This window comes from Haemaphysalis longicornis, unplaced genomic scaffold (genome assembly GCF_048455015.1).
Source record: "Haemaphysalis longicornis isolate Haplotype H1 unplaced genomic scaffold, Haemaphysalis longicornis Haplotype H1 scaffold_8, whole genome shotgun sequence".
In the NCBI taxonomy this organism is placed as follows: Eukaryota; Metazoa; Arthropoda; class Arachnida; order Ixodida; family Ixodidae; genus Haemaphysalis; species Haemaphysalis longicornis.
The window spans coordinates 190,160,660-190,232,748 of record NW_027526445.1 but is presented as its reverse complement, the minus strand read 5'-3'; the positions used below and the strand labels follow the sequence as shown (position 1 = coordinate 190,232,748).

At 49.1% G+C, this 72,089-nt stretch overlaps 1 long non-coding RNA gene across 1 annotated transcript; it reads left to right on the top strand.

The window, feature by feature from the left end:
- Nucleotides 1-63,711: 63,711 nt before the first annotated feature.
- On the top strand, nt 63,712-69,332 carry LOC144149769 (uncharacterized). Its single transcript, XR_013318360.1, has 2 exons — nt 63,712-64,056; nt 64,305-69,332. It is a non-coding gene; the product is annotated as an uncharacterized LOC144149769 (long non-coding RNA).
- The last annotated feature ends 2,757 nt before the right edge of the window (nt 69,333-72,089 follow it).

The following is a 72,089-nucleotide window of genomic DNA, read 5'->3' as shown; positions in this document are numbered from 1 at the left end:
CGGACGCGTCGAGATAAGCTGAACCCGCCACTCAACTCACCCCGCCCCCGTCGCGTCCATGTACACGGGGCTATAGTCCATCAGGGGTGGCAAACGCTGTCTTTTCTTTATCCGCCTCATCCATTGGAATTTGCCAATAACCAGATCGAAGTTCGATACTGGAAAAATATTCCGCTCCTTGTAAACAGTCCAAGGCATCATCGATGCGAGGCATCGGATAAACATTCTTTCGTGTGATTCGATTGAGTGCGCGGTAATCAATACAACATCGAAGGAATCCGTCCTTTTCTGCACTAAGACAACAGTAGATGAATAGGACTGTTTGATGGACGAATAATTTTGCGCTGGAGCATGTCGGCGACGTTTTCGTTATTCACTTTTCGCTCAGAAGAAGAGACGCGGTATGGTCGGCGGCGAATGATCTGTGAACCGTCTGTTTCAATTCCATGAGTGGTCACGGATGACTGACCGAGTGTGGTACTCTGAGAATCGAATATCGACTTGCGCCTTTGTAGGAGGTCCAGCAAAGAATTGGCTTGTTCCGGAGAAAGGTCGGAGCTGATAGTAGCGGATAAAGCAGGACGTGGCGGGTCAGAGGACGAATTCGAAACTGACGAAATACAGCAGAGGGGAACAATAAAGACAACTTCAGATTGAACAGTGGTAGCGATAGCAGTGCCTTGCCATAAGATGATTGCCTCAGGGCTAGTGTTCATGGCAACGAGCGCGGCAGACCCTTGCGTAAAGCGCACAAGACAGGTGGCTATTACAATACCTTGTGGGAGAAGCCGAGAGCCGGGCACGATGAGCACGTCACCATCAGAACACTGTCCACCATGAACAAATTTGTCGTCTCATATCCAGGGCTCAGAAGGTAATCCGCACTAGCCACCAAGCACTGCTCTTGGACAACAGAACTTTCTATACGGTCTGTAGCGGGGATTTAAATGTCCGGGTACTGCAGCAGATGACAGCGTTAGCGGATGAGAGAGTCTCACCCTAAAATGAGTTAGTGAGTGCAACTGGACACGACCGCGCACTGGACGTGGTGCCGAATTCCCTCAATCAATACACGTACTGTAAAGTATCCGGATGGTTCGAACACAACTTGGTTAGCACCACACAAAGTAGATCCAGTATAAGGGGTTCTCACTTTCCTGAACCGTAAACACAAATTTTTACTAAATATGATATACTGGCTCCAGTGTCTATGAGGGCATCAACTTCAAATCCTTCAACGTGTACGTGCAATGCATTCGACGGTAGCGCTGGAAGCGTTTTTGGCTTTTCGACGAATGCAGTTTCCCCTCCAAAAACTGCAGTCTCTATTTTTCCAGATGGTGGCCCGAAGCGTTGGACGCGGGGTGAAGAGGTGATACAGAGTGGCTATATGGAGAGGGCGATCGTCGCCGTGAAGAACGGTTAAGCTGAGGCGTGTCAACAGACGCTGGAGGTGGAGAGGAGGGGCGAGGGGGTGAAAGAGGCGCATTGTACCGAGTGCCATAAGAAAAGCTGACATCACGTTCAAATGATGCATGCCCTCGTCGCTCATCCTGCTCACGTCGCCTGCAGAAACGGGCAATGTGTCCCCTTATCCTGCAGTAGTAACAGACAAGACGATCATTCGAGAAAGCCTGGCGGCGGGGTCGCATGAGGGCGTAGTAATAGTCCCGAGACGTAGGCACTGGAGAGATCACCGTCAAATGCTCATGAGCCTGCGAAGCTTCTTGGGGCAAAGACGTTGTCGCGACGGCGACAGAGAGATGAGAAGACACACCATTAAACAAATCTGTTGGGCAAGTTGGTGCATTATGCTTGAAAAGGTAAAAAGCGCGACTTGGACAACGACAGTAGAGAAGGACGACGGGACAAGAGCGCTTGTCCCGTCGTCCTTCTCTACTGTCGTTGTCCAAGTCGCGCTTTTTACCTTTTCGAGAAGACACACGTTTGCACGCTACAGCGCCGTGGACCCAAACTGGGGTCCCCGCTTTATTCCACGCTCGTGCCCAGCGCGCACCGCAAGCGCGTGGTCAGCACTCGCCACTCGTGGCTCAGCCCCAGCGTCATCGTTCCTGGAGCGTGCCCGTTTGCGGCAGCAGACGACGCAAGCTGCTGGGGCGCCGCCACATAGCCCCCCCCCCTCCTCTTCAGACGGAGTGTCGGCAAAACGGACAGTCCTTGCGCTGGGATGTTCACGGGTGGGGCTGCGAACGGAGGGGAGAGTGGTGGTGTTCAGGGTGGAGTGGTGGATGGTGGTGTCGAAGGCAGGCGGTTCGGCCTCGGTGAAAGCGGGCTTGAGGCGATCGATGGAAACGACAGTGTCGCGGCCGTTTACGCGAACTGTAAACGTCTTTTCGCCGCGTGAAATGACGAAATTAGGGCCGGTGTAGGGCGGTTGAAGTGGCCGGCGGGCACTGTCGACACGGAGGAAAACGTATTGGCTGACAGAAAGACTTGGGTGAATAAAAGTGGGTTTTGTGGAACACGGCCGTGGCGGTTGGGGACGGATATAGCTGAAAAACCGGGTTAAATCCTTTACGTAGGATGGGCCAGGAGAGGAAGGGTTATCTTGAGGCTGTGGAGGGACCAGGAAGTCTGCCGGTAATCGCAAAGACGTGCGTAGACCATTTGGGATGCGGCACAACCAAGATCATCTTTGATGACAGTGCGTAATCCTAGCCGCACAAGAGGAAGGTGAACTGCCCACTGCTCAGGTGATTCGTGAGCCATCAGCGAGGCCTTGAGCTGACGATGAAACCTCTCGACCATGCCGTTGGCTTGAGGATTACAGGCCGTTGTTTTTAGGTGAGTAACACCGAGTAGGCATGTCAAGCGGCGAAAGAGTGTGGACTCAAATTGGTGGCCACGGTCTGTGATAATCTCCGACGGCACGCCAAAACGGGCGATCCACGTCGACATAAGCGTGGATGCAACAGTCTCAGCCGTAATATCGTCGATTGGAGAAGCCTCCGGCCAGCGGGTAAAACGGTCGATCACTGTCAAGATGTAGCGGCAGCCCTTAGATGGTGGTAGTGGGCCAACAAGGTCCACGTGAATTGTGGAGAACCTTGAGTCCGGTAGTGGGAAAGTAGCCAGAGGCGATGTGGTATGCCGAGAGACCTTGCATTGTTGGCAGGCGAGGCCGGAACGGGCCCAGGCGCGTACGTCAGTATTCATGCCCGGCCAGACGTATCTCTCGGCAATCAAACGCCGTGAGGCACGAACTCCAGGATGAGAGAGACGGTGAATAGAGTTGAAGGCAATGCGCCTGAGAGACGCAGGAAGGTACGGCCGTCTGCGGCCTCAGACCGGGTCAATGTCGCAAAGGATGCTGATTCCCGAATCAGGGCATAGAATATCCTCGAGTTGCAGAGAGAAGCTGTTTGAAGAACGTAGAGTTCGGAGCTCCTCGTCATCGCTTTGGGCTTGGGCCAACTCCTGAGAACTGAAACCGGAGCGCTGTATGGCGGAAATACGGCTAAGGGCGTCGGCTGGAATGTTGTTAACTCCCTTGACATGCCGAATGTCCGTCGTAAACTCAGCAAGATAAGCCAAATGTCGCGTCTCTCGGGGAGATAATGTAGTCTTCCATGACTTGAAGGTGTTCGTAAGAGGCTTGTGATCGGTGAAGATCACGAAGCTGCGGCCTTCGAGTAAAAAGCGGAAATGCTTCACAGTGAGGTATGCCGCCAGGAGTTCCCGTCCGAAAGTGCTGTACCGTTGCTCAGTGGGAGAAAGCTTCGAAAAGAAACCGAGCGGGTGCCAGCTGCCGCGGATGTGCTGCTGAAGTACACCTCCAATCGCACAGTGGGAAGCATCTACCATCAGGCTTGTGGGAGCGTTGTGGCGCGGGTGCACGAGGAGGGTAGAAGAGGCCAGGTGCTCCTTGGTGGTAGTGAATGCGCGATCAGCAGCTTCAGACCATTCAAGACTGCACTCGGGAGACTTCGAAGTTTGAAGGAAAGTTTCGAGAGGTTGAACAATGGCCGCACAGTCCGGGATGAACCGTCGGTAATAATTCACCAGCCCTAGGAAACGGCGCAGTTGGCGCAAGGACTCAGGTCGGGGAAAGTCGATTATGGCCTTCACTTTGTCTGGCAGAGGGCGAATTCCATTGCAGTCAATGAAATGACCGAGAAACTCCAACGACGGCCACCCGAACGCACACTTTTCGCTATTAACGATGAGGCCATGCTCTCCTAGGCGTTCGAAAACTATCCGCAGATGGTGCAGGTGCTCAGATAGCGATGAACTGGCGACAAGAACGTCATCTATGTAGGCGAAAACAAAAGGTAGACCACGGAGGACGACGTCTATGAAGCGCTGGAAAGTCTAAGCTGCGTTGCATAACCCGAAAGGCATCCGAGTGAATTCGAAGAGGCCAAACGGTGTAATGATGGCAGTTTTCTTGATGTCATCTGGGGCTACGGGGATTTGGTGGTAGGCTTTTCGGAGGTCAAGCTTTGGAAAGATGGTACATCCACTGAGGTTATTGGTGAAGTCCTGTATATTAGGTAGGGGGTACCTGTCGGGTACAGTGGCCACGTTCAAGGAGGGGTCGCCAGTCTCCTGATTTCTTCGGGACCATGTGTAACGACGAGGACCAGTTGCTCGATGACGGGCGAGCAATGCCGATTTCAACCATGTGGTGAAATTCCTGTTCCGCGATTTTATGTTTCTCTGGAGCCAGTCGACGCGCCACGGCGTGCGTAGGTGGACCGGTGGTGATGATCTGATGAACGACGTCATGCTTCACTGGCTTTGTCCAGTCTGGAGGGGCAGTCAGGGAAGGAAACTCGTTCAGCAATTCCCGGTACGGAGAAGGTAGGTCGCAAAGAAGCGTAAATGCGAACGGATGGACTGGAGACGATTTGCCGATGACAGAAAGGCCGGTTGTGGCGTCCAGGATTCTTTTTCGGGCCATGTCAACCAGGAGGCCGAAGTGCGAAAGGAAATGGGCTCCTAGAATGGCGTGACTCACGTTGGCCACGAGGAAAATCCAGCGGAACGCACGGCGTAGGCCGATGTTTACCATCAGGGATTTTTTTCGGTACACGGGAATGCTGGACTTGTTAATAGCTTGGAGATGGCACAGTGGTGCTTGAGTGGGGTCACAGGAATTAGCGGGGAGCACACTCACTTCAGCACCAGTATCAACTAGGAAACGTTGACCACTGGTTGCATCTGTGATGTAGAAGAGGCGACTGTCGCTGGCTTGGGAATCGGTCGCCGCCGCTAACGATCCCTCGTCCCGTTTCCCGGCCAGCCGCAAGTACGGGTGCAACGTTGCGCCGCTGCACCGAAGCGGCGATGGTACCAGCACAATGAATCAGGGTGTTGAGGTGGCTGGCGCGTTGTGCCTTCCTGGCGAAATACTTGCGGAGAAGGGGTACGGCGAGAAGGGCAAAACCGGCGAGCTCGAGGGTTGCGATGCGGCGGCGAGCTGTAACCAGCCGAGGCGACAAGCTCCTCCAAGTTTTGCATGCGCTCTCGGAGAGCGGCGAGGTCGTCGGATAGCGGCGAGGGCAAAGGAGTAGCAGGCGCCGCCACGGTGGTATGGTCGGAAGATTGAACGGATGCCACTGTGGACAAAGGCGGATGCAACGTGGCGACTTCCATTATCTTGTCAGCATGCGCGGCCAACGCGGATAAGGGAAGGTCAGAAGCAGTCGCGAGGATCATCTGCACAGAAGAGGGGAGCCGTCGCAGGAAAAGTTCCTTCAACAAACGGGAGTCCGTGGCAGAAGGTGCGTCGCCGAGCAGGGTTTGCAGTTCGTGAAGGAGCTGCGAAGGTCGACGGTCACCCAACTTCTCTGCAGAAAGCAGCCCCTGGAAACGCTGCCGTTCCGAAGGGCTCGTGCGGCTCAAGATGGCAGCCTTCAACGTGTCGTAAGGGTTCGTGGTAGGCGGGTTGGCAAGGATGTCACGAACCTCAACCGCGATCTCAATAGGCAGTGACTGTTGTAGATGGTTGAAGCGGGTCTCTTGCGACGTGATTTGACTCACTCGGAAGCTTGCCTCGGCATGAAGGAACCACACGTCGGGGTGCTTAGCGCTGAAGGGGGGCAAACGGCAAGCGACAGCGGAGATACCAGGTGAAGAGGCAGCGGAGGACACAGAAGGACCGATGGCGTCGCGGGGAGGGTCCATTCTGAGTACGTGGCTCCGCTGCAACGTCCGGGTCACCAATGTCGTGACGGCACACAGAGAGATGAGAAGACACACGTCTGCACGCTACAGCGCCGTGGACCCAAACTGGGGTCCCCGCTTTATTCCACGCTCGTGCCCAGCGCGCACCGCAAGCGCGTGGTCAGCACTCGCCACTCGTGGCTCAGCCCCAGCGTCATCGTTCCTGGAGCGTGCCCGTTTGCGGCAGCAGACGACGCAAGCTGCTGGGGCGCCGCCACAACGTCTTTGAGGCGATCGCTGAATACGACCGAACGGGAGTGGTAGGAAGAGGACACGAGGTTGGCAACAGGCTCGTCATGGATGCCAACTGCTCCTTGACAAGGTCGCGAAGCTGAGGTCCATCCTTCCGAAAGGGATCACGTGGAAGTGTAGGCTGGTCATGTAGCTGCAGCTCTTCGCGGATGATTTCCCGGATATAGTGCTCGTAATTCCAAGTCCCCATGTGGTTGAGTAGCCAGAGCATCCTGTGGCTAGCGAATTCACTGCAGTTCATCTAGGCGTTGACACGTTTCGCGTACATCGCTGGCGCTTTTAGGGTGCCGAACCACCAATGCTTTCAATGCAAATGCAGAGATGCCTTTGAGAAGTTGGCGTACCTTGTCGGCCTCTGGCATGCTTTCGTCAACCCGGCGACGCAGGGCAACGACGTCCTCGATGTATGAGGCATACGTCTTTTCAGGGTGCTGCTTCCCTCAGCTTCCTTTTCGCCGCGTCCGAACGATTGGCTGGAGAGCCGAAGGCCTTACGCAGCTTCTGGGCAAAGCTGGCCCACTCATCAATGTCGGCTTCATTGTTGAAATACCATGTTTCTGCCGCTTCTTTTAGAGAAAAGGTACGTTCTGGAGCTTGGCTGTATCGTCCCAGCGGTTGAATGCACTGACCCGAACGTAGGTGCCGAGTCAGTCATCGACGTCCTCGCTGTGGAGCACGTAGAAAAACGGTGGGTCACGCTGGCAGGTGGTCACAGCAAACGCCGGAGGCGCAGCGGTAGCGCCAGTAGGGTTGCTCCCGGCTTCACACTGCATGGCTTGTGCCAGTAAACGGCGACCGGAACGCAGCTCCAGGGGTGCGCTCAGAAGACGTAGAGGACAGGATCGAGGTCGACTTCTACCACTTGAGAGGGCCTTGAGGGACAGGTGTAGGAAGACGTTTATTAGAAAGCGTTGCAACCGTCGCGGACCCGGAACCAGCCTCTGATAACGATGATCTTCCCAAGAGGAGGATTGGTCGAATGGTGACGAGGGTGATTATCAGGGGAAGAAAATGACGCACGGGATGTTGCCCACAATTTACTACCCGATCACTGCAAATAGGACGCGATGCTCTGAACAGGCTCACAATATATACATATATCTATGTATATATATATATATATATATATATATATATATATATATATATATATATATATATATATATATATATATATATATATATATAGTCAAGAGAAAAGGTTCCTGGCTATGACGTTAACTGTACGATAGAGAAGTCAAACTGAAAAACAACATTTATTCTAACGTTTCGACCGGGGACCGGTCTTTTTCAAATATACCAAATATCTTTAAAAAAGACCGGTCCCCGGTCGAAATGTTAGAATAGATGTTGTAATGTTTTTCAGTTTGACTTCTCTATCATATATATATATATATATATATATATATATATATACATATATATATATATATATATTGTAGCAAGTATGTATGTAGCGTAAATCTACGAGCAATTGTGACCAGCATCAGTCATAATGGGCAATTATCCGTATGTGGGTATTCGCCGGATAACGACGATGAAGAGGGCGCTCTCGTTCATGCTTAGTCTCGCGTAAAGCTGGTTGTTTCGGCTCGCTCCTCCTTCGTTGACACCTCGTCCACGAATAAACGAGCCGATCCTTCTACGGGAACGTCGAGTATCTCCTTTACAATTTTTGGTGGAGGTGCGCGGTATAGGAGTTCGTCGAGAACGGTGCAGTGGGCAGCTGGTCGGGGCAGTGATCTTGGAGCAGCGTTGATACTGTGATACCGCTGTCGTGATACTGTGACAGCGCAAACATTGTCTACCTTCTTGAATGCACCATATGCCACGCCCAGTACGTTGGTCAAGCTGAGAATCCCTTTAGAATGAGAATCAACAACCGCCGAGCACACATAAAGTCCCTACCACACCTTCCCCTATCTAAACATGTAAATAATCTAGGCCACCCCTTCCACGCGTTCACACACACGGTGCTTCAGTCCAAATTAAAAACGCATTATGACCGTGAAGCCCGTGAACCGCACCTTATTCACAAGTTTAACACTGTCTTGAGCTGCATAAATGAAAACACGAGCCAATTGTCTTGCTTGCCCAATCAGGCACCAGAGAAGGCTGATGCAACGAACAACTGAGAAACATTGTTCTTAAAGTGAAGCGTTTTACTTCTTTTCTCTCTGTTTTTAAATCTTTGTATAGTGTACTGTGTACGTATTGTACTTTGTACTGTGTCAGTGCACTGCTTGTGTATTGTTGTCGCACCTTATAGGCACGAATGTACTAGTATTTCCCCATTGTACCCCTTGCTTTATTTTTTTATTGTTATCATTCTGTGTCCTTTTTCACTGAACAATTGCTATTTGTACTATCATCTTGCATGAACGCTCTTCGATAACTTCATGTGGCACTGTATATCTCCCTCTTTGTATGTGTTATTTAGCCTTATGTCCACTTTTATTTTGGTATTTATGTGATGTACCTTAAATTAGCGTTACTTTGCATTGTATTGTCTTTGCATTGCATGACCTTGCCTTTCGGCGCCCGCCCCGTGGACGGCCGTCATGTTTTACGCAGGAAATCGCTTCCGCGTTTTCACTCCATGTGACACCACGTGCAGCTTCGGGGCTTTCTTCGAACCTCTTTCATCCCGCCTTCCCCCGCTGCGGTTCTCGCACCCCTCACGCTAAAAAAACCCCTCTCTTGTCTCAATCCCCCTCTTCTTCCTTCCTCTTTTTTTGTGAGTGTGAGAGTGTGTTAAAGCTTGCACTGGGTGTCCGTAATTAACTCTGGTCTCCCCCATCCTTTTCTCCTAACAAGTCAATTTCGAGTTAAGAAACGAGCAGGAAACGAGCCCCTCCTTAGTCCCTCACTTTCTTGCTTTCCCGTGGTGACTGCAGTGCCATGCAACGCCTTTCTCTTATGCTATAGCCTCGCCTGCCTTCATTATGCCCCCCTTTCCTCTCTGTTCCCCGGCACTACTCCAACGCTTCCCCCAACCCTTGCGTTCTGGCGCCTCGCATACTTCTGTGTCGCGTAGAGCCTACGTTTTGCTTCATACATCTGCTTGCTCCGCCCACAACTGCAATGTATTTAAACCCAACTGATCTACACTATTTGTATCTTTCAAAAAGACCGATCCCCGGTCGAAACGTTAGAATATATATATATATGTATATATATATATATACAGAAAGAAATGCCGGCAGTCTACAACGCAAAAGAAGGCATAGGGGAATGGTTAGAATATTTTTTTTACCGTTAGTGACGTTGCAATATTATTTTCTGTTAATTACGTGAGAAAGAAAGAAAGAAAGAAAGAAAGAAAGAAAGAAAGAAAGGAAGAAAGAAAGAAAAACACGCGCCCAGAGTGGGGACCGTACCCACGCCTTTCGATTAGATCTCGAATGCCTTACCAATTCGGCATTCGAGATCTAATCGAAAGGCGTGGGTTCGGTCCCCACTCTGGGCGCGTGTTTTCCTTTCTTTCTTTCTTTCTTTCTTTCTTTCTTTCTTTCTTTCTTTCTCACGTAATTATTAGAAAATAATATTGTAACGTCACCAACGGTAAAAAAAAAATATTCTAGCCATTCCCCTATGCCTTCTTTGGCGTTGTAGACTGCCGGCATTTCTTTCTGTATTATTTCCTAACGAGCCCCTGATTTCCAATATATATATATATATATATATATATATATATATATATATATATATATATATATATATATACATATATATATATATAAATATATGTATTCATGTATACATATATATATATATATATATATTGCGAGAAGGGCTGCCTTATGCTGCTGTAACAAATAGTAAAAAAAATGGGTATAGCTTCTAACAAAACTGTTTATTGGTCGACGTTTCGGTCGGATGCCGACCTTTATCAAGACAACATTTCGTATTTCTCTGAACGTATTTATAGGCTCGTCTGCCAATGACGCCGAAAAAAGAGAGAGAGCGAGAGACAGAGAGAGAGAGAGGGGGGATCTGGGGAGAAACGCAACAACAAACACACCGTCTCGGCGAGTTGAGGTAAAGGTTAACAAAAAAGAGAAATTGAGAGAGAGAAAAAAAAAGAATGAAAAAAAGAAAACAAAAACAAACCTAAACATGCATAAGGGAGAGAAGTAGTAGTAGTAGTATAAACGTTTATTTGCCATAAATGGTAAAGGAGCGGAAGATGATCTCCTGCGTTGGTCTTGAGGTGATCGACCCCTTTGGTTGGCGTCCCTAGTCCGGGATGCCATGGCCTGCCGCAGCACGAAGAGCCCGGTTCACCAGACCACGCTGGTTCTCCAGAACCGCGCTGGTCAGCACGGCCTCCCACTGCTCCGGTGATGGCGCCAGGACCTCCGGTAGTTCCTTTACGCCCTTACACTCCCACACCATGTGGTATAGGGTGTTGGGCGTTCCGCTGCAGAACTGACATTCGAAGCTGTATAATGTGGGGTACATCATATGCAATTGTGTGGCATGTGGGAAGGAATTTGTCTGAAGTCTTCGTAGTTGTGTTGATTCTTCTCTGGTGAGCTTTGGATGTGAAGGTGGGTATTTCCTTCTTGTAAGCCTGAGGTGTTCCAAGATGTCTTTGCTTCGTTTGGCGATGGGAAGGCTGTGTGGCATCCCGGGCAAGATGTGTGTTCCCGTCAAGGCAACTGCCCGGAGTGAGAGGTCTCGGGCTACGGCGTCGGCCGCTGCGTTACCTTCTAGGGACTCGTGCCCCGGTGTCCACACGATGTATATGTCTATTGGGTTTCGGCGTGCTTGAAACCTCTTGAATAATATTCCAAGCGCCGTTTTAGAAATTCGTCCTTTTTGGTAGTTCCTGCAGGCTGCTTGCGAGTCCGTGAGCACTGTGATTCGCTCTTTGGTTTCCGGCGCTGTGGTGACGGCAAGCGCAACCGCTGCCTCCTCCGCCGAGTCCGTGTCTCCCGTCTTGATTGTTGCCGATGATAGGTGGGAACCTTTGAAGTCTACAACGCTTATTGTATGGGCTCGTTTATTTATTTGGCTTGGATACACTGCCGCATCAACGTATCTTGAGTTTTGATCATTTCTGTAGGATCTGTGGAGTGCTTTCGCTCTGGCTTCGCGACGCTTCTTCTGGTAGACGGGGTGCATGTTTCGTGGGATGCTTGCTACTTCGATGTGCGTCCTTAAATCGAGGGGGATGCGTTGCTTTTGGTTTTCTGTTTCTATTGGGCCCTGATAGTTTAGGCGGCACAAGGTAGCTCTGCCCGTTTTTGTAAGCTTGAGCCGTTCCAGTTGGCTTGCCCGGTGCGCTTCTGTCAGTTCGTCCCACGTATTATGCACTCCTAGTTGGAGGAGTTTTTCGGTTGAGGTTTTGGCCGGTAATCCAAGCGCCATCTTGTATGTTTGTCGAATTAAAACGTTTAATTTTTCTTTTTCTGCTGTTTTCAGTCCTAGGTAAGGGGTTTCGTAGGTTATTCGACTTATGATTAGTGCCTGGATCATTCTTATCGTGTCTTCTTCTTTTAGCCCGTGCTTTTTACTGGTCACTCTTTTGATCAGGTGGGTGACCTGGGAGAGGGTAGACTGTAATTTTTGGAGAGTGGCTGATCCCGCGCCGTCCTTTTGGAAGACAAGTCCCAAGACTCTCAGCGTGTCCACCTTTGGGATGACGACCCCATGAAGCGTCACTTCGTGGTCGAGGGACTCCGGTGGTGGTCGTCCTCTTGTCCGTTTCTTTAGTATTAGAAGTGCTGATTTCTCCGGAGCTAGGGAAAGGCCACAATTCCTGAGGTATTGTTCCGTGTGGTTTACTGCTTCTTGTAGTTTATCCTGTTGTGTGCCGGTTGACCCTGTCGTCGTCCAGAAAGTAATATCATCCGCATAGATAGCGTGTCGAAGCCCTGGGATAGTTTTTAGTGATTCTGGTAATTTGATCATTGCGAGGTTGAATAATAGAGGCGAGATCACTGAGCCTTGGGGTGTTCCTTTTGCTGGTACGTCGAATTTTTCGCTTTGTAGGGTTCCTAGGCTTACAGTTGCCGTCCGTGAGGATAGAAAGTCCCTTACATAGTTATAGGCTTTCTCTCCACATTGAGTTTTCTGGAGATTTTCGAGTATGGCTGCATGCGACACATTGTCAAACGCTCCCTTGACGTCTAGGGTAAGAATGGCGCTTTTTTGCGTGGTACTCAGGTTGTCAATCACTTCTTCTTTAATTTGTAAAAGGATATCCTGAGTTGACAAGTGGGGGCGAAAGCCATACATGGTGTCCGGAAATCCCCCTCTGTCTTCTGGTGATTCTTCGATATGGCAGGTGAGTCTATTGAGAACCATGTGCTCCATTAGTTTACCCAAGCACGACGTCAGTGATATTGGTCTGAGGTTAGATATTTCGACAGGTTTGTTTGGTTTCGGAATCATTGTGACGTCGGCATGTTTCCAACTGGCCGGTAGCCTGCCTTGCTCCCATACATCGTTGATTTTGTTTAGTATTTTGTTCTGCATATCTTCGTTTGTATTACGCAGTAATTTGTTCGTCACCTTATCACTTCCCGGGGTGGTGTTTCTTGTGAGTTTGGCCAGAGCGGCGTCCAGCTCACACCTGGCGAATGGTCTGTCTAACTCGGGGTTGGGAGTCCCTCTGTAGTCCAGATTGGTAACAGCAGGTGGCGCGGACGTGGTGCTATTATTTCCAAGGAACTTTTCTTTCTTCGCTTGGAGGACGTCCTTTTCTGTCCCTGGGAAATTGTGAATAAGGCGTGCGACGTGTTTTCTGGTAGATGATTTGGATGCGTTATTTTGAGGCATGAGGGATCTCAGGATATTCCAAGTGCCCCTTGTACTAAGAGTCCCTTGTAGCCTGTCACATAGTTGATTCCAGTTCTGTCGAGCCAGTTGATTTGCGTATTCTTCCGCTTGCTTTGTTAGATTTGCAATACGGAGTTTTAGCTTCCTATTGCACTTTTGTTTCTTCCACCTCCGGCTGAGGCTGCGGCGGGCCTCCCAGATGTGCAGAAGGTGAGGGTCCACTGCTGGATTATCTATTGTTACTTGAATTTCTTTTGTGTATTTGTTGGCCCTTTCCACCAGGCTTTTTGTCCACTTTTCTAGGTCATCCAAACAATTTTCCTCGTCATCTTCTTCCTCTCTGAAGGCCTTCCAATCCGTGATTCTTGCTTTGCCCACTCTGGTGGGTGTTCGGTTGTGGTGATGGTTGAGGCTCAGTTGCACTATGTGGTGGTCACTGCCCAATGTTTCATCTAGCCTCTCCCATTCTACATGTCGTATTCCCCTGGAGAAGGCGAGATCAGGGCTGGTGTCTTTCGACACGCTATTGCCGATCCTGGTGGGGTGTTGTGTGTCGTTCCACAGGGTGAGGCGGTATTGTTGGGCCACATTGTGGACTTCACCCCCTTTCTTTAGAGTTCGGGTATATCCCCATGCTACGTGGGGTGCATTGAAGTCCCCAACCATTATAAGTTTATGGCATTTTGTCACTTTCAAGACGGATCGAATTAGGTTGTCAAGGTCCCCTAGTTTGTCCGAGGGCGGGCTGTATATATTCAATATAAACAGGCTCTTCTGATTCTTCTTTGGAGGCAAAATTTCAACAACGGTGTTTTCAATCCTATGTTGGACTGAATGCTGCTGCGTCGTTAGATATTTTGAAGTTAGGATGGCTGTGCGGGTCCTGCCTTCGGCTATGTGCTTTTCGTATCCCCGCAATGTTAATGAATCTGTCCCTGTCTCTTGAAGGGCCAGGATGTCCGGTTTTTCCTTTTCAGTTAGTTGTGAGAGATTATGTGTCTTTAACCTAATTGTTCTACAGTTCCATTGCCAAATTTTGAGTCGTCGATCCGCGCTCTTGTCGTCGAAGTGTTGAGAGGGGCTATACGTCGTCATCGTCTAACGTCTCCTCCATTCTTGCTTCTCTTCCCGGGTAGCTTTTGGGCTTTTTACGAGCTTTGTCCTTTTCTTCTATGGTGGTAACTCTTCGATCTAGTTCGGTCTTTTCATTTATGAGAGTGGCCAATGTGTCCTGAATTTTTCTTTGTGTTTCCAGGTTTTCTTTGAGGGGGGTGTTAATATTCTGAATTTGTGCTTGGATTTGCTCGAACGTTTGTATAGCCATCTGCTGGAACATGCCCTGATCCTGCTTCATCTGGTTGACTTCTTTGTCTTGTCCAGCTTGGTGCAATTTCATTTGCTTTATTTCTTTCAGCATTTCTTCCATGTACGATCTCGTAAGCGCATGTTCTTTCATCAATTCTTTGGTAATTCTTGTGTTCTCTTCAGCGTTACGCCTGAGTGCTTCGAAGGCAGCTGCCCAGTCGGGTGCATCTCGTCCTTCTTTGCTAGTGCAGGTACTAGAAGGACAGGAGACTTGTGCAAGGGGAGGAAAGTGTTCGTCTAAGAACACTACTTTGTGCACGTCTCCTTGTGCACGCCTGGACAGCGATCGTGATGGCGATCGCGACTCTTTACGGATCCTTTGACTTGAGCGAGAGTGTGATCTGGATCTCGAATTGGTGGAAGGGGACGACTCGCTACTGCTTTCTTTCAGAATGCCTGAGGGCACCCCTGTTGCGGCCATGGCACTTTTTAGGCTAAATGAGTTGCAGTTGGTCTCTGAGGGAGCCGTTGACCACGCTGCTTTTCCGCTTGTTTGGTCCCATGCCTGCCTGGTGCGAAGCGGGGGTTGGGGTGGTTTTAACCGGCGCCTGCACTCTTTACCGGCGGTCTCATGCGGTAAGTTGCAGAGCTTGCACGTCGGGTTGCAGTCGTGTTCCTCGTTTTCGGGTTTCTTTCCACACTTTGAGCAGACTTCTGGTTTTGGCGAAGGGCAAACATCCTGCCTATGTCCAATATCTACGCATGCCTTGCAGTATTGCACAGATTTACGGTAGGGGCGGCATCTGGCTATTGTGCCTAGTACCTTTATGTAAAAAGGCACATGTGGTCCCTCGAAGTGTATTATGGCCGCTGACGAGTTTCCCAGTCGTCTGGCTGATACAATTTCATGGCGTTCTGCCGATATGTAGTCCATAATGTTGTCATTGGTTAGCCAATCTGTAATTCCTACAACTACGCCCGCACTCGTGTTGGGCAGTGGTTTGAGATAGGCAGTAAAGGTGCACAGGTTTGGTCCTACCTGGAGTTGTCTGATGGCTGTGAGGCGGTCGATCATATCCTCGTGCGCTGTGCTTGCCACAAGCAGATTTTGGGCCCACTGAACTTGAGTAGTCACTTTGTTTACAAAGTCTCGAAGCGGCATGTCTACGGCTCTTGCCATTGCTAGGGCAGCGTCGGAGTCCTTCCATTTAGCGAGGTGAAGCCCAGGAGTTGGTCTGAAGACTATTTTGTAGTCGGTCTCCGGCAGAGGTGGTGACCTGTTGCCCGTGGATTTCCCCGTTCTTCTGGGTGGTTTGCCGATACTGGTACTGGGGTTGCTGGCAACTTTGGATAGGCTGTTGATCCCTGCAGCGGTTTTGGACTTTCCCTCCTCTTCTTTTTTCTTCTTGGCTGCGCTGCGTCTGTGGACTTCTTTCATCCATAGCGTTTGGTATACTGTTCTTCCGCTGTCTGCATCGAAACTTACTTTTACGGCGTTGTTTTCGCCTTGGTCTACGGTTTCTGGCGTTTCGTCCTGCATCTCCTCCTCTTCTTCTTGGGTCATTCCTCCCTCCGGCGATTGCATGCTGGAGCAGTGACAGGCGGCCACGAGCTCACCGGTGAGCGGCGCGCCCGGCCACGAGCGCCACGTGCACCGTGGAGCTGCTGCCTGGCGAGCTGGAACTTAGGCCACGTCGCGCACTCGGATGATCAGTTATTGTGGTTACAGTCCACGTACCAGTCAGTGTTTGATGTCCGCGTGTTCTCCGTCACTTGGCGAGTCCGATGATTGCTCACAGACAGAGTTGCGTCGTAGCTAACTGGGATAACTGCACTGAGTAGCAAGAGCCCATCTGAAGCACGCCTGCACTCCGTGGCCCCCTAGCGGCTTTTTCCAGGGAGAGAAGAGTACACAAATCTTTTAAAACGCTGTCCTCTATCTTTCGCCAGCTTGTAGAAAGAGTGACAGCGACCGCCCGCTTCAGAAGGGCGCCGCTCTGTTCAAGAAAGGAAAGCGCAAAGCACTAACAGAAAGGATCTCACACAATCACTGGGGGCACAGCATTCCCATGGTCACTTACATTACGGGGATAGTTGACACGAAGCGGTCGCAGCCGCACACATGTTTCAGTTACGCCAACCCTACAAACAAATAGGAAGGCTCGTTAAGTGTGTAATTACGATCTACGCACTGTGGCTCAAAACATGCAAGGTTCCGCCGACAAGCAGGACGGGCGGGAGGCATTCATCATACCTGGGTCTATTCTTCCGCTCTGTTGGGGCAGTCGAAGGGGTCGTCCCTGACCATGAACCCGGGAAGGGCGCTTAACTAATCGTCTGCCGGCACGCGGGAGTGGCTCGAGTCCTTTGTTGGAGTAAACGACGGTGGGCGCCTCGAGGCTGTTTGTGGTATATGCCGCCGGTGCGGAAACCCCAGAAAGGAAATGAATAAAATAAGAATAGCTTGATTACTTGTTTAAACAACCCCGAGACTTACAATTTAGATAGGGGATTATTCCGCAGCCAGATTTTCAACAGCATGTATGGACGACATAATGCCCGGGCTAACATTTATTGCTGCCTTTATGGTATTGAATTTGTGAATAATGTAAGATTCACGTTGTTTGCGTACTCTTGTAGTAGAAAATCCACTCTGTAAAAGTGTGACTTTGATGGAATCGAACGGGTGGTTTTCGGAGTTAATATGTCGGGATAAAGGTAGATCCGGAAGTGAACGAACATGTGCGCGATCGTTATTGAAGCGCATGCGGAATGCCGTGTCCGTCTGGCCGATGTGTCGAACGCCACAAACACCGCACACCCGAAGGTGCACGACATTAGAAGAGTCGCAGTCGAGTGTCGAGTGAATTAGATGTTTGAAATTAGAGTTGGTGCTTTCCGCCACCGTGGTTGTCTGCATGTGTTTACATACGCGGCACCGTGCCTTTCCGCACGGTTGACACCCACCTTTGGAGGAGGAGGAGGAGGTAAACTTTATTTAGTCAAGCTCTGTTACGGGGACGTGGTGGCCGCTGGCTTTAGCCTGGCGGCGACAACGGCAGCGCGCGACAGGGGAGGCTGCCTGTCTGCAGAAGGCGCCACGTGCGTTCTTGCACGTTGTCGAGGACTGACGTGAGCAGGGGGATATACACGGCGGGCGAGGCGGAGATGTGTCGCTATGTCGTGATAGCTGAGTAGGCTATCTGTAGCTGATCTGGCACCGTGCGAGGGGACGAGGCTGGGGGCGGCTCGGAAAGTGAACCCTCGAGCAGCAGAATGGGCCGCCTGATTACCTCCTAGCCCGGCATGAGCAAGGGTCCAGATCAGTTCTACTGAGGTGGAGGGGGGATTTTGAGAGAGAATTTTGAGTGCCTGTGAGGATACGAGCCCCTTGGCCAAATTTTGAATGGCCGTTTTCGAATCGGAGATCACAATTGTGGGAGTCGGCCGGTGCGTTAAGGCAAGCGCTATTGCTGCCTCCTCCGCCGTTGCAGGATTGATGGTGCGGACAGAAATTGAGTCAACTGGCGGGGCATTAGGGCGGTCAATGATTGCTACGGCATACGCATCATAGTGGCGGTAGTCAGCCGCGTCCACATAAAGAATGTCCGGTCGGACGGGGAGTCGCTTATTGAGCGCGCGCACCCTTTGCTCCCGCCGCCCCCTGTGGTACGTTGGGTGCATATTGCGCGGGGGTGGGCGAACCAGTATATTAGAATGGATATGCGGGGGGATTTGAAGCTTGCTGTCGGTGATTAGCGGAGCTCATAAGCCGAGTTTTCCCAGAATGTGCCGTCCAGTAGAGGTGCCTTATAGCCGTTGCAGCTGACCTATGCGACGGGCCTCCACCAGCTCCTCCGCGAGGTTGTGAATTCCCAAGCTCTCAAGTCGGGCAGTGGAAGTGTACAAGGGGACCTGTAATGCAGCCTTGTAGGCTTTCCTGATGAGACAATTAATTTTCTTCATTTCAGTGGAAGTGACCTGAAGGAAAAGCAGTGAGTATGTGATGCGGCTTACGACAAAAGCCTGCACCAGTCGCACTCTGTCTTCCTCGTTAAGCCCTCTGTTCCGGGCGGTTATGCGTCTAATGAGGCCGATTGTTTGATTCACGTGCGAAGAGAGTTGTGAAATGTACTGAGTGTTAGCCCGGTTACGCTGGATTAGAAGACCGAGTATACGTATGCTGTTTACCACCGGGACGGTGATGTCACCAATTTTAATTTGTATATCCGGGACGTACTTGGAGCTGCTTTTTGCCGGTAAAAGAAGGAGTTCAGATTTAGTAGGGGAGCGGTCAAGTCCGGCTGCGCGCGCTTCCGCGATGACAATTTGTGCTCCAGTTTGTAAAGTTTCCTCTGTCGGTGCATCGCTGCGTCCAGACATCCAGAGAGTGATGTCGTCCGCGTAAAGGCTGAATTTAAGGCGAGGAATTTTCTCACGTCTCTGGGGGATGTTGAGAATTGCAAGATTAAAGAGTAGAGGGGAGAGAATGGCGCTCTGAGGTGTGCCAATAGAGGGAATATAGATGGGGTCCGAGATTATGTTTCCAACCTGAATAACCGCTGTGCGTGAAGTGAGGAAGCTTCGAACATAGTTTTAGATGCGTTCTCCCGGGGATACAGCAGTTAGTCCTTGCATAATAGCCGCATGGGAAACCCGGTCAAACGCCCGGTGAAACAATTGAAGTTACAAAAGAAGAACCAGTGCGTATTGCTGTTAACTACTGCGCACACTATGCTTGTTATAGCAGCACAGCACTGTGGCGCTTTGGGGTTTTCTGAGACGACACTGGCCGAGTGGTGTAAGCGACATTGTCTTACGTGACCCTAAATGTAGACGTACCCCATGTTTCACCAAGCAATTAGTACCTACCGTAATAAAACCAAGCCAGGTGCAAATACAGTAAAAAAAATCAAAGGTGAAGACAGCATGGTGGCAATATTTAAGAGGATTGATGGTAAACAAGGCTCCGCAGTCCGCTGCAGGCAGGACGGCGCACTTGAAATTAGCTTGAAGACCCTTCCTTGTGATGTCATGGCAGACGTCACAAAACACACGATTTGGCGGGAGACTCAAAATTTTAACTTGAACTGATTAATTTCTTGGTGAATAAAGCATCATTTGCTGCCCGACACGTGCAAAGGGCACTACAAAACCCCAAATCTTTCGAAGAAAACAAGCTTGTATTTTGTCTGCATGGCCGTTTAAATGTGGCAGTCACACTCCCTCAGGCCGCGCGGACACTTTTGAACAATACGGAGTCACCGTAAGGTATCGCTTTGCACCACACACACATTCAATTTATTCGAAAGGCCAGCTGATCTAGTTCTGATTGATATAAAATACTAGTTCTAAAACCTACTGCTAATGAAAAAAAACTTATAAAATAAAATTTTGGATCACGTGTACCTACATTCGAAAAGAATTATGTAGAACTATTCAACGTAAAGGGAGAACATTTGCTGTGTGCTTAGAAGACATGCCAAGTGGCCACATGATGACAAATTTGCTCTCAGCCAAATAGGTTTTCACCTGTCTGCTAAAAGGCAAATAAAAGCTAACAGAAGAAAATTTATGAACAGGTAACTTACACGGCTTAGAGCAGAAGAATAACACTTTGCACGTGTTGGCTGTATGCATATTTTCCTACCTTTAAAATTTGGCTGCATTTTGTTACCATTTTACGCACTGAGGTCTAAATGTGGAAATATATGTGCATGCATACTTATGAGTTAGCGTTGAAAATGTGGGACCGTGTAAGGATGTATATTGCGACATTTTAACCTTGGCAATTAAAAAATTCCAAATAAATGCAGCCAAATTTTGACGGCAAAAAAATCAGTCTACAGCCAACATGTACAAAAACTATCACTGCTCTGCACTGAGTCATGTAAATATCAATTAGAAAATTTCCCTTTTTAGCCTTTTTTACCAGAAATATGAAGAAATTTTGAAACCAATTGAATTCCATCATGCAGCCACTAATTGGTATGTATTATGAATGCACAGCAATCTATCCAATTTCTGTTTGTTTTCTATAACTTCGAAAATACAGAGGTAAGTGAAGCAAAATTAGATTTCTCGAGTTTTAAATTTGAATTTGTCTCTCATACATTAAATAAATAATATTGATATCACTCAAAACTAGACAGGCTGCACTTTGTAATAGTACATTAGCCATGTATGTGGTGCTAGTTGATGCACAGAAGAGACCATACAAACTTCCAAATGGACAACCACACCCTGAGGGAGTACTGGTGCCATGCACCTTATTCTGGCGTGATGCCCTGAAATCCGTAGTTTTTTTTTTACCACGTAGTAGCTTACCACACACACAAAAAAAACAGTTTAGATTAGTGTCAGGAAAATATACATAAGCAATCAAGAAAAAGAAAATCAGATTAAACGACTTTCATATCATTCCTTGGCAGTCACTGCATTGGAGCTCCAAGGATTTTCTAGTGCGCCGCAGCTCTTTCTGCAGCACGTCAGAACTGTGTTGCTGTCTTCTTATCCTTTGGAGTTCCTTGTGGCTGGGGAGGCTTTCCATGGCCCATGAAGCTGCCTGCACATAATTTAGAAAACAACTTGCAATGAACAGTGCAGACACCGGCTAGCTTGAACACTGCCAGTAAGGAAACACACCTCGAGCATTACCGAAGTGTACAGATAAACATTTACCCATGGTGATTTCACACCATGGGTAAAACGGCATGCTTACGAGTACAAGCTGAGTTTCGCTGATCTCTCACAATGCCCTTCCTGATACATGCTCTCGTGATTGCGCTACAGTCAAAATAAACCTCGCGGCCAGAACTCACAACACTAAAGCAGCCCGCTGCCACGCGAGAACTTGAGGAGCTTGCGGGTTGTTTTGCGCAGAAATTTGATGTGTGATAGAAATTTTGCTATTTAGTTCTGTTTCATGGACATGACCTCTACATTCCTTGATTGCCCAAACATTTCACCTGCTTCAGATGTAAATGAAACAGTTTTTCTAAATAATTTTCAGTCAAGAGATTTTGAACTGGCTCTTACAATCATGCTTCTTGGCACAACGCATCACACACATGCAAGCTACTGCAGCCATTTACCATTAAACATTTGTCAAATGCGCCATTACATTAGTCTTCCCTGGGATCCAACGGTGCAAAGCACAATGAAATATAACAGAGTAACAATAACAAGGAAGACACTAGACACGGGAGTCGCAGTTTTCTGGTAATGCCCACCAGGTTTAAAGCTGCCTGTAAAAACTGCTAACTGCATCTCCGAGTGTCTGCTTGCCGACAAGAGACTACAGGAAACTGGCAAAAGAAAGAAAGAAATATAGCTGCTTGGCAGTTAAAGAGTGACTGCAACACCTATGAGCATATCGGCAATTTGGGAAAGATTACAAACAATTGAGTGAAAGGTTGTGTTTACCGCTCATGAAAAATTGTTGAGGCTTTTTAAAAGTAACCGCACTGTTAAGTCAGTCTTCGCAGCCCTTTAAACATGATGCACAACTACCCCCACAGTGCCCTTCTTTAAAACAGTCGTCAAAACGGCCCTGATCTGGGTATTCAAAGCGGCCCAGATCACGTTGCCATTTGTTGCATAGTTTGCCGGAATTCTCTTTGCTGTGGAGGTTGTGTAGTCGCCAACATGCCCATCTACAAACGGCCGCAAAGTTACAGCAGCAAGCCACATTTAGATTGCAGCACAGTCATTAGCACATACAAGGGCAGGCGATCACGTGAGCTGAGTAAATTGAGCACATCCCACACTGACATGCTACTCAGTGAAAAATGTTAAACACGTAAATTATAACGTATAACGCCTGCGCTATGCCGCTTTATCATTTCTGGAAAAAAAAGAAGAAAAAACGCAGTCAGTACCGAGGGCTGTCACTGGACTGTCTCACGCGTTGACAAAACCCGAGACGTGGTTTTATCTAAATACATGCGAGAAAACGAGTGATTTCGTTCCGGGTAGCGCGGGACTGATGATTGAGGCCAAAAACCAGGAACTAAGCTACGCGAAAAGTTTTAGTTAGTCAAACTATTGAGGCCCAATAATGTCTCTTTGTCTAGAGTTGTTCTTGCTCGGCTTTCCGGCATCTGCGGCGTGTTTTTTTAATCTGTTGCAGTGATGCCCTTCTACACTAGTTGTATAATAAATTCATGTAAAATAATCAACAACTAGATGTACAAAACAAGTTGAGCGACGCGAAAGAGTGCAGCAAGCGTTGCAACTTCTCCCGCCACCCCGGGAGAAGCCTTTCGACCGTTTCCGCACTGAGCACCCACCTTCGACCACAGAGAAAGAAATCATGCATAAAACACAAGAGGGGCATGGAAGGGTTTAAACACTGAGTGGTACATATAAACGACTTGCAATAGTTACCTTGTGAAATGACGTTCCAGCAGCACGGGAGCACGGCGCACATTTCCATCCCCGGGCGGCCATGTTTATAAAACTGCGATGGCTGAATCGGCTGAATCAGTTTCGTAAAACGCTCACAGACGTCTCTAATGGTGTAGAATAACAACGAAGCTTTAAAAATGTATTGACATACAATTAAACTAAAACAAAAATTTTAGTTTTTAACTTATAGTTTGAAATATTGTACATAAATACGAAATAAAATGGCAACAAGGCAGACCCAGAACTGCCAGAACCAAGCAGCAGGCCATCTGAGCAGGACGGTCGGGACGGTTCTTTCCTCCCTCAGAAAGTTGCCGTGCTCAAAACAAACGTTTTCAGTTGGTTTAATCTGTGTACAATCCTTTATCTGAAGCACTTCCTGTAACAATCACGCGCTACCTGCGGGTACGCGAGGCATTTGCTCATGGAGGAAAGAAAAGCTTTTCTTCCTCCATGCATTTGCTTTACGGCTGTACCTCCTTCACGCGCATTACACGCGCCTATGCGTTTTATTCATCTATGCGCAAAAACAAAACATTGGGCTGACCAAATCAACAAAAAGCACGCATGCGCTTCCGCATACATCCCAATCACAGCCATTCGTGGACATTTTTAGGACACTCCCAGTGCGGAAGTCCCAGGGATGCCCATAGGCTGTGATGTTCGGGACATGGGATTTAGGGCCTTTTTTGGGATGTCCTTAGGATGTTTGGTGTTGTCTGGGAGTGCTATTCGGCTGTTTCCTCAATATTTCATACTGCCGAATGACGTGTGTTTGTCATGTTTCTTTGATACAGTCATAAATAAGCGAAAATATAGGTCGAGAAAAAATCCGCCGTTTTTCCGGCTGCGGGAGTCGAACACACATCTCCGCATAACGCGTGCAGTTCACTGACCAATTATGCTATCACGCAGCTTTTTTTTCTTTATTACCGCCTTGGTACAAAACATGCAATGCAATTTTTGCACAGCACAAGCTTAAAAGCACTTGCCGACCTCTGGCAAGTGCGTGTGGGTTATAAACTGCTTGAGGGATACGAGTTCGTTCAATACCTTCATCTACGCTGGTGCTTCACTCTGGGCCTCGAAAACATCTCTTACGAAAGCGGCGCTTTCCTTGGAGTATTCCCTCGCCGGGCGTGCGTTGACATCAGCGTGACGCACTGCCATACGCGTATTCCATATACTGTGCACGCTGAGGACAAGGAACATGTCATAAGGCACACCTTCGTCGTTTTCGGTTGGCAAAAACCGTATGCCATAAGGGCTCATTGGTACATCTTTTTTTAGTGTTCTCTTCGGGATGTCCCGTTGGGATACGGCATCGCTGCAGTCAAGAAATATGTGCTCGATTGTCTCCGGTTTAGGACAGATAATGCCGTCGATGCCCCAGGATCGAACGCCTTTCCTAAGTCGAGCTGTAGAGCAGCGACGTGCCCACCCAACGAGTCGACGCACTGTAGGATGCTCCTGGCCACGTGGATGTTGGTCTGAATAGAGCGCCCTTTTATTTCACACGTTTGGTGTGGCCCCACAATATATGTTGTTACTACTTGCAACCTAGTCGCTAAAACCGTCATAAAAATTTTATAATCTACGTTGGTGAGACTAATAGGGCGGAACCCCTTAACTGACTATAACTTGACCGGGTCATCGCTCTATGCAATTAGAGCGACGTGCGAATGTCTAAACGATTTTGGAAACATTTTTTTATGATATGATTCCTTTAACACGGCGTAAAGGATCAGTCCCAGTTCACCCTTAAACGCTTTGTAAAAACTGGCCCCTAAGCCATCCGGTCTAGGGGATTTTCCCATACTCAGTTCATCAATGGCCTTCTGAATTTTGGATATACTTATTGGCCCTTCCAGGTACGCTGTTACTTCGTCGTCTAACTTAGGCATCGTTGATAAGAAGCAGCTTTTAAACCCGTCTTCAAAGTCCCGCCCCTTCCCTAGCAGTTCGCGAGAGTGCTCTACGAACGCTTGGCAGATCCTATCGCAGTCTTGCGTAACATGTCAGTTGTAGTCTATTGCCGTGATTTCATTCTGCCTTGCGTATCTTTTTTCTTCGCCTAGCGAGCGCTTTGTTGGCGCTTCTCCTAACCAGAATTTTTCTGCTCGGGCGCGTACTGCAGCCCATCTGTATCTATCTGCATCTATAAGTTCAAGTTGCGCCTTCACCTCTCTAATAGCTTCTGTCAACTTCCCTGGCTCTGTTGTTTCTACGCTTAAAAGAAATTCGAGTTGTAGCTGTAGTTCTTTTTCTTTTTTCCTCTCCTCATGCCGTAGTGTGGAAGACGTTTTAATAGCGTCCATTTTAACTTCATGTTTCAAGTTTTCCCACTTTGGTGTGATGTCCGTTTGCTCTGCGTATAACAGAGCTTTCAGTTTTGGCTTACTTTATTTACGAAGGCGTCATCTAGGAGAAGCTTTGCATTAAACTTCCACAAAGACCAGTTGAATTTGTTTTCTTTTGCCATATCCCAAGGCTAGCCTCACTAAGCTGTGATCGCTGAAACCTATGTGTTTGACCTCATAATCGCAGCATAAAGGCACCAGACCCGCGGATACGTATACCCTGTCTAGCCTGGAAAGGCTATTGAGACGAAGGAATGACAGAGGCCGTGGCGACGTTGCGACGAACGCATATTTATTCTAGAAAAGCATGATGATGACTAGAACTGGAACGTGCATGTGCTGAATTCTTCTTCTTCACTTCTTCTTCTTCGCTTCTTCTCCTTGGTTTTCTACATCTTCCCGCCCGCGAGATTCAATTGTAGCGGTCTCCTGATTAACTGCCGGTCAGGTGTCTTCAGCAAACATGCCCTGACTAGGCCGTCTCTGCCTGGAAATATCTTCTCAACATTGCACAGCTCCCAATGGGCTCGGTGTTGCTTGTCCCCTAGTAAAACTATGTCCCCTTCCTTAATCGTTGTGTGGGTTGACGACTTCAAGCTTGCGCTTCTTAATTCTGCTAGGTATTCCTGCTGCCATCTTTCCCACCACGCTGCTGTTCTTACCCGGCAGTTCTTCCATAAAGCTCCTAGGCATGTTTTGGGGGCGGTGGGGTCTTGATGAAGTCTCTGTCTACCGCCTTTGACGCCCGTCGGGGTAATTGGCAGTGGTTCGTTTGGGTCGTCGTATACATATGTGAGCGGTCTGTTGTTGAGCACCCCTTCAGCTTCCACAACGATTGCCCGGAGTTGTTCTTCTGTCATAAGCCATTTTCCAATGGTCTTTCTGATGGCTGACTTAAAACTTCTTATCAGTCTTTCATCAAACCCGCCCCACCGGGGTGCTAACTCGGCTATGTACTTCCACTTGATCTGAAGATTCCTTGTGAATAGGCGCACTTTATCGTCCTGTGTCCTCAGTATTTTATTGATATCTTTTTCCGACCTTTTGAATGATGTGGCATTATCGCTGTAGATGGTCTTGCACATGCTCCTTCTGGCCACGAATCTCCTAGAAACGTGTATAAAGCACTCAGAGGATGTGCTCTTCATCACCTCAAGATGTACCGCTCGCGTCACCGCACACGTGAAAATGACGATGTACATCTTTTGCTCAGTGTGTCCTTTTAAGTGCGAATGCAATTCTTAAGCGAGCCTGAATCGTCCGCCGCCGTAGTCCGCATAGCAACAGGTGCGGGTGCGCGCGCTCCTCGTCTTCCTTAGCAACGGGGGGAGATGGGCGCGCGCTGCCTGGCCGCTGACATGGCACATACCCACGTGGGGGATTGGCCAGGAATCGGGCGTGAGAAGGGCTAATGCACCCGCTTAAAGGAGTAATGACACGAAATTTCAAAGCTGAGATCCGCTCTAGCAATCAAGTACAACGACAACACAAATAAGTGTCTGTGAATAAATGCATCTTTCTTTCTTTGTAGTTGTGTGTGTGTGTGTGATCTCTCTTTCGCGAACATTACCGAACCGTGCAAATTCAACTCGTGCATTCACATTCTTCCCCTCGGGGAAATGCGGGGAATTTTTTTCCTCTCTAGCACACAGTGGTCCAGTGAAATAGACTCCTATGACTTCAAAGGGACTTGATTGGGTGATTCTGTCAGCCGGCAATGACGCCGTTTCCTGAGTCATCGGTCGAGTGTTGAATCTCCTTCATGTAATGCATCTCCTAATGATCATTCAGACTAACTGCCGGCCTTGAACTACCCAAAACTTTTGTTCGTAATCTGGTCAACGTTACACAGACGCCGCCGTGCATTGTCTGATGATGCACATGTCCTACCAAAAGCTCAGAAAGCTTACTGTTTTTCGGCAGTAAGATTGGGTGTTTCTCGTCGAAACTCTGATTACACCTTCAGTGTCCGTGAAAATTGCGATGCCATAAAATTGGGATGCGCCTTTCCTTTCCGTCGCGACGTTCCTGACCGTCTCGCTTGGACGCATGAGTTCAATTTGCTCTTGCCTGATGAGAAATATTTCCGCTTTGTTGAGTTCTTCTGCTGTTATAGGAACTGATGTTTTATTCTTTCGTAGCTTCCCAGGATACCGTAGCACCCATGCGGGGATCTTTAGTGCCTTAGTATAAGATCAGAACCTGCTCACGTCAATAACTTTTTCTTGATTATCGCATGACGATTTTGAACTAAAATGTCCTTGATTTTGCTTGATTTGACCCAGCAAAGCACAATTTGTGAGTCTGTCCAGAACTTGACGTCTTTGATTTTTCCGACAAAGTTGTTCACGATGTATTTGGCTAACCGTGCTGCGACCGTGGCTGCCAGACGCTCTACTCTTACGAGTGTTGGGTCCTTAAGCGGTGCAACTCTTGCTTTACTCATTAGAAGCTGGGTGTTCTTGCTTCCATCAGTGTATGTGGTCCCAAGATATGCCGCTGCTCCGTATGCTCTTGGGCTTGCATCAGAAAATACGTGCAGAGTCGATAACTCTTCCGCTTTTCCAAAGGAGTGTGAGCATCTTGGTAACGAAAACCCGTCCAGCACCTCCAGCTCTAAAATCCACTCCATACAAGCTGTTCGATATCCATCGGGTAAAGGATCATCCCAGGTGAATGACTCTCTCGAAACATTCTGTAATTGCAGCTTTGCTCGTACGGAAAACGGTGTCAATAGTCCTAGGGGATCGTACAATCTGGCAGTGGCTTGTAAAAGTGGATGCTTTGTTATCTCTGCGACATCCATCTCCGAACGCCAGGCCGTGCTTGGAAAGGTAATTTGGTCCTCTATGAAATTCCACGTCATCCCCAGCACTTTAGTTTTTCCTTCTTGTCTCAGTCGCCGGTCTAGGTCTTCCCCTTCGTTTTCAAAGACACTCTCGTGGGGTTGGATCGCTAGATGTCCACTTCCTTAAATTCATTCCGGCTGCAGCAAATATACTTCGTGCCTCGTTGTACATGGTTCCTGCTGTTGACATATCTTCAGCCCCTAGCAACACATCATCGACGTAAATTCCTTTCTTTAGTTCACCCACGGTGTTTGGGAACTTTTCTCTTACTGCATCTAGATGATGACGAATCGTTGCCACTAACAGAAAACTACTGGGCTTCGTACCGAATGTAACTCTGTTCATCCTCCAGGTCTCAACTGTCGGGTCTTTGTTCGGTAGTTCCTTCCACCACAATAAACGAAGTGCGTCCCGATCGTCTTCGTGGATGGCTATTTGAAGAAAAGCTTTCTCCACGTCTGCAGCCTTCACTATTTTCTGTTGCCTGAAAATCATCAATAGGGATGCGATGTCAGGGTTAAGGTTTGGTCCAGTCTTAAGTTGTCATTCAACGACTGACCTGCCGTGCGACTCGCAGATGCATCAAATACGATTCGAATCTTGGTTGTCGCTCTGTCCTCTTTAATCACAGCTTGATGTGGAATATAGTAAACGAAGTTTTTGCTTTTTTTTTGTCTTCTTCTGTGCTCACTTTCTCAGCTATACCTGATTTTATATACTCTGGTATTGCCTTATCGTATGCTTGAAGATTTTTGGGGTCCTTAAGTAGTTTTTTGGTTACTTCTAAAAGTCTCTTTTAGGCGACCGACTTCTTCTCGTCCAACGTGACGTGTTCCTTCCAAGGAAGCATGACTTCGTAACGTCCGTCCTGGGAAACAATGGTGTCTTTGATGTACGTATGTACTCCATCGTTGTCTTTTGTCTTGGTGTGAGCTATGTTGTCGATGATGCCTATTGATTCTAGCTCTAAAAACCTTTTTACTTCTTTGTTTATGTCTTCATTTGTAGTGGTTACCTTCAGTACCATCACTGTTGACGAATTCATTGGTTGGGCTCGAAATTGTGTTGGCCCATGTAACGTCCACCCTAAAATCGTTTCCGCGGCCATTACTTTGTCTTGAAGACGTTTTGTTCGTCCCGTAACGATCGCCCAATAATAATCCGCTCCGACCAGCAACGACGTTGTTAACGGGGTCCGTGTCTTGTGATACTACATCAGGTCATCTGCCAATGTCAGTCCTAGAGCTTTCACTTCCTGAACTGCTGTCTTCGGTGGTGATGGCAACGTGTCTTTAGAGATCATGTCTATTTCCAGTGCATCAATTATAATCTCTTCTTCAGACAGATGTTTCCTAATTTTCACTTCCACAACCCTCATTTCCATTTCTTTCTCGCCGCCACCGTACGACCCAGTGGTTAGCCTCTCCATCCTTTTCTCCTTGCATCCTAGTTTCTGCGACAAGCTTTGAAGAATGAAGGATCGTTGGCTTCCGGTGTCAAGCATTATTCTTCCATAGCATCCAGATTTCTGCACTTCCGTCCAAGAGAGAGCAGTTTGTAGAAAGATGCACGAAGAGATGTTTGTTGAGTGTGCATATTGCATGACCGGCTGGATACAGCTTGGCTTGACTCCTCCTGGCCCTTAGGCATCGTTTCTGCATCGCTCCTATCGTGGTCGCGTTTTCTGGGACAGCACATTGATGTGGTGTGTTTTCCTTTGCAGGTCTTGCAGCGAACGTTGGCACGGCAAATTCGCGCCGTATGGTTTGGTCTGGTGCATCGGAAGCATCGGTTTTCCCGTTCAAGCCAGCCTTCTTTTCGCTCAGCGTAATGGTCCGTCGGCAGCATTCGCATAATGTCCTTGTTTCTCACAGAATACGCACTTTTTGCTTGCGATGCTCTAGAAACTTGACGTCCTGCAAGTAGGTCTGACGTTCGTCTTGGGTGCGCGATGGTCTTCCGCTTGGTTGTTGCTTCGGTCGTCAAATTCTCCTCTGCTGCTGATGTGAATTCGCCGAAAATCTAACAGTCTCTGGATTGTTTGAACACTGGCGTCCGATGCAGATAGCGATGATCCCGCAATGTTGTTTGTTTCTTTGGTGGCTTCCTTCATCTTGAAGTCCACCATCATATCGGAAGGCAATGCTTTCTTGATCAATGTCACTAGCATTGGCGCGTAGCTTTCCAGTTTTACTCCCAATGATTCGATTGCTCGTTTGTTGAGCTGTACCTTGTTATAAAGCCGCTTGGCTCCCGTTAAGTCTTTCTTGCTCTTGACAGCTTCGAGACTTGTAAGCTCCTTCATATAAACCTCTCGCATATTCTCCTCTTTGCCGAAGGCTTCCCGCAGCAGTTATACGGCGTGGTCATAGTTTTCTTCTGAGAACTGCAACCCTTAAACTAGTGACGCAGCTTTTTCTGTTAGCGATGCCGGCAAGTAATTCAATCTTTGCGGCTTTGGCATGCTCTCTCTGCCGTGTATTGTCGCTTTGAATTGATTCCAAAAGCGGGGCCATAGCTTCCTCGTTCCGTCAAACTTGATCATTTCGAGCTCGGTAGATTCACTATGCCACTTGGTTCCCTGCGGTTAGTACCTTGCATGTCAATATTCGCATTATTTTCCTTAGCACGAGAACTCAGCTCGTATTCCTCGAGTTTCAAGTCAATCTTGGATAAGGTCTGTACTATCTTCATTTCATATTCGAGCACTCTTTCAAACTCGGCTTCTGCATTTTCTACTGTTAAAACTTGCTCTATTTGGCTGTCCACTTGCTTTAGAGCCAACGCGTTACCAACGCGCTGCGATCTACCTGTGTCACAAGCATCTGATCAACCTCATTAACTACGGTGGTAGCCTGCCCTCGCAGCGCTTTGCGCTTCTTCACGAGTATGTCTCTGTTCATGTTTCTACGGAATACCGCACTGAGGACTCGCCTGTTGTACTGATACTGCGATGCTGCTCCACGGCCTTGATCCTTCCAGCGACGCTTGTCCGATAAACGTTACATTGCAGCCAGTCCGTCGACGCTGAGGAGGCTGGCAGCATCGATGACGTATTCTTCCCCTAATCCTGGTCACGGCACCATTGAGACGAAGGAATCGACGAGGCCGTGGCGACGTTGCGACGAACACATATTTATTCTAGAAAAGCATGATGATGACTAGAACTGGAACGTGCATGTGCTGACTTCTTCTTCACTTCTTCTTCACTTCTTCTCCTTGGTTTGTCCTTGAAAATGTCCTTGAAAATGTGTATACTTGGTGGTGGATTTCCCGCCCAACAGTAGGCAGCCCACATCTTCAAAGTTTAGTTCTTGCACCACCGAATTGAGGTAGAAAGCGCTCGTATCGCGGATGGGGAAATTTGCAACTCTATCGGGTGGGTTACAAACGCAATTGAAATCGCCTAGCAGAAAAACATTTCTTTCGTAGTTAAGGTAGGGCTCAATTTTCTCAAAACATTTCTGTCTGTCATTCGATCGGGTAGGGGCATACACACATACAACCCGCCAGTTTGCACCGGTAAAGCGAAAATCACACACAATCATGCGGCCTTCACTACATGCGACAACGTGCTCAACATGAATGCCGATAGCCTTACTGAGAAACAATGCGCATCCACCAGACGTGCCTACCGCATGAGAAACGCAAACATTGAACAATGCACCGTAAACAAGCACCATGCGATCCGTTTGCTCTTCGCTTTCAATTTTAGTTTCTTACACTGCAAGAATGTCTAGGCTGTTCTCCACGAGGAGGCGTTTGACTTGATGCTGCCGCCTGTTCACCGACAATCTGCGGAAGTTCAGCGTACCTACGCGAAAGTTAGCCTTTACATTGGGCGCCATCGGAAAAAATGAGCAAGTGAAGCTCACAGACAGTGCTCACCTTTCAGTCGAAGCATATGACGGCACACTCAGAGCTACGTATTGTCTTTTCGAAATTATTGTTCGCTTATTGGTGGCGGCTGTTCACATACCTCGACACCACGATCCCGGTGCGTGGCATCCCGCGTGTGTCGTGCCGATTGTCCGGGTCCGCACTGCATTTTCAGTTATGGTGGCTTCGTCGCCCACGTTGTGGAAGCGGTCCTTCGGTCTGGCGGTATCGATGGTTTCGGCTTAAATGATGAGCGTCGTCCTGGCGCCGACTTCGGTGGCGGTTCATCGGAAACCATGACCTTCATGCTCACGCCGTCGCCATTGTTTCCCTCTCGCTGGCGCTTGGCCGTGGTGTTGCTAGTGCCGAATTCCTGGTTGTCCATGGGCTCTGGCTCCACAGTAGTTGAAACTGCTCCTGTCGTGGTGGCATCGCGCTGTCCTTTTCCAACGTCGTCAGCTTGCGCTACATGTGCAGCTTCAAGGTGATTGTTTTCGGTGCTTGGATCTTCTTTGGGAGCAGTCTGCTGGTCCTTGACTTGCTTGGTGGGCGTTGGCTCAAGGGGCGTATCCTTGGTTCCCTCATGGGACTTTTCCTCCGCTTCGGCCTCGTCCATCACGAGCTCACGCTTGTCTTCATTGTAAGTCCGGGAGGCATCAGTCGCATAGGTTTTCACACATTCAGCCGTTTCGTGCCCGAAGCGACGGCATGCGGTGCTACGCGGAACGCGGCACTCTCGCCTGATGTGGCCTGTGCGTTGGCACCGAAGGCAGAGCGGGGCCCTGCCTGCCACCATCACAAGCGCCTTGGCACCGGCGATACGTAGTTCATGAGGGATGTCCTCGGGCGACACAAGAGCCTTGAGCCTGAGCACGCCTACACGTGTCATGCTGCACTGGCTGCCACAACCCTCCGCGCGCCACTTTTCCCTGCTAACCTCGATGATGCTTCACACGGACGTCACGGTTGCACGGGTTGATAACAACACACTTTCGTCCTTTCACGACAATTTCTGTCTCGGTGAGCATTTTCTGTGAGGCGTCCGGAGTCTTGAAAGTTGCGGCTCAGGTGTGGTTCATCTGATACGGGCCGAGCGCGAGCACTTCTCCAAGCAGGCCTCTTTCCACTAGTGCGTTTCGGAAATGTATGACGTGATAAGGCCGTCCCCTCATATCGGCACGAAAAAAAAAAACTGTGCTTAAAACAACTGGTCCTGTTGGCAGTGGTGGCAAACCGATAGCATATTCCTGAGAGTCATCTTCAAACCTGTGGCCGCGGCCTGAAAGGCTCGCTAAAAAAAATTCACAGCATATCCACGGGGTGAATGATGATGAGTGGGCGAAGCTCCTGAGGGGAAATCATCGGTAAAACCGTGACTCTTCAGTGAAAGTTCGCCCACTACATCTGTGTCCGAACGTAACGTCTAGAAAGTCTCGCTTAAACCGCGCGTCGGCACCTTGGGGCTGAGCTCGCCTGATGCGTTTTGCAGACGCCTCACGAGCTCTCACTGCATCGGGGTCTGCCTGCCGATACGCGCGCTTTCTCGCCGCTTCCCGTTCTCTGACGTTTTGGAGATCCTCTTCGCGCCGCAGCCGTGCCGCTTCGCGTACTGCAGGGTCCTCGCGCCGTTGCCGTGACGCTTGGGCCTCTCGTTCTCGAACGCTGGGATCTTGGCGGCGGCGTCGCGCAGCCAGAAGACACGCTTCGGCCTCCCGCTCTCGTACGGCAGGATCTTGGCGGCGGCGTCGCGCAGCTTCACGGAGCGCTTCTGCCTCGCGGGCTCGCACATCTGCAGCCTTATCCATCGGGCGACTCCGAGCGCGCCCCAACAGCGAACGGATTTTATTACAACGCTCCCCGCCATCTAGTAAACAATCCAAGAACTAAACTAGAGGTAGCCACGCCATCTAGTAAACAATCCAAGCGCATCTTTTCATCATATACAAGTACCACCATCTAGTAAACAATCCAAGAACTAAACTAGAGGTAGCCACGCCATCTAGTAAACAATCCAAGAACTAAACTAGAGGTGGCTACATACATACGTCGAGGATGGACAGACCCACGCCCTAAGGAGCTTCGCCCCTAAAACGCCCCATTGCTGGAGCCAGACATTCTGCGACCGCTCCGCTCGGAAGCCGGAAGTAGAATCATGCTATCACGCAGCGGCCTATCTGTCGACTTTACTGCGGGGGTTTATATTTACAAGTGCTCTGAGGACGGTCATTTATCGCCGCCCTTCGACCATAGCGAAAGACGTAGAACGTCTTTTTTCTTATTTCAAGCGGCCGCCACGTAAGACGTGGGCGGGGTCCGGGTTAGTAATTGGCGTATCCGAAGTGCTGGAGCCAGAGCCCTCGTAACGCATGTAGCAGAACAGAAAAATACTGGACGAGAGACTCAGTAAGGACACATATCAAGGTTGCAGTCGTCATTGCCAGTGCTATTTGGCTGATTAAAAAATATTTATTAGTGCCGAATGACGCGTGTTTGTCATGTTTCTTTGATACAGTGATAAATAAGCGAAAACATAGGCCGAGAAAAAATTCGCCGTTTTTTCGGCGAGCGGGAGTCGAACCTACATCCCCGCATAACGCGTGCGGTGAACGGACCAATTATGCTATCCCGCAGCTTTGTTTTTATTGCCTGTTAACTATACAGAACAAAACACACACACAAAAGCACAAGACACCTCACCAACTCATTTGTTATCTGGTGTGCTTAGAATTTCTTTAAACATGCCAGAATATCAAGCACGCTTGTCCACTCCGGCGGGTCATGCTGGGCCTGATACACATCGCGTATGTAGCACACACTTTCAATGAAATTTTCCTTTACAGGGCGGCCGTAGGTACCTGCATTGTCTACAGATTTTCTAGTTTTCCACAATGTGTGGAGGATCAACAACATTATCATGTCGTAAGGTATTCCTCCATCATTTACAACGGGCAAGTAGCGAATACCGTGTGAGCAGATGGGCAGTTCTTTTTTGAGGGTTCTTTTCAGCACATCCCAATGAAACACGGCGTCCCAAAAATTAATAAACACATGTTCTACAGTTTCTGGGGTTTTGCAAGGACGACTATTAGTGTCCCATGGTACAAACAGACCTTTTTCATGCAGCCACGTTTTTACTGCTACTGTGTTCGTGTGTAGCTTAAAAAAGAACGACTTAACTAATGATTTTACTGGCATTTTTTTCACCCTCCTCAGCACGTCTTGACCCGCTGTGCCAATACAATTTGCCCGATAAAGCGGAACAGGCATCATTGTTTCCACTAAATCGCCGTAGAACCTTTTTCTCATAATTCTACTAAGGCACTCTTTTGAGAACCGAACACTTCAAACCGAAAGGACAAGATAACTTCAGCCAAATACCCGCTTACAGATCTTCCCATACACTGCGTAGACGACCGAATAACTTCCGGTAGGTGCCTTTGAAGTCGCACAATTATTACAGTACTCAAGAAAGGATCACTCTGGTCTCGTAAGAAAATAAAGCGTGAAACAAGTTGCCGAATGAAGAGGTGGGAAAGGCCAAGCCCTCCACACCGCACAGATCGGAACAAGTTGGTTCGGCTGGTTCGCTCCCAGCTCGATCCCCAGATGAACATTGCGAACACTCTGTGTATCTTTTGGACACTGACGCGAGACATAAAGAGCACTTGCAATACATACCAGAGTTTGGCTACTAAAAACACATTGCACACTGTTGCACGCGAAAACGTAGAAGAACCTCGATCCTGCCATGCCTGCACCTTCTCCTTCATTTTTTTTGTTTCCCCAACCCAACACTCTGCACTTTCTTGATAACAACCCAGCGGAACACCCAGGTATGTGCCCGGAAGCGATGTCCATTGCATGTTTGCATAATACTCGGAAGGGTTCTGCCAGCTTCCATGCCAGAACCCAGCGCTCTTCCCCTAGTTTATTTCACTCCCAGTCTGGGTACAGTAATGACTGGCGGTTTTTTCAACCTGCAATACACTTTCGCTGTCTGTACAAAACATCGCTTGTCGTCTGCATATGCAAGAATTTTGAAATTTGTGGTGTGGACATTAAAGGCCCTTATACTGTAATCATTTATGACACTGAAACAGAAAGGATCCAGATACATTGCAAACAATAACGGACTTAATGGACAACCTTGCCTTACAGACGATCTAACAGGTATTCTTCCAGTTAGAGACCTGTTTATAACAATGCGCGTTGTGCATTCGCTATACACCATTTTAACCCCCTCCAAAATAACGTTCCCTACATTCACATGCTCCAAGACATCCAGTAATATTTCGTGCGAAACCCAGTCGAATGCTTTCGCTAAATCGATCTGCATCATAGCTACGCGTCTCTCAAAAGCGTCACAACATTCTAGCACACTCCGCGCAACATGCACATTTTCGCAATTGTGCGTCCTTAATACCGCATGTCTGATGAGGCCCGACTACTTGTGTTATCACGGTTTGCATACTTTTTGCGATTACCTTCATGTAGATTTTATAATCAACGTTCGTGAGGCTTATAGGGCGGTAAGACCCCACCGATGTCAATTTTTCCGGATCTTCCGTTTGCGGGATTAATACCATATTAGCTGTAGTGAATGATCGAGGCACGCGCTTTACTGAATACGACTCGCCAATAACGGCATTCAATATTGGAGCAACGACGCGCTTAAAGGCCTTGTAAAATACCGCCCCCAAACCATCCTGTCCAGACGATTTTCCAGCGGAGAGTGCGTCAATGGCGTCGTTTATCTCTTCCAAACTGGTGGCCTGCTCCAAGCACTGTTTAACCTCGTCGTCTAACTTGGGCATGCGCATTAGAAAATCATTCATGAACCCTGCTTCGGTTCGCCTTTTCTTTCCTAACAGTTCACTATAGTGCTCAACAAAGGCTGCTTCAATTTTTTCTTTGTCTTCTGTGTTTTGGTTCTTATACTGTATGGGTTTATTCTCATTTTTTGTTGCCTATCTTTTTTCATCACTTGGCACCCCTTTTGTTAGGTGTTTCTCCCGCCCACAATTTTTGGCTTCAAGCACGAATCATTGCCGCGAGATATCTTTCCGAGTCAATGGCCTCCAGTTCGTCTTTCACGCCTTTTATTTCGTTTATGAAAGTACCAGGTTGAGAGCTTTCTATCTCTGTGAAGTAGAAAGTTGTGATTTTAGTTCATTTTCTTTTTACCTTTCGTTGTAGAGCAGCATGCTCGGTCTTTCTATTGCCATGAGCTTTATGATGTTTTTCGATTCTTCCCACTTCTCGTTGAAAGAGGTCGGTTGAGGTGCAAATAACTTCTCGACTTCTTTTTCCACACGCTCTATGAATTTCTAATCCTGGAATAGCTTTGTATTGAACTTCCACAGTTCCAGTTGAATTTTGACATTTTTTGCTTGACCCCAACCGTGAACACCACTAGGCTATGGTCACTAAATGAGGCGTGTCTTACATCATATCCGCTGAGCAAAGGGACTACTTCTGATGAAACATACGCGCGATCAAGTCGGGCATGGCACTCGCGTTGAAAATGCTTGTACCGGAAGGTGCTTCTGCTTCTACACGCCATTCCTGCATCTTCTGAACAATGGGTACTCGTCAGTCCACATAATAACTTTGCACTCTTATCGCACACAGCGGCGTTCTTAGAGCGATCTTCCATATAGCAGACGCAGTTAAAATCGCCTAGCTATAGTACGCGTCTGTCACACTGCAAAAATGATTCTATCGACTGAAAAAAAAACACTCCATTCGCTTGTCAGGTTAGGAGCATAAACACAAATAACCCTCCGAAGGAATTCATTGTACGAAAAATCAACGACGACATACCGGCCCACATGACTTACTATAACCTTCTCTACTACAATACCGATGCTGTTTCTAGAAAAACAGCGCAGCCCGTCGACGTACTCGTAGCGTGACTCACACACACGTAGTATCGGCCTGTAAACGGCTGGACCATCCTATCAGTGCTGTCTTGGCTCTCGACCTTTGTCTCCTGGACAACGACAACGTCTAACCCATCCTCGAGATACATTCGGCTAAGCTGGTACTGCTTGCGCCTGGCCGATAATCCACGAACATTTAGCGTAGCCACACACAGATCTGCATCGTTACATTTATCGGCCATTCCGAAAAGTTTGGGGCAACAAGACAATTTTGTACCGGTTATTGTGCTGCCCTGCTCCATATATCTGCAACATGGGTGACCTCACCGTATCGTTGGAGGTCGTGTTCAGGCGCTTCCCCAACAACACCTACGCTGTCGAGGAGGTTCAAGGTTCGGTCCAGCGTCTCAGCACACAACACACATCAATGCTGCCTCTACGAAGGGGGCGTTGCCGCCGCCTTTCGGTCCGTTGTCACGTTGGGTTTGGGCTTGAAGGACGATCGTCTCACGGGCGGCTCCCTTGCCGTTGCCGCAGCCACTACGGCAAGAGGCTTGTCGTCGTGACTGCGGTTCTCCTTGCGCTGTCTCTTAGCCGCTACCCCTGACACGTCCTTTTCATCGTCGTCTGTCTCGCCGGGCTCGCTCCTTTTCGCCGTACCGTCTTGTTCCATGCGGTTGTCTTCAATTTCTGCAGCTTCCGCGGCGCCCTCAACAGGAGCCTCTTGCACGGGCGGTACCTTCGTTGCAGTCGGCGTTACGGGGTTGTCCTGGGAAAGTGGTGGTTTGGGGGCTGGTGCTCCCTCCCCACCTCCTGCAGCGGCTTCCGCCTCCGCCTCGTCCACGACGAGCTCCGAGTCACCATCTTTCGTCAACGGCCCTGCCACCTTCGCGTACGTCTTCAAGCAGCTGGTCTCGTCGTGGCCGAAACGACGACAAATGCTGCAGCGAGGTACGCGGCACTCACGCCTCACGTGTCCAGAGCAGTGACACCGCAGGCACATGGGTGCCCGTCCGGGCTCCACAAGCAGAACGTTGTCGCCGCCGACTCGAAGCTGATGTGGTAGGTCATCAATCTGGACCCCTGGTTTGAGCTGGACCGTCACCCAGCGAGTCTTCGATCCTTTGTCGACGACGCCGTGAACCCGCAAGCGCTCCCTCTTCACGCTGACGACCTTGCCGTAGGCGGCAAGGGCAGCGCGCACGTCATCGTCCGGCACGTTATACAAAAACCAGTGAAGTTTCAGCCGAATGTCCTTGTTGCTGGGGTCAATAACAACGCAGCGGTGGCCTTTCACACTCACGTCAGTGGCCTGGATCATCTTCTTTGTTGCGTCTGCGTTGTTAAATGTTATCGCCCAAACGAGATTCATCTGTTACGCTCCCAGCCCAAGCACGTCTAAAAGCAGATTAAGATGAGCCAATGTGTCCCGGAAATCTTCCACTTGATATGGTCGAGCCCTGAGGTCAGCGTGCAAAAAAACAGTGTTATTCACCCAACGTCCAGATGGTAGACTTGGCAGCGAGACTTGGTATACCTGGTTTCAATGGCAGCATTGCTGTTACCGCAGCCCTGACGGGTTGCTGAATCCGCTCTCAGGGAGCATATGATCGCACGTACGCTCACTGCGGTGGCCGGAAGTGGAATACATGCTATCCCGCAGCGGCTTCTCTCTCGACTTTACTGCGGGAGTTTATAATTACAAGTGCTCTGAGGACGGTCAACTAGCGCCGCCCCTTGACCACCGCGGTAGGCGTAGAACGTTTTTTTTCCTTTTTTCCAGCGGCCGCCATGTAACACGTGGTCGGAGGTCGGGGTTAGCAATTGGCATATGCGAACTGCTGGAGCCACAGCCCTCGTAACGCATGTAGCAGACCACAAAGATATGGGACGAGAGACTCAGAAAGGAAACATATCAAGGTTGCAGACATCATTACCAGTGCTATTTGGCTGTTTCAAAAATATTTAATAGTTCGAAATGACGTGTGTTTGATATGTGTCTTTGATATAGTGATAAAAAGGCGAAAATATACGTCGAGAAAAAATACGCCGTTTTTTCAGAGAGGGGGAGTCGAACCCACATCTCCGCATAACACGTGCGGTGCACTGACCATATATGCTATCCTGCAGCGGCTTCCCTCTCGACTTTACTTAGGGGGTTTATAATTACAAGTGCTCTGAGGACGGTCAACTAGCGCCGCCCCTCGACCATGGCGGTAGACGTAGAACGTTTTTTTTTCTAGCGGCCGCCACGTAAGATGTGGTGGGAGGTCGGGGTTAGCAATTTGCATATCTGGACTGCGGGAGCCAGATCCCTCGTAACGCATGTAGCAGAAGCGAAAGATTCGGATCGAGAAACTCGGTAAAGGTACATATCAAGGTTGCAGTCATCATTGCCAGTGCTATTCGGCTGTTTCCCAAATTTATAATTGTGCCGAATGACGTGCGTTTGTCATGTTTTTTTGGTACAGTGCTAAACAAGCGAAAATATAAGTTGATAACTAGGCGAAAATATAAGTCGAGAAAAAATCTGCCGTTTTTTTGGGGGAGCGGGAGTCGAACCCACATCTCCGCATAACACGTGTGGTGCACTGACCAATTATGCTATCCCGCAGAGACTTCTCTCTCGACTTTACGGCTGGCGTTTATATTTACAAGGGCTCTGAGGACGGTCAACTAGCGCCGCCCCTCGACCACCGCGGGAAACGTAGAACGTTTTCTTTTCTTTTTTCCAGCGGCCGCCACGTACGACATGGTCGGAGGTCGGGGTTAGCAATTGGCATATACGAACTGCTGGAGCCAGCGCCCACGTAATGCATGCAGCAGAACAGAAAAATACGGGACCAGAGACTCTTTAAGGACACATATCAAGGTTGCAGTCGTCATGGCCAGTGCTAATCGGGTGTTTCAGAAATATTTGATAGTGCGGAATGACGTGTGTTTGTCATGTTTCTTTGATACAGTGATAAAGAAGCGAAATTAAAAATCGTGAAACAATCTGCCGTTTTTCCCCGGAGCGGGAGTTGAACCCACATCTCCGCATAACGCGTGAGGAGCAGGGACCAATTATGCTTTCCAGCACCGGTTTCTGTCACTACTTTACAGCGGGGGTTTATATTTATAAGTGCTCTGAGGACGGTCAACTAGCGCCGCCCCTCGACCACCGCTGGAGACGCAGAACGTGTTTTTTCTTTTTTCCAGCGGCTGCCACGTAAGACGTGTTTGGAGGTCGGGGTTAGGAATTGGCATATCCGAACAGCTGAAGCCAGAGCCCTCGTAATGCATGTAGCAGAACAGAAAAAATACGGAACGAGAGACCCGCAAATGTAACATATCAAGGTTGCAGTCGTCATTGCCAGTGCTATTTGGCTGTTTTCGAAATATATAATAGTGCCAAATCGCGTGTGTTTGTCATGTTTCTTTAATACAGTGATAAATAAGCGAAAATATAGGTCGAGAAAAGATCCCCGTTTTTTCCGAGAGCGGGAGTCGAACCCACATCTCCGCATAACACGTGCGGTGCACTGACCATTTATGCTATCCCGCAGCGGCTTCTCTCCCGACTTTACAGCGGGGGTTTATATTTACAAGTGCTCATATGACGGTCAAGTAGCGCCACCCATCGACCACCGCGGGAAACGTAGAACGTTTATTTTCTTTTTTCCAGCGGCCGCCACGTAAGACGGGGTCGTAGGTCGATGTTAGCAATTGGCATATCCGAACTGCTGGAGCCAGCGGCATCGTAATGCATGCAGCAGAACAGAAAGTTATGGGACGAGAGACTCGGTAAGGACACATATCGAGGTTGCAGCAGTCATTGCCAGTGCTGTTCGGCTGTTTCAGAAAAATTTAATACTGCCGAATGACGTATGTTTGTTATGTGTTTTTGATAAAGTGAAAAAAAAGCGAAAACGTAGGTCGAGAAAAAATCCGCGTTTTTTTCCGGGAGCGGGCGTCGAACCCACCTCTCCGCATAACACGTGTGGTGCACTGACCAATTATGCTATCCCGCTGCGGGTTCTCTTTCGACTTTACAGCGGGGGTTTATATGTGCAAGTGCTCTGAAGACGGTCAGCATGCGCCACCCCTCGACCTCCGCGGAGAACGTTTTTTTTTTTTTTCAGCGGCTGCCACGTAAGAGGTGGTCGGAGGATGTGGTTAGCAATTGGCATATCCGAACTGCTGGAGTCACAGCCCTAGTAACGCATGTAGAAGAACACAAAGATATGGTACGAGAGACTCAGAAAGGACACATATCAAGTTTGCAGTCATCATTGCCAGGGCTATTTGGCTGTTTAAAAAATATTTAATAGTGCCGAATGACCTGTGTTTGTCATGTGTCTTTGATACAGTGATAAATAGGCGAAAATATAATTCGAGAAAAAATCTGCTGTTTTTTTTTCATGGAGCGCGAGTCGACCCACATCTCCGCATAACGCCTGCGGTGCACTGACCAATTTCTATGCTGCAGCGGCTTCTCTTTCGATTTTGCTGCGGGGGTTTATAATTACAAGTGCTCTGAGGACGGTCCACTAGCGCCGCCCCTCGACCACCGCCGTGGACGTAGAACGTTTTTTTTTTTCGAGCAGCCGCCACGTACGACGAGGTCGCAGGTTGGGGTTAGCAATTGGCATATCCGAACTGCTGGAGCCAGCCCCCTCGTAATGCATGCAGCAGAACAGAAAGATACGGGACGAGAGACTTTGTTAAGACACATGTCAAGGTTGCAGTCGTCATAGCGAGTGCTATTTGGCTGTTTCCGTAATATTTAATAGTGCCGAATCACGTGTGCTTGTCATGTTTCTTTGATACAGTGATAAAAAGGCCAAAATATCAGTTGAGAAAAAATGTGCGGGTTTTCCAGGAGCGGGAGTCGAACCCACATCTCCGCATCACGCGTGCGGTGCACTGACCAAAAATGCTATCCCCCAGCGGCTTCTCTCTCGACTTTATAGCGTGAGTTTATAGTTACAAGTGCTCTGAGGACGGTCAATTAGCGCCGCCCTTCGACCATCGCGAAAGACGTAGAATGCCTTTTTTCTTATTTCAAGCGGCTGCCACGTAAGACGTGGGCGAGGTAGGGGTTAGCAATTGGCGTATCCGAACTGCTGGAGCCAGAGCCCTCATAATGCATGTGGCAGAACCGAAAGATACTGGACGAGAGACTCGGTAGCCACACATATCAAGGTTGCAGTCATCATTAACAGTGCTATTCGGCTGTTTCCGAAATATTTAATAGTGGCGAATGACGTGCGTTTGTCATGTTTCTTTGATACAGTGATAAATAAGCGAATATATATATGTCGAGAAAAAATCCGCTGATTTTCTCCGGGAGTGGGGGTCGAGCCCACTTCTCCGCATAATGCGTGCGGTGCACTGACCGAATATGCTATGCCGCAACAGCTTATCTCTAGACTTTACTGCGGGGGTTTATATTTACAAGTGCTCGGAGGACGGTCAACTACAGCCGCCCCTCGACCACCGCGGGAGACGTAGAACGTCTTTTTTTCTTTTTTCACAGACCACCACGTAAGACGTGGTCGGGGGTCAGGGTTAGGAATTGGCTTATCCGAACTGATGGAGCCGGAGCCCTCGTAATGCATGTAGCAGAACAGAAAAAATACGGAACGAGAGACCCGAAAATGTAACATATCAAGGTTGCAGTGGTCAATGCCAGTGCTATTTGGCAGTTTTCGACAAATTTAATTGTGCCGAATCACGTGTTTGTCATGTTTCTTTGATACAGTGATAAATAACCGACAATATAAGTCGGGAAAAAATCCGCCGTTTTTTCCGGGAGCGGGAGTCGAACCCACATCTCCTCGTAACATGTGTGGTGCACTGACCAATTATGCTATCCCGCAAAGGGTTCTCTCTCCTTTTTTCTTCTTTTTTGCCGGTTTCAAACAAAATCCAGAAACAACGGTACATATGATAAAATCGCTGACTTCAGTCAAGCCAGCGCTACATAACTGAAAACGGGGCGTAGCCAATACCTTTTCAAACTCATGCAACCATTCAGGAGTAAATTCCTGACTCTTCCACATTTCTACAATACGTTGGGCACTTTCACAGAAATACTGCCTTGCTGGCCTTCCGTCTACGTCACAGTGCCGAAACGCCATTCGAGACCTCCATATTCCGTGGTAGACCAGCAACATCTATAGGTCGTAAGGCACTCCATTATCGTTTTGCACTACCAAAAACCGGATGCCATAAAGGCTCAACGGAAACTCCTTTTTTAATGTTCGCTGAAGAACGTCCCACAAAAACACCCCATCCGAACAGTCCAAAAAAACATGTTCCACCGTCTCGGGCTTTTTACACAAACAACAGTCCACTCCCCATACCACAAACAGACCCTTCTCCACCATCCATGTTTTAACTGGCAACACTCCAGAGTGCAGTTTAAAGAAAAATGATTTAACACCAGGAGGAATGGCCATGGCTTTTACACGTTTCAAAACGTTTTGCCCGGGGCCCACTGGAAACATGGATCGGTATAGAGGAACCAGAAAAAATTTCAGCAAGATCCCTGTACAGCTTTTTCTTCGACACAGAGCTCAAATACTCCATCGAGAAGCGTACACACAGAAATTGAGTCGCTTGCACAACTTCCTTTAAATCGTGTAAGTAAGCGCAAAATGGACAAGGACGAACGAAGTGAACGGGACACGAAGTGAACGGGACACGAAGTGAACGTTCATCCTTGTCCATTTTGCGCTTACTTACCCGATGAATGACCAACCCGCCCAAGAAACCACTCTGATGAAGTATATTCCTTTAAATACCCGTGTACTCCGCTGTAGCTTTGACACGATGTAATAATGAAGTGGGGCAGTAGTATACCTAACCTGACTTGAATGAAAGTGCGCAGGAAGGGATCCTTTACCTCACGCAGGAAATAAAAACGATTCACCACTTGTCTTAAAAAAAGATGCGAGAGCGATAGACCGCCTTCGCGTACTCCTCGAAAAAGATTCGTCCTACTTGTCCTTTCCCAGGACGAGACCAAAACAAAAACATCACAAACGTGGTTCAGCCGCTGAACATTGGCGCGAGAACAGTGGATCACTTGCAAAACGTACCAAAGTTTTGCAAACAGAAACATATTGCACACCGTTGGGCGCGCAAACATCGACAGCGCACGCCCGTTCCCTTCCCACTTTTCTGCTTTATCACGCAGCGCCATCGCCTGGCTTCTCCAGTACGGGTCGCTATCTCGGTAGTTTTCCAGTGGAACGCCTAAGTATTTGGCAGGCATAACCTGCCAGTTCATACCTTCAAACACACTAGCGGACACGTCCCAGTTGCCGTGCCACAAACCCAAGCACTTGCTCCAATTTACACAGCTCCCGCTATACTCGCACAATATTTTAAGGAACGCAACTGCAACACTGATGCTTTTTCTGTCACGACAAAATAAAGCAATGTCATCCGCATATGCTAATACACGTACCTCACATGCTTGCAACTGGAAACCATGTATAATGTTGCTGTTTATGATGCTAGCACAAAACGTCTCGATGTACAAACAAAACAGTAAAGGGGACAGCGGGCATCCTTGCCGTACTGAACGCGTGACACCTATTGGTCGGCTCACTGACCGATTTATTACCAGCCTTGTCGAACAATGTTTATATGCCAGTCTTACGCCCTCCATTATTACTTTCCCGAGGTTTACTTTTTCCAAAATAGTATAGAGTAGCTCATGCGAGTCCTTATCAAAGGCCTTTTCCAGGTCTATTTGTAGCATGGCTACAACGTCATTCATGTTATCACAACATTCGAGAATGCTCCGTGCTATGTGTATATTACTTGTGATAGACCTTCCCTTTATACCACATGTTTGGTATTCACCCACTTTGTTCGTTATCACACTCTGTAATCTCTTTGCTAAAACTTTCATTAAGATTTTATAATCAACATTCGTTAAAGATATTGGCCTATACGCAGTAGCTTTTCTGAGCTCTTCGCTTACGTCTGTTTTCGGTATGAGGACAGTGTGCGATTGTGAGAACGAGGGCGGCAGTCTTTCCTGCTTGTAGGCTTCTTTGTACAGGCCGCACAACACTGGACTTAAGTCATTGCGGAAGGCTTTGTAGAACGCCGTGCACAACCCGTGTGGGCCTGGAGACTTTCCCGGACTTAGTTCGTCGATAGCCTTCTTAACCTCCTCCACTGTAATTGGTACTTCTAAATTTTCTTTTGTCTCATTGTCTGTCACCGACAAGAATCTTAAAAAGTTGTCCATAAACCGTTCCAAGTTCACAGGTTGGTAGGAAAACAAACCATCATAAAACTCACAAAAAGCTTTGCTAATTGCTTCTTGTTGGCTGAGAACCTGCCCCTTGTAGTCTATTTACGCAATCGTGTTGCGGGTACCGTATCTCTTCTCGGATCTAAATGCTCTCTTTGTAGGGGCTTCCCCTAACATGAACTTTTCCGAACGGGCTCGCACTATCATGCCCTGATATTTTTCCTGTTCTATAGCCGCTATTTGATGTTTCAGAGCTTTAATGCCGTCCTTGAACAGTCCAGGTGACTGGCACTCTAGTGCAGACAGCATCTCCATGTTCCCTCTAAGCACGGCTTCCTTTTTTCTTTTATCGTGCTTTACGGCGGCCGACCTTTCTATTGCTGCCATCTTCATTTCTGCTTTGAAGTTCTCCCCCTCAGAGGCCCAGTCACGTGTGTGCTGTTGAAGGTTCGTAATCTTTTTTGTAAGTTCTTTTAGGAATTCTTCATCCTTCAACAACAAGCTATTCATTTTCCATAAGTCCCAGTTGAACTTATTCTTATCTTTGCTCTTGCCAATCGAGAACGACACCAGGCAATGGTCGCTGAACGACACGGGTGTAACACTATACTCAGAGCACTCCGGCACAAGTTCTAACGAAACATAAGCTCGGTCTAATCTTGCGTGGCTCGTTCCTTGAAAGTGGGTGAACTGGATCTGCGTCTTGCATTCCAACGTATCCCCTACATCTTCCAAATCAAACTATGCCGTGATACCATTCAATGCGATCGTGCTTCCGTCGCGATAAGGAGTGCCACTTGATTTATCGCGAGCCGAGCACACACCATTAAAATCTCCCAGTAGCACAAGAGCCCGTTCTGTGTCAAGCCACGTCCGCAACTCTTCAAAATACACTTTTCTTTCATCTACCTTTGTAGGCGCGTACACACAAACAATCCACCAGTCTTTCGACGCTAAAATAAAATCACAAATAACAAAGCGCCCAGATAAACTGGACGCCACGTTTTGCACTACTGACTGCTCCGACGTATTAAAATCAGACAACCAGCCGATAATCCCACCGCATGGCTGACACAGACTTCATAACTAGAACTAAACACTCCCACCATTCTTTCCGTGCTTTGCTCGGTCTCTACTTTCGTCTCCTACGAGATCTAACTCGAGATCTCGAGACTTCGAGATCTAACTCCCTCTCCTTGATGATTCTGTACAATTGACTCTGACGTTTACGCTCGGAAAGTCCGCGTACATTAAGTGTGGCGCAACGCAGATGAGGAAATGAACACCGCATGAATGGAAGATGAAGGCAAGTAACACACTGTTACACACACGTTTCAATAACATTAGCCCCGCCCCCTTTTCTACCCCTCCAGAAAAGAAAAAGTGTTGTCCGTGCCGTAACGCTCATTCAAAAACCTCCCCCCGAAAACCAGCAAACGTTTCGCTTATGGAGGCTTCCCCGCCGCCGGTCCTCTGTCATAAGGCGTGATGTTGGGCTTTGGCATGAAGCTTGGACGCCTCAGCATAACCCCCCCCACACTTGCCTTGACGTTGCCGGAGTCGCCAGAGTCCTCACGCTTGTCGTCCTCCTTACGCCGCCGCTTGACGGTGGCTTCCGGGTCGTCCCCGTCTCCGTCGCCGGCGTCACGCACTTCTCGAGTTAAGGCGTTGTTCGTTGAACCCGCCCCACCACACTCCTCACGTTTCGCGTCCAGCACAGGTTCCACCGGCGCTGGGTCGTTCTTGGAGGTCGATTGCTGCTCCGCGGGCGCAGCATTTACGTCCTCCACGCCTGGTTCCGCCAAAGGGTTCCCGGGTGCAGACGCACCACCTCCACCGGCCGCCGCCGCCTCCGTCTCCTTCTCGTCCATACGGGTTTCGGACGCGTCCGCGTCTCCGACAGGTCCAGTGAAATGTGCATACATCCGCACGCACTGTGTCGCTTTGTGGCCGAAGCGGCGGCAGACAGTGCAGCGCGGCACCTTGCAGTCGCGCCTCATGTGCCCTGTCCCCGAGCAGCGGAGGCACTGCGGGGCCCTGCCTGGAACGACCACGAGCGCCTGGCCACCCGCAACCCGGAGCTCGTGCAGCAGGTCGTCGAGCCTCACGCCGGCGTTGAGCCTGAGGGTCACCGACCGCGTCGTAGAACCTTTCTCGTTCATGCCCTTCACCCGCCACCTCTCGCGTCCGATGTCGACGACACGCCCGTAGGGAAGCAGCGCCGCTCGCACCTCGTCGTCCGGCACGTTGTACAGAATCCAGTGCAGTTTCATCCGCACATCCTGGTTCGCCGGATCGATGACGAGGCACCGACGCTCCTTCACCTTCACGTCGGTGGCCGCGAGCATGCGCTTTACGCCACCTTCGTCTCTGAATGTCAGGGCCCAAACGTGGTTCATTTGATACGCCCCCAAGGCAAGCACCTCGGGGAGCAGTTCCAAACGAGCGAAAGTGTCTCTGAAATCCTCGACGCGATAAGGCCTTGCACGAACGTCCGCATGAAGAAAAATGGTGTTTAAAACACACCGACCTGTTGGCAGCACTGGTAAACTGACTGGGTAATCTCCGGATTCCTGGCCAAAAAACCTGTTTCAGCGGCCAGACTGGCCGCATTCACCGCTCCTGAGGAGCCAAGCATCCTGCGTCCGCAGACTAGCGCGGCAGGAAGCAGAAATGCAAAGGCTTCTCTCTCGACTTTACAGCGGGCGTTTATATTTACAAGTGCTCTGAGGACGGTCAACTATCACCGCCCCTCGACCACCGCGGGTAACGTAGAACGTTTTCTTTTCTTTTTTCCAGCGGCCGCCACGTAAGACGTGGTCGGAGGTCGGGGTTATCAATTGGCATATCCGAACTGCTGGAGCCAGCGCCCTCGTAATGCATGCAGCAGAACAGAAAGATACGGGACGAGAGACTCGGTAAGGACACATATCAAGGTTTCAGTCGTCATGGCCAGTGCTGTTCGGGTGTTTCATAAATATTTAATAGTGCGGAATGACGTGTGCTTGTCATGTTTCTTTGATACAAAGATAAAGAAGCGAAATTATAAGTCGGGAAAAAATCTGCCTTTTTTACCCGGAGCGGGAGTCGAACCCACATCTCCGCATAACGCGTGAGGTGCACTGACCAATTATGCTTTCCCGCACCGCTTTCTGTCACGTCTTTACAGCGGGGGTATATATTTATAAGTGCTCTGAGGACGGTCAACTAGCGCCGCCCCTCGACCACCGCTGGAGACGTAGAACGTCTTTTTTCTTTTTTCCAGCGGCCGCCATGTAAGACGTGGTCGGAGGTCGGGGTTAGGAATTTGCATATCCGAACAGATGGAGCCAGAGCCCTCGTAATGCATGTAGCAGAACAGAAAAAATACGGAACGAGAGACCCGAAAATGTAACATATCAAGGTTGCAGTCGTCATTGCCAGTTACCCGGTTTGCCAGTTTGGCAACGCTAACCGATAAGTGTTTGTCATGTTTCTTTGATACAGTTTTTAATAAGCGAAAATATAGGTCGCGGGAAAATCCGCTGTTATTTTCCGGGAGCGGGAGTAGAAGCCACATCTCCGCATAACGCGTGCGGTGCACTGACCAATTATGCTAACCCACAGCGGCTTCTCTCTCGACTTTACTGCGGTGGTTTATATTCAAAAGTGCTCTGAGGACAGTCAACCAGGGCAGCCGCTCGACCACTGCGGGAGACGTAGAACGTCTTTTTTTCTTTTTTTCCAGCGGCCGCCATGAAAGACGTGGTCGGTGGTCTAGGTTAGGAATTTGCATATCTGAACTGCTGGAGCCAGAGCCCTCGTAATGCATGTAGCAGCACAGAAAGATGCGGGACGAGAGACTCCGTAAGGACACATATCAAGGTTGCAGTCGTCATTGCCAGTGCTATTAGGCTGTTTCTGAAATATTTAGGGATGCCAAATTACGTGTGTTTGTGATATTTCTTTTATACAGTGATAAATAGGCGAAAATGTAAGTCGAGAAAAAATGCGCCGGTTTTTCCCGGAAGCGATAGTCGAACTCTCATCTCCGCATAACGCGTGCAGTGCACTGACCAAATATGCTATCCCGTAGCGCCTTTTCTCTCGACTTTACTGTGGGGGTTTATAATTACAAGTGCTCTGAGGACGGCCAACTAGCGCCGCCCCTCGACCACCGCGGTAGACATAGAACGTTTTTTTTCTTTTTCCAACCGCCGCCATGTAAGACGTGGTCGGAGGTCGGGGTTAGCAATTTTGCATATCCGAACTGCTGGAGCCAGACCCCTCGTAATGCATGTAGGAGAACGGAAAGACTGGCTTACTGGCGCGACGTCGATCAGGGAATTGCGAGTGTGGACGTTAGCGGAGAGTACTGGTGTGTTGAGGTGAAAGACAGAATTCGTGATTTTTCACTGATTTTTGGTATGTGATTGCACCAGTAACAGGCCACATAACCAGGATGTTATCAACCGTGTTACACAAATTCTGCATTGGCGATTTCCTTCGGGCTGCAAGAAGCGGTGGTGTAGGCATCATGGTACGATAAAATACCCAAGCAGGGTGTGCCACTCTTCCTGTGGATTCAGCAAAGATGAGGGTTGTAAATTATAGAGTTGGCGGCAATACTTTGAGGACCTGATCTACTATTGTGGGACGAAAGTGTAGGCAAGACGTGTGACGTGACCTCGGTAGAAAGTTTGACAACCGCGTGTTCAAGAATTGGGCTAGGTGCCGCTGTTCGAGACATTTTTACAGGAAATACGGACACAAGCAACACCTTCCGAGCAACCTTTTTGTGATCGACTTCTTGTATGTACCGCCTCAAATAGGCGTTCTCCTACGCCTGGATGAAGCTCGATAGCGGTTCCTCCGGGAGACAGGGGCGTCAAAGAAGTGACCTCTGCATACGGAGTTCATCCCAGCTCTCGTATAGTGCGATCGGGTCAGCAATTTTCCGGAGGTGTTTCGCCAACAGCATTTGTACGAAAAAAACTCCCACCTCCCCTCGCGGGAACCCCTGTGTAGATGCGACGTATACGCGGAGCGGCGAAGGAACTGCGTTTTATAGCGCGCATAACGTTGAGGGGACTACGTAAGCCGGTTTCAGTCGATGACGACGTTGGCGTACTTGTAAAGCGGCGTGGACTCTACGTGTTTGAGCCAAGCGTGGATGTTGCTTCGCCGGAGAACGGCACGCCGGTTATATGCGCAGCGCGCCCGAAGGAGAAGAGAGAGTACTGCGCATGCGCCGGCCCCAGCGCGTCTGCCGCGGCTATGACGCAACACAACCCAACAAAATCCACTTTAATCCAATCCAATCTAAATCTAATCCAAGCCAAGCCAATCCAATCGAATCCAATCCAATGCCGGGCGCGAGAGAGTGTTCGCTATCGGAGAGGAGAGGGGGTGATCGGCGAAGAGCGCAGCTGGCGCGGCGAGGAGAATGGGGGAGGAGCGGACAACGCCGACGACGACGACGATGACGCCAGAGCGACAAGGCGAGTGAATCAGATGCTCTGCATCTAATAATTATCTGTGCTATTTAGGCTGTGATTATTTTATCTACGTAGGCCACAGAGGGATCCGTTAGATTGCACAAGTGGACTACACCCTCTGTGCAACTTTTGAAGGAACCTCCAGGAGGCTATGGTCAGGTGAGATGACGTCGTTTTTTCGCAGTGTGTCACATCCACAGGCCTCGACAAAGCGGATTTTGAAAGCAGACCAAGCGTAATATCGGGTTCGTGGTTCTGCAACCAAAAGAGCGCTACGTCCGTCCAATAAAGAAATGACGTTGATCTGTTTTATGCCATCATCGTATCGTTGTGCGTGGTTACTCGGTCGTAAAACCAAAGTTTGACATCCACGTAATTTTCTTCCGTTACGCTCGGGAGCGCTGCGGTGTTGCTGGCGAAAGGCAACTAACAGACGACGGACGGCGGGGATGGTGGTGACATATCTTGGTATGTTTCACCCTTCATTTCGGGTTCCAGCCGCTTCTTTGTAACTTCATGACGTGGAATCGGGGACTTGCGATGCGAAGCATGGGCCGCGCTGGGGACGAACGCGTACACTCAACAATTATGAAGAGTTGTTGTTGAACCGCTCGCTAGCAGTCAGAGCAAAAAGAGCCGCGATTTTTTGTGCAGCATCACTTGCGTACATGCGACACTGCCCTCGGGCTCATCGCCATATCGCATGGAACGCCAATTGTTTCTTCGTCTTTGTCATCGGTCATCAGCGCACGTGGCATACCCCCGGCGAGGGAATCACTGTCTGAATAACAACTATCGCAATCACTGCAGACACGTCCACGATGGACAGTGCACTGTGTATTGGACACTAGGTGAAGGTTAGGCTGAAAAGGCAGAGAAGGACAAGACGTGTTGGTGACAAACTGTATATAATATTGACAAGCGTGTGACCACCAAAACACGGGGAATGCCGGAGGAGGACACCCTCCGCCTCGTCCAAGCATTCATAATATCAAGAATTACATACACCATACCCTACGCTCTTCTCTCCAAAGTCAGAAATGGAACGGTCGGATGTCATCATTCGGAAGGCCTACAAACAGACACTCGGACTTCCCGCCAGCACGGCCACCGACAAGCTATTGAAGCTAGGCCTGCACAATACAGCCGACGAGCTCATAGAAACCCATATGTCGAGTCAAAGGTTGAGGCTGGGAGTCACAAGCACAAGGAGGACTCTTCTCTCTCGTCTGGGGCTCACATCACCTGTGCAGCGTCAGACATCTCAAATGAGAATTCTCGACCACAATATCAGGAAACAGCTGTAGGTCTCACCGCTTCCTAGAAACATGCTTCCTGTGCATCACACTGGGCGCAGGGAAGCAAGAGCCAAGGCCATCAACACATACTACGGGACCGAACCAACCACAGTGTACACGGACGCATCTTCCTATCCCGAAATAAGAGCAATGACAGCCGTGGTTGCCCAGAACTATAAGCAAGTCACCAGCCTAACCCTACCCGGAAACGACCCCTTACAAGCGGAAGAAGCGACCATCGTTCTCCCCAAAACGCAATTCTACCGCCAGCGTTATCATCACGGATTCGCAGCGAGGGTGCCGCAACTTCTCGTGCGAACGAATTCACCGTACAACCCACCAAATCATCTTCCAGCGTCCACCAGACCGATCTATCATGATCATATGGGCACCCGCCCACTCTGCCGTACCGGGCAACGAAACCGCCCACCTATTGGCCCTAGAGTATCCCGCCGGGACCTGGGAAGCGAGCAGGAGAGGCCAACCCCGCTGATCACGTATCACGAGATAACACAGCTCTAAAAGTGGGGCGTATCACCTACCCAGCACCCCATAAACACCTAACGAATGAGGAGGAACGGCAGCTCCGTGCACTCCAGACGAATACCTTCCCCCATCCCACTAAATGCCATATACAGTCAAACACGTTTATAGCGAATTGCAATATGCACCGCGATTAGTTCGATATATCCAATAGTTCGATTATAGCCGAACCCGCCTATAACGAACTTATTGTTACAAGTTCGCAATCCGCGGGAGCCCCCCACTCCCCAACTTCACCATCCCCGCATGCAGAAACAAACACAGTGAAGTAGCCATTACTGTACCCAAAATAATCCATTTATTGCAAATAATAAAGCTACTTTCCACCTGAACTGCCTACTTTGCAAAGAAAAAAGGGGTGATTTCTGTTTTCACTTTCGTTTTGGCGGCTTCAACTAGCATAGCATTCTCTACACGGAACATTGTTTGCACTAGTTCGAGTCTGCGTCGTCTAAAATCTAAGAAGCATTGGCGGAGCACATCGACTGCCGAAAGCGCTTCATTATAAGCGTCGGACGGATTTCACTCGCGATATCATCGGGAACGTGGGGGAGCTCTTCCCACAGTTCACCGATACTGCTGTCTTGGTCCGTACTCGCAGACTGCGCGGGTTCCGTCGTCCGCGCGTCGGAAACAGTTACGGAAAGTGTCGGGCGTCACGTCGCTCCATGCGAGGCGCAATGTCTCAGTCGCAACTCTTGCTCCGTGGTCGCGGCCAATCCACATCTCAATCGCCACTCCGAGACCATGCATTTCGGCGGCCATTCTAGGCGGGCAGAGTTCGATATATCGGATGTGAACTTCGTTATAGGGAATATGTTTCCCATGTATTTCCGTAACTGAATTATTTTTGTTCGATATACAGCATAATTCGCTCTATTCGGGTTCGTTATAGCCGGGTTTGACTGTATTGCACCCCACCGTATATTCGCCGCTATGCCGCTTCTGCGGAGCCCCCGGGACGCTCTTTCATATGGTAGGGGGCTGCGCGCACGCCCTAATGCATTCGCGAAATCCCTCCATTTCTTCTCACGAGCTTTGGAAGAGAGTGTTGACCAGCTCCGACCTCAATGACCAGCACCTGCTGGTGTTGAGGGCTGTTGAGGCGGGGAAGGCCCAAGGGGTCTTGGACTGAGGACTCCTCCCCATTGCTTTTCGCAATAAACACGTTTACTCTCTCTCTCTCTCTACATATATATATATGGACAAAATGTACGCTGGTGCACCAACACATTATAAGGTACAGAAATAGAATCAAATTACTGCCGCCGAAAGAGTCCTCATGAAAAGAGTCTCACACATAAAATTTCATGAATACGTTGAGGGTGGTGGAGTTGGTGAGCTGCAGTGGTGCGCTTTGCCTTGGCAGGGTAGAGGCCGAACGATCAATCCGCGCTTTGGCCGGCATATGCCGACTCCGCCACGTGTTCGCTTGTTTTGGAGAACCAAAGGATGATCACCTCGCTCTATCTGGCCCGGACTTGCATAGTGTTTTTCAAGGATCTCTCCTCGTCTTCTAACTCCTTAGCTTCTTCTTGCCATGCGCTCTTCACAATATCTTCAAGTGACATTTGACTTCCCTATTCGATGCGCTTAATGTTAGCTCAGTAAGAAACAAACAAGCTCAATAAGAAACACACATTCTCCGCACCAAAAAAGGCGATTTGAGAAAACTCCCCATAGGATAGATCGTCATTTGATGGTAAAGGTGGAGTCACCTGTGAGTTGGTACCCCGGTAAAACATCACCAGTCTACAACATTACAACAAACGTTTCAACGCGCACCCCGAATGCACTATACTTTTATGTAGCAAGGACGACGCATACTTTTTTTCAAGGAGAAAACATTTATTGGAGCAAACTTGGGCTCCGAAAAACTCCAAGAAAATTCCAGAGCGTAGAAGCACTCAACCCGCTTACGTGCGTAGACTCGCGTCGCCAAATCTAATACTGCGGCGTCTGCCCTGCAAGAATTAATCTTTTGATGTGATTATTTGTCAAACTCTCGCATTACATCGAGAACACTGGAGATCACAGCATAATATTTTAGTCCAGTAAAGACAGCGCAAAGGGCTCTGCCTTACGAATTAAATAGCCCTTCAGCTTAAAAAGAAAGTATGGAGGACACATTTCGCTTGGCCCACAGATAACACAGCCAGGCTCGACAGGACGGTAAAAATAAAAACACAGAAGTAAAGAAACCCAATGCATGGGTTGCGGAAGATTTTGTCGAACACTTTGATTATGTAAATTAGTTACCACAGTAATGGTTAACAGCATATTCTACAGCCTTAAATCTCAGCAACCCAGACAGCAGGCCGGGCTTAGGAACTTCTGCTCAACAATAAACCAAATTCATTTCATCAGTGACGTAATAGAAAAACCCGTAGAGTTAACGGAGCCCTCTTGCAAGCCGATATGCACAATGAAAAGAGTTTGATTCAGTATATTGCCGCGAACCTTGCATTGGGTTTGTTTATTTATCGTTTGTTTTTTGCGCGGCTGCGCCCGGCTGTGTTATCTGTGTGCCGAGCGAAGCGTATGTTCCATTGTTTATTTTTGTGCCGAACGGGTTATCTCATTCGGATAAGGAGAGCGTTTCGCCCTAACGTCACTGGCCTGGAATAATCTTCATTGATCTACAATGTTCTTGATGTAAATCGACGGTTCGAGAAACACTCGCGCCGAAAGATAAAATCCTGTAGAGCAGACGCCGCGCTATTAGAATCGTTGATGCTTCTCTTTGCATGTCACTTTGTTGACTGCTGCTTCGCGCCTGTATTCTTTGAGTTGTTAGGGGGGCATCTCTTTGCAAGCACTTTGTTGACTGCTGCTTCGCGCCTGTGTTCTTTGAGTTGTTAGGGGAGCACAAGTTCCCTCCCCAAACTTGTTTTCCTTGAAGACAACTGCGTCGTCTTTAGCTTTATGACTTCTGCTGGAGGTGCGGGGTACAAACACCATAACCACTCGTCAAGTCGACAACCAAGCTCAACTCGTGTCAGCCACCGACAGCAAGGTCTTCAGCAAGTTTGGACTGCTTCCGCATAAAGTGAAAAAACAAGACGCAAAAAAATTCCCCGCATTTCCCAGAGGGGAAGAATGTGAAAGTGCGAATGCACGAGTTGAATTTGTGCGGTTCGGTAATGTTCGCGAAAGAGAGATCACACACACACACACAACTACAAAGAAAGAAAGATGCATTTATTCACAGACACCTATTTGTGTTGTCGTTGTACTTGATTGCTAGAGCGGATCTCAGCTTTGAAATTTCGTGTCAGTACTCCTTTAAGCGGGTGCATTAGCCCTTCTCACGCCCGATTCCTGGCCGATCCCCCACGTGGGTATGTGCCATGTCAGCGGCCAGGCAGCGCGCGCCCATCTCCCCCCGTTGCTAAGGAAGACGAGGAGCGCGCGCACCCGCAGCTGTTGCTATGCGGACTACGGCGGCGGACGATTCAGGCTCGCTTAAGAAGTGCATTAGCACTTAAAACCACCATGATCAACGCAGGCACCTTGACCAGCGCTACCGATCCTGCCCTCGTCCTGCAGCAACCCAGGGAGCCCCCATCATTCCGTGGGTCACCTTCTGAGAATCCCAAAGACTGGTTGGAGCAAATCGAACGGGTGAGGCTGTTTACCCGATGGGACGACGTGGAGGCATTGAGGCAAGTGTTCTTTTGCCTTGAAGATTCAGCACGGATCTGGTTTGAAAAACAAAAAACCTCCCTGGAAACTTACAACGATTTTAAAGGTGCATTTTTAACTACGCTCACCAGGGTTCTGCAAAAAGAGCGGGCTGAGGTCTTGCTGCAAACGCGGACTCAACACCCTAACGAAAGCGTTGTTGTGTTTGCCGAAGAGGTCAAGACGCTTTTCAGGCGTGCTGACTCTTGCATGGCGGAAAAAAAGAAGTTGCATTTCTCAATTGCCGGTGTGAGGGAAGAACTGTTTGGTGGACTTGTCCGCAATCCGCCAAAAACCATCGCTGAATTTGTGACTGAAGCCAGCACAATTGAGAAGTACCTTGATATGATCATGATGATGATGGTTGGATGTTAATGACGCAAGGCCAACTGGGGCAAAGAGCGCCAAAACAATGGCTAAATATGAGAGGTGAGGAGGTAAACACTAAAATCAGTCAGCAAGAACAACAGTAAAATCAATAAAAGAAAGTGAGGATGGCTGGTTTATAAGGGCAGGTTGTGATCATGATGGGTATAAAATTAAGTCTAAAAATTGAACTTCTGTAGATATTTTAAAAGGCGCTTGGCAGAAAATGTACGATCATCCGAGAGAAAAATCCTGGATGTAACAAATTGGGTTGTCTGTAAAGTTGGGTGAAGTGTTTGTGTCGCGTTGTGTGGAGTGCTTTGCATTGGAGTAGTACATGGATTACGGATAGGGCCTCTCCACACCCGCTACACAGGGGTCTTGGAGATCCTGTGAGCAGGTGGGAGTGTGTTACATAAGTGTGGCCTATCCGTAACCTAGGAAGAGCAACTTCTGCGTGTCTGTTGTGTGAATCGGTTGTATTGCATCCCAAGTGTCGTTTTACAGTGGGGAGTGTGTGTTGTGTCTGTTCACTCCATTGTATTTGCCATGTTTTACGTAGTTTTTTTAATATGTGGTTTCAAGTCAGTGTAGGGTATTGTTCAGAAGTGCACCGTGTTCGTGAGTGCAGCAGCGGCCATTTAATCTGCTGTCTCATTTCCCGCGATCCTCTAGTGGCCCGGGACTGAACAAACAGTCACCTCAAGGTTTGCATCATATGCCGACATCATTGTTCTAAGAAGAAGATTTATGACCGAACGCTCGTACAACACTTAAAGAGTCATTATAAATGGCGGATTTTGAGATATGATATTTCACAATGTTATTCAAAGCAAGGATTCCGTAAGCCTCTGCTGTGAAGATGTTACAAGTTACATTCATGGGTTCAGAAGCTTTAAAATTGGATCCGTGGGCAGCACATGACACGGCGGATTCAGTTTTGGAGGCGTCGCTATACACTTCTGTACAGGGGTACTTCTCCTGCAGCGACAGAAAGTGCTGCAGAATCGCATTTCTGGGTACCCTATTTTTGTCGAGTTTAATGAAAGACATCTCTCACGACACAGCGCGAAGCTGCCATGACGCTATAAAATCAATGCATGATGATTTGAAGGTGTTTAAAAAGGAGACATTAAGTAAAGCCACCTCCTCTCTCGCTCTTTGTTAGTAGGGAACAGAAATGGATGGGCGATTTAAAAAGAGCTGTGATGTGGATGTATCCATAAAAACAGGTTTAAAAGCATGGTTATCGATTGGTGAGATTTTAGAAGCATATAACACATCAACATACATTCGCTGGTGCTCTAGGCACCATTTGTGGCATTCCACATGCAGGCTTTGGGCAGGGCTTGTACGGAAACCACCACACGAGAGGCGAAGCTCCAAGTGTCGCACTGGGTGGAGCATTTTTACGCTCTTTTCGTGGCGGACCCATAGACCATACTTCCGTAGTCCAAGCGAGACCCTACCATATTGGTATAGAGGCGCAGCAGGAGTTGTTTGTCTGCACCGTATGATTGGTGAGGTAGGACTTTGAGAATATTCATTGTTTTTAGACATTTCTGCTTGAGCTGCTTGATATGAAAGGTGAATGCGAGTGTTTCGCCCATCACTACATCTAAAAACTTGTGTCCCTTCATACGAGAATTTTGTCGCCATGGAGCTTAATATCAATGTCTGCTTGAATCCCGCGCCTCTTTGAAAATACAACGCAGGTACTTTTAGAAGGATTCAGTTTAAACCCATTTACGTCTGCCCAGCCAGCAAGTTTTTTAACACCAAGCTATACTTGACGTTCACATATAGACATGTTACATGATTTAAAAGACATTTGAACGTCATCGACATACATCAAGCAGGAGATGGCTGGCTGCAATGCCTTTCGGAGAGAGTTCATATTAACTATAAACAAGGTGCAGATCAATACGCCACCATGAGGCACGCCATTCTCCGGCATGTGAACGTTCGAAAGTGCCGAATCGAGTCTGATACAAATTGTTCGTTCATACAGGTAACTGGAAAGAGTGTTTAATATGTTACCTGTTACACTATAGCATTCTAGGTCTGCAAGAAGGCCATAACGCCATGACGTATCATAAGCTTTTTCGATATCAAAAACTACGGTAATGCAGTACTGTTTCTGTATAAAGGCATCCTAATGTAAGATTCCAATGCAACTAATTGATCATTTGTGGATCGCCCTGCCCGGAATCCTGCTTGGCAGCTCTCGAGAAGACCATTGTACTCAACAACGTACACGAACCTACGGTTTATCATCTCCTCGAGGCGCTTGCACAGGCAGCTTGCCAGGTCAATGGGCTTATAGCTGGCGGGAGAGGAAGGGTCCTTCCCTTCTTTCAGGAAAGCCACTACTATGGCCTTCCTCCGAAAGCGAGGAATGTGCCCCGAAAGCCCCAAGTTATTGTATATATGTAAAAGTGTTTCAAGGGTGTCTGAGTGTAGGTGTTGTACCATAGTGTATGTGATTTTCTCTGCACCTGTCGCTGAAGGCTTAGATGTGGTCCGGGCTGCCTTCAGCTCATGAATTGAAAAAGGAGAATTGTAAGAAGTGTGCGACTTGTTGTTATCATGCAGGGACTTCGTTTCTACAGATGTTTTGTGTTTCATGAATGTGTTTGTATTATGCTCAGTTGGACACGTGTTGGAAGTGTTGTGCGAGTATGTTAGCCTGGTCTTGCAGTGTGTCCTCTGTTGTACTAACCAGGGGCAGGCTGTGTGTCTGTTGTCCTTTTAGTTTCGCTATTCGTGTCCAGATTGGTGTGTCTTTGTATTAATTGATGGAAGTGAGGAAGGTGCGCTAATGGTCCCGCTTCGCTTCACGACGCACTCGCTTCCCAAAAGCCTTGGAACGTTTAAAAGATATTGAGATTATCTGACGTGGGGTACCGGCGAAGGATACCCCACGCATTGTTCTGGGCCTCTCGCGTCCGCCTAGAGTCCTAGTTCCACAAGGACCTCCTTGGGTTGCGCGACATACTGGAGGCCTAGGGAATGTACTTTTCGGCGGCGGCAAGGATGAGCGCTGTAAGGAGTTAGGTGGCTTCTTCAGTGTGTAGGTGTGTTATAGATGTGTGGTGTAGTTTGAATGTTTCTGTAAATGTGCTCCAGTTCGCTCTAGCTTCATTGAACCTGTTATGGGAAGATGAACTGCTTGGGCCTTTACCTATATATGTAAGTGAGGTTGGAAAGTGGTCACTACCATATGGGTTAGTCCCAACATCCCATTCAAGAGATTGAAAGAGTACTGCAGAGCCAAAAGCCAAGTCGAGGAGTGAATAAGTGTTGTGTCCTGTATTATGGTATGTAGGCTTGTTTTTACTGAATAGGCTTGCTCCCGAAGATGTTAGGTATTTTTTGATAGGCGACCTCAGGCATCCGTACGAGCACCCATCCCTGTCCTTCCTGAATACGAGGTAACTACTGAAAAATTTGTATGTCTGCAGGTTAGGTGTGTTTCTCGTACAAATACGACACCTGACGCACGCGGCCCGAAGTCGTCCACGTGGTTCGCCTCAAACCATACTGCACAAGATCATGAAATTTTTGTTGTTGTTTGTTCGGACTGTTATTTTATTTTGGCATCGGGTTGATGCACTCTTAGAGGGGCGGGAGGTAAAGCCGCGAACCTTGCTTTGGGTTTGTTTATTTATGGATTGTTTTTTTTTGCGTGGCTGCGCCCGCCTGTGTTATCTGTGTGCCGAGCGAAGCGCATGTTCCATTCTTTATTTTTATTCCACACGGGTTATCTCATTCGGATAAGGAGAGCCTTCGCCGAACGTCACTGGCCTAGAATAAGCTTCATAGATCTAGAATGTTCTGAATATAAATGAACGGTTCGAGAAACACTCGGGCCGAAAGATAAAAGCCTGTAGAGCAGACGCCACGGTTTTCGAATCGTCGATGCTCGCCTTTGCGTGTTTTTTTACTGCTTCTTCGCGCCTGTATTCTATGAGTCGTCAAGGGAGCACAAGTTCACTCCCAGAAACTTGATTTCGTTGAAGGCACCTGCGTCGTCTTTAGCTTTGTGACTTCTGCATGTGCGGGGTACATGCACCCTAACCACTCGTCAAGTCGACAAGCAAGCTCAACTCGTGTCAGCCGCTGACAGCAAGGTCTTCAAAAAGAGTTTGGACTGCTTCCGGATAAAGTGAAGAAAGAAGACATCGTGAAAACCTCCATGATCAACGCAGGCACCATGACCAGCGCTACCAACGCTGCCCTCGTCCTTCAGCAACCCAGGGAGCCCCCATCCTTCCTAGGGTCACCTTCTGAGAATCCCAAAGACTGGTTGGAGCAAATCGAAGGGGTCAGGCTGTTTAACCGATGGGACGACGCGGAGGCACTGAGGCAAGTGTTCTTTTACCTTGAAGATTCAGCATGAATCTGGTTTGAAAAACAAAAAAGCTCCCTGGAATCTTAGAACGATTTAAAAACGACATCTTTAACGACTTTCACCATGGTTCTGAGAAAAGTGCGGGCTGAGGTCTTGCTGCAAACGCGGACACAACAACCTAGGAAAAACGTTGTGTTTGCTGAAGATATGAAGAGGCTTTCCAAGCGTGCTGACCCTTGCATGGCAGAAGAAAAGAAGTTGCGCTTATCAATGCCCGGTGCGAGGGAAGAACTTTTTGGTGGACTTGTCCGCAATCCGCCAGAAACCATCGCCGAATTTGTGACCGAAGCCAGCACAATTGAGAAGTCCCTCGATACGCAGGCTAAGCCGTATGACCGCAACTTTCTTGGCGCGGCCAATGAGAACTACGTCGACTCTATGCGGATCCCGGCAGACAGCCTACGCGAGACTATCCGCGCAGTAGTGAGGGAGCAGCTGTGGAACCTTCTCCTAGCGCCGCCGCAGCCCCAGGTCGCTTCCCTTACCGAAGTCATTAGGGAAGAAGTGCAGCAAACGCTGGGAACATCAAGGACGCCAGAAGCACCCCGCGAGCCGCAAGCCGCAACCCATGGCCTACGCGGCTGCTGTCTGTCGACCTCACCCACCTGCACCCTATCGTCCTGAGGCTCCATACCGTCGTCCCGTGTCACCGGCCCGACCACCTGCGGTGCAACCTCTACCCAGAGGAAGACTGACGTGTGGCGAACGCCAGATAATCGTCCGCTGAGTTATTACTGAAGAGAGGCCGAGCACGTCTACCGTCACTGCCCCTACAAGAGGCTCGGTTACCGGGGGATTTTCCGTCGACACTCCACGCCCCCGACCCGGACAGTGCCCTACTGAAATCGAAGATAACCTGTCCAATACCAACCGACGTCCTACGGGCTTCTACCGTTCGCCGCCACCCTATCCATACCGATCGCCAAGCCGTCGAAACACTGCAGACTTCACGCGTGGGAGTTCCCCAAGCCCATGTAGGGGAAATTAAAAGCAGCCACTTCTGGAGGTAAAGTTCCACGACGGCGGAAAAATGAAAAACCTCCAACGACACAACGACTCGCCGAAGACCATCATTCACGACATGCCCTCAGCCCGACGACCCGATCCAACCCGGACGTGACTCCAAAACACGACAATGACACGAACCGACGCATACCCCAAAATGACATAGCCTGCCGCTGAGAAGAAGACGACGGCATTGACGACGCATAGTGCCCGACCGTCAACACGCACAAGCCGAGATACGAGGCCTCGAAGCACCCGCAACTCGAGGAAAGCGGCGTCCGACGTCCAGTTGTCCATCGACGGCTTAGACGCAGTCGCCCTAAGCAAAACTGGAGCCGAACACTCTGTAATGAGCGAGTCATTCGCGTCCACGCTGAAGAAAGTTACAAGATGGGATGGTCCGCTCATAGGCACAGCAGGAGGCCACCTCGTAACACCAAGTGGAACGCGCAGCTCGCGCGTCACCATTGGCGGCACCACGTACTCGGCTGCGTTCGTTATTTTGCCTACCTGCTCTCACCATGTAATTCTTGGAATGAACTTTTTGATGGACAACGGTGCCATAATTGATCTGCAAGCAAGGTCGATTACCTTTCCCTCCGATCACTCCACGACGGCGGTAAGGAATTCCAAACACCGTGTTGCTGTAAGGATCGCCGACGATCATGTCACCCTGCCACTCGCGCCAACTTGTTGATCACCGTCGAATGTGAAGATGCTGCTCCTGACATCGACGCTATCGTAGATGTGGTGTAGTGGCGCCCTCTAGTGGAGCGCCCGCTCACTGTGGGCGCTTGGTTGTGTTAATTGTAACTAGATGTCGTTGCTGTGGTCGCACGTGACGGGTCACGTGCGTATGCGTCTAGGTGTCTCTTGTCGAACAATAAACGTTCTCTTTGGGCTCTGGTCTTGGTGCGAGCAGGCCGCACTCTTTCTTCTTGGGCTTGTGCGTGGGCCCGGCGCGCTGAGCCTTCGCTCCCGTCGCCGCCGAGGCCGCTCGCCGTCGCCCACGACACAACATCTTTTTGGCGACGAGGATGGGATGCTTTTCTTCTGCTGCGACGACATTGTCGACGGGTCCGGCAGAATGAAAACGTGAGTGCGTTTGACCTCGCTCGAGTGTGACTGTCCGGCGCGTCTGGCGTCGCGAGGCCTAGCGTTCTTTGTGCTGACGCTTGTCGAACCGTCGTTTAGGCCTCGCCCTACTTCGTTCTTCTGCTTCTGCTCCTGCATCTCTCTCCTTCCTGCTTGGCAGCATGGGCCTCTTCGATAACCTGCCCGTTTTCCTCGAATTGCCGGGGCCGCCTCCGATTCCGTGGCATAACTGGAAAAAATTGTTTCAGGCCCATCTCGAGGCGGCTGGCGGCAGCGACTGGAATGACGGACGACGCGCGTCGGCGCTCGTCAGTGTTTTGGGTAGGGAGGGGCAACGAAGGTATTTTGCTGAGGCGGAGCAGGACGAAGCAAGGAGGGACGCCGCCAGTAACGTGACCGACGCTCATGTAACCAGCCCTATCGTGACCGACTCCGCGACCGACTGTAGTGTGACCGCATCCTCGGCTCCGGCCATTTCGAAATTCGACCAACTTTTGGAGCAGCTGGACCGGCTCTTCGCTGCGTCCACAAATACGCTTGTTGAACGACATGAGTTCACAAGCCGTCGTCAATTTCGGGGGGAAAGTTTTTTAGAATACGTGACCGCTCTAAAGGAGAAAGCCGTACGTTGCAAGTTCGGGCTGACGTACGCGGAGCGCGTCCGAGATCAAATCATACATGGAACGTCTAACCCCCAGGTTAGAGAAAAGCTGCTCGCACATGGCGAAAGGTTGTCTTTGGAGAAAGCTGAAGAGATTGGTCGGAGTTTTGAATCTTTGTCGTTGGCGAACCAAGCCTTCGGTTCGCATCAAGTACAAGCAGTAGGTCGACGAGGAGAAGGTGGCGTCGCGGAAGATGACAGTCGGGAAAGTCGCCGCGCTCAAGATGGCGGCGTGGAGAATCAAGATGGCTTGGGCCGCCGGGGAGGCCGGCGCGCTCAAGATGGCGGCACAGGAATTCAAGATGGCCTGGCCAGCCGGGGAGGCCGTGACGTCATTCCACCAGGTTCGGGAAGGCAAGATGGTGGCCTCCAAGATGGACGTTTCCATCCGCAGTCAGCTGTAGAGTTCCGCGGTACAGTTCAGCAGAAGAAGTTTGCAGGCAAGCTTCAGTTGTGCGAACGATGCGGAAATAAATGGCATAATTCAGCATTTCAAAATTGTCCAGCCCGAAATCGGCGCTGCAACTCTTGTAATAAGTGGGGACATTTCGCATCGATGTGCCGTAAGCCGGCACCAGTGCATCGAGTTTCTTCGAAGGAAGCTACGGGATCCGCTTCGACACCGGAACCTGTAGAGCATCCAGCATCCACGGAGATCAACGCACCCGCAAGATCTTCCGTCTTAACAGTCAGCACTTCTTCTAAAAAGGACTTAGTCGTCCAAGCTGAAGTCAGCGTCAACAATCCTCCAAGAAAGGACTTAGTCGTTCAAGCCGAAGTCAGCGGAGTGACCATGCAACTCTTAGTCGATACCGGAGCATCCGTGTCGTTGATGACTGTCGAAGATTTCAAGCGTCACTTCAGTAAACAGCATGCGCTGTCCAAGGCTTCCGTCAACTTGTGGAATTTTTCCAAACAACGTATCGGCATCCGCGGCTCATTCCAAGCTCCTGTTCAAGTCTTGCAACGGTCTTGCTCCGTCACATTCTACGTCACCGACAAAGGGACATCTCTTTTGGGGCTCGACGCCATCCAGCAACTGGGCATTCAGATCGACGGTGCGTCTCTTACGTGTCGACTAGCATCGGTGTGTGCAGTGCAGTGTCCCGTGAACGTGCCCCCGGGTTTCGAACATCTCTTCAACGGCGAGTTGGGTCTTGTCAAGGACGTCTCGCATAAGATCCAACGGCGGCCAGGTGTGACTCCAGTTGCATCTAAGCTACGAAGATTGCCTCTTGCTCTCCGTGATCCAGTGTCCAGCGAGCTGCGACGCCTCGAGGACAATGATGTCATTGAGCGTGTCGACGCCTCGGAGTGGGTTTCGCCACTCGTCGTCGTCCGGAAAAAGAACGGGGACATTCGGCTGTGTGTGGACCTCCGGGAACCGAATAAGGCAATTATCATTGATGGGTATCCTTTACCGCATGTTGAAGAGCTGTTGCAGATGTTTCATGGTGCTGTTTGTTTTTCTAAGCTTGACTTGGCGTCGGCTTATCATCAGTTGTTGCTGGAAGAGGGCAGTAGGGACTTAACTACTTTCGTGACTCATGAAGGTTTATTCAGGTTTAAGAGGGTGTGTTTTGGTCTGGCGTCGGCGCCTGCGGTTTTTCAAAAAATGATGTCTCAGATCTTAAAAAATTGCAAAAATGTTGTTTGCTATCTTGATGATATTCTTGTGTGGGGAAAGACTCAAGCTGAGCATGACGCGAGCCTGGTTGAAGTCTTAACATGTATAGCAAACAGTGGCATGAAGTTGAACGACAAATGTCTTTTTTCGGTCAGGGAACTTGATTTTTTGGGTCACAAGATTTCGGCTGAGGGCATCTCACCTTTGGAGAGCAAAGTAAAAGCTATAGTTCATGCTCCCGCTCCTACGGACATAAAGTCACTGCAATCATTTTTAGGTCTTGCAGGATACTATGCTAAGTTCATAAAGAACTATGCAGAGATAGTTGAACCACTTCGCCTCATGCTCAGGAAGGGTCAGACATTTTGTTGGTCTGATGATGCTCAGCGCAGTTTCGATCAGTTGAAAGCGTGCCTCACATGTTCTCCGGTTGTGAAAGTCTTTAATCCTGACTTGCCTGTAGTAGTAACTACCGACGCATCTGATGTGGGAATTGGCGCGGTACTACAGCAGCGGTATGGTTCTCGGCTTGAAACCATAGCCTTTGCTTCTAGAACTTTGTCGGAGACTGAGAGAAAATACTCTGTGGGAGAGCGCGAAGCGCTGGCTTGTTTGTTCGCGTGCGAAAAGTGGCACATTTTTCTTTGGGGCAGACGGTTCACACTTAGGACTGACCATCAGGCTGTAGTTGCTTTGTTAGCCGCAGGAGACTCAGGTCGGAGACCTTTGAGGATTTCGCGGTGGTCAGCTCGTCTGCTGTACTACAATTTTGACATCGAGTATTGCAAAGGGTCAGAAAATCTGGTGGCTGACGCTCTATCGAGATTACCCATTCAGACCGGTCAAGAACTTGTTAAGGAGGAAGAGATAGTGTCATTAGTAACATCAGTAGTCGATAAAGAAACCGTGCAGCTGGCAACGAAGGCCGATGTGACGTTGCAGAAGGTAGCAGAGTATGTGTCAAAGGGTTGGCCTGATAAGAAAAAGGTACACAGTGATTTAACTGCTTACTTTCATGTAAGGGATGAACTTTCTGTTGTGGACGGATTACTCATGCGTGATGACCGTGTAGTCATTCCTTGTGTACTGGTACCTACGTTTCTCGAGTTAGCACATGAAAATCATCAAGGAATAGTACGAACGAAGCAACTTCTCCGGGAACGTTACTGGTGGCCTCAAATGGATCGCAATGTTGAAGAACATGTAAAGCATTGTCACGTTTGTCAGCTGGCAGACAAGTCTGCTAAGCCTCATGTAGCTCCGTTGCAGCCAGTGGAATGGCCTGAAGGTCCTTGGCAAAAGTTGGGAATGGACATCGTCGGTCCGTTAGATGTGTCGTACCCCCGATTTCTTGTTACACTAGTCGATTACTACTCTAAGTGGCCTGAGGTTCTGGGCACAAATTCCATTTCAACTGAGGATGTCATTAAGTTGTTGGACTGGTCTTTCAGTCGGGAAGGGCTCCCTGAGGTTTTAGTGACGGATAATGGACCCCAGTTTGTCTCCAAACAAATGCAAGAGTATCTAAAGGAAAAAGGTATCCGCCACGTGTTCTCGTCGAATTATTACCCTCAGGCTAACGGCCAGATTGAACGGTTTAACAGAGTTCTCAAAGAACATTTACAGGTAGCCAGACTGGAAGGCAAGGATGCTTCGAAAAGCATTACACAATTTCTTGGGTCGTATAGGGTCACACCACATTCAGTGACAGGTCTTTCTACAGCTTTTTTGCTGCATGGACGTCAGCCTCGTTCCAAAGTGGATATTAGCAACTTCAGAATACGTAAAAAGGCAGCAGAATCGGACAATTTCCTGCCTCATGTTCGGAATCAGGTCTTCACGAAGCAGCATAAAGCTAAACAGTACTTTGACAGAAGGAAAGGTGCGCAGCCGACCCGCATAAAGGTGGGAGATGTCGTGAAGGTAAAATTCCGTAAGCAAGGATTTCTGAAGTATAGTAAGCCGTTGACAGTGCAAGCTCAGGTTGCACCTTTCACCTTTAAGCTCAGTGATGGAAAGATCTGGAACGCTTCGAAACTCACAGTCGTTCCGAAAGGAATTGAGGTTGGCTCGGCACCGTATTCCTATGACAATGTTGAACTCTCGTCGAGGCATAAAGAGTTTTTGTACTCTTTGTCTAACTTGGACATTTGTGACAGTCAGTCCCCTAGTCTACAGTTGTCAGAAGGGACAAGCCCCAGTGTTCAGACAGACCCTGATCTGTCGGAGGTCTCTACCAGTGCAAGGTCTGAATCCATTGTCCCTCGGGAACCATTAGAATGTCAGGAAGAAAATAGTGAACAAACAGATCCAAATAGCCATGTAGACAACACAAGGGAAAATGAGGGGGCTTCTGGATCGTCAAATAATGCAAGTTCAACGTCTACGCGTCCGCGCCGTAAGACTAAGCAGCCTCAGTGGCTTCGCGAATATGTGCAGTAAGGGGTATACGTACGGTTCATGCCTTGCGTCATGTTGAACGTGTCATGTCTGTGTTGAATCGTATATCATCATTGAAAGTGTTTTGGACGGGTTTTTTTTGGGACTTTAGAGAACTGTCGTGAGCGAAAATGTTTTTTGGACGGGTTTTTTTTTGGGACTTATAGAACTGTCGTGAGCGACTGATAGCCTGTTGTGTGAGTCAAGTGAAAGGAAGATGCAGACATTCTTCAAAGCGCGGGAGAATGATGTGCAGTGTGCATTTAAGATGCTGTATGTATTTCGCAGAGTGTGCGAACTTCTTTTGCACGGGAAGATGATGTGGTGTAGTGGCGTATTTCGCAGAGTGTGCGAACTTCTTTTGCACGGGAAGATGATGTGGTGTAGTGGCGCCCTCTAGTGGAGCGCCCGCTCACTGTGGGCGCTTGGTTGTGTTAATTGTAACTAGATGTCGTTGCTGTGGTCGCACGTGACGGGTCACGTGCGTATGCGTCTAGGTGTCTCTTGTCGAACAATAAACGTTCTCTTTGGGCTCTGGTCTTGGTGCGAGCAGGCCGCACTCTTTCTTCTTGGGCTTGTGCGTGGGCCCGGCGCGCTGAGCCTTCGCTCCCGTCGCCGCCGAGGCCGCTCGCCGTCGCCCACGACACAACATCTTTTTGATGATGTGCAGTGTGCATTTAAGATGCTGTATGTATTTCGCAGAGTGTGCGAACTTCTTTTGCACGGGAAGATGATGTGGTGTAGTGGCGTATTTCGCAGAGTGTGCGAACTTCTTTTGCACGGGAAGATGATGTGGTGTAGTGGCGCCCTCTAGTGGAGCGCCCGCTCACTGTGGGCGCTTGGTTGTGTTAATTGTAACTAGATGTCGTTGCTGTGGTCGCACGTGACGGGTCACGTGCGTATGCGTCTAGGTGTCTCTTGTCGAACAATAAACGTTCTCTTTGGGCTCTGGTCTTGGTGCGAGCAGGCCGCACTCTTTCTTCTTGGGCTTGTGCGTGGGCCCGGCGCGCTGAGCCTTCGCTCCCGTCGCCGCCGAGGCCGCTCGCCGTCGCCCACGACACAACAGTAGAGAGTGACCAAAGTTTGGTTCTCAACCGCGGTGTTTCCATCGCAAGAGGAATTGCGCGCTTTAGGCAATGCAAATACAACGTTTTGTTCACTAATTTCACGGAGGAGTACCAGCATCTAAACAAGGGCGCTGCAGTACCGTCCCTCAAAGAAACGCAAGAAACAAGGCAAGTGATCGCGGTTGCCATCTTTGAACGCGCACGCGTAGCCGCACCCTTTTGACGTCAATCCAGCGCTCCCACTAGAAAACCCGGACAAATTATTCGATTTCCTGCATCGCTACAGCTAGCGTTTTTATCAAACTCAAAATTACGTCAGACACCCCTAGCGAAGCCTTGAATTATAACCGAAGCACGACCTACCCGACGGTCACCGTACCGCGTGTCTTCACACGAGGGGGAAGCCATTCGAACACAAGCCGAAGACGTGCTCAGCGACGACATTATACAGCCATCGAAAAGCCCCTGGGCTGCTCCGGCCGTACTCATGAAGAAAAAAAAACGGCACATTGAGGCTCTCCGTTGATTACAGGAGACTGAACAAAATCACCAAAAAGGATGGGTACCCCGTTCCACGAATTCAACGACACCCTCGACCACCTCTGCCACGCAAAGTACTTCTCTTCGATGGATTTCAAGACGGGCTACTGGCAAATTGAAGTGGACGAGAGGGACCCAGAGAAGACTGCATTAATAACCCCGGACGGCCTATACGAGTTCAAGGTGATGCCGTTTGGGCTCTGCATGACACGAGCAACGTTACAAAGAGTATGGATACCGTCCTATCTGGCCTTAAATGCACACCTGTCTCGTATACCTCGACGGCGTTGTGGTATGCCCCGGGCTTTCAACGAACACCTGGCAAGGTTTGAGTGTGTACTCGAGGTCATTCGTACGCCGGGGCTAACGCTGAAGACTGAAAAGTGCCGCTTCGCGTACGAGGAGCTCATGTTTTGTGCCACGTCGTCAACGCCGCGGGAGTCCTGCCTGTCCCGGCTATATCTTCTGCCATAGAGAAATTTCCAAGACCGAAAGACAGGAAGGGCGTGAGAAGCTTTTTTAGACTGTGTGCATACTACCGGCACTTCGTCGCAAACTTCGCACGCATTGCAGAGCCACTCAAGCGCTTGAGGAAAGATAGCAACCCTTTCAGCTAGGAAATCGCCCAAGAGGAAGCATTCTGCGACCTTTCACAACGCCTGCAAATCACGCCTGTGCTTGGTCATTTAGACGAAAACGCTGAAACGGAAATGCACACTGATGTCAGCGGTATAGGATTAAGTGTTATCCTAGTCCAAAAAGCACAGCGGCTGCGAAAAAGCAATCGCCTTTGCGAGCCGTGGTCTGTCGAAGGAGGAGAAAAACTACACAGCCTTCGAGACAGAGTGCTTCGCAAATATAAGGGCCGTTTCAAAATTTCGTCCATATGTGTATGGTACACCGCTCAAGGTTGTGACAGACCACCATGCGCTGTGTTGGCTCGCCAATTTAAGGACTCTCTTGCCGTCTTGGGCGGTAGAGCTTGCGCCTGCGAGAGTTCGGCGTTTCCTGGAGACACACCAACGCCGATTGCCTGTGCCGCACCCCCGTCGACCCACCACCACAAGACTCCGATGAAGAAAGCGCGTTCTTCGGAATCGTGACGGAGAGCAACCTTGCCGCCGGGCAGCGTGCCGGCCCCGACTTACGCGTCATGATCGACTACCTCAAAGGACGTAACGTCGCCATGCTTAAAGCGGTCAAACGCAACTTATCAGCATTCAGCCTGAAAAACTCCGTCCTCGTGAAGAAGAATTTCAGCCCCGGAACGAGAACGAATTACCTTCTTGTCATCCCTGCAGACCTTCTTGAGGAAATGTTTGAAGCATGCCACGACGACCCGTCTTCCCGGCACATCGGCACAGCTCGCACTATTGTCAAAATCAAGGCCAGGTACTACTGGCTGTCAGGTTCTTAGTCGAAGCGAAGTAATAGAGAAAAGGACCAGGGGTAATTGCGTTTATGTACCGGTCAACCGACGACAGACACACCGAACAAAGTCATGTATCACCAAAAAGAGGACAGCTTAACCATCCGGAAGAGACTATACGAAAGTTCGAACACAGCGCACGGCTTACAGTTTCATGAGTCCCATCGCACGGTCAGTCCGGGTAAGGCGTGGCGGCGTCGGTGTGGGCCAGTCGCGGCAAGGGTTGTAGGTGGGGGCCCGATCACGTATGGACGCCCCCTGTGGTGCTCC